We start from the raw sequence: 72089 nt of genomic DNA on the forward strand, positions 1-72089 counted from the left end.
GCATCACTCAGGGGCACCACAACATCACTATGCGCTACCACAGCATCACTGAACGCCACAACATCACTCGTCTCCACCACAACATCACTCGTCGCCACGACAACATCACTCAGCACCCCCACAGCATCAATTTGTGCAACCATTGAACAGCAATTGGTTTAAATATGTTCTCTCAATGTTATAAATGTCACAAAAAGATGTTAATATTTCACTTCTGTTCTTGGATTTTCGTCACAATAAAATACACTAAACATAATCTTCACAAATGTTTTTTACAAAAGTTTAAGCTATTGCCATTATAAATTACAATAACTTTTATTGAAGTATTAATTATTTAAAAAAATTAAAAACCATTGTTATTTGTAATATCAATACATCTAAGTAACATAAACACAAAACATGTTGCATTACAAATCCTATAGGTGTCACATTTGCAAAAGTAAATGACAAAGCTATTAATTTTGCTATTTTCAAAACCAGCACATAAACAAAAAAGTTGTCATTTACAATACCAATAGCTCAAACTTTCCTAATGCGAGACCTATTACATTGCAAATGCTTGTTATGATTGTTATTCTCTAATGCATTTTAGTTAATTACTCCAATTACTTTACATCCCATTTTATTACAGTAAAGGTCTCTGATTACTTTATCATGTATTAGATCAATAGCATTACATTACTTAAGGGGTTTGCCTTTATTATGTTGCTCTGTATAAAATTGTAGACGCTTACAAAGGTTGTTTTACCTTGCTTTTGAATTCTGACGATTGATCACCACATTTACCTTTGATGATCACAGAACTTTGCTTTGACTTCTTTTGTCTGTGGCGGAGTACAACAATATGTTGCATTGCAAATTTTGCAACATATCACCTTAAAGGATAATATGATTACATAGCACTAGAACACAGAACTAAATTACTATGATTACTTCTCACTGCATTCCATAGAATAACTCTGTTAAATTCACTGTGCATTGTAGCATATAATTTGCTCTGATATATGTAGTCCGAATGTTTACTTTACTTTCATTATCCACTGAAGACTACTGCGTTTTACATTAATTTTAATTAGGCTACAGAATACGAACGTAATGGGTATATTGTCTTGTACTTAATTAGAAAATGTAACCACTCTGATGTCTTTAGAATCTCCTGGATTAATATTTACAGAATAGGAAATAGAATAGAAAGCCTAGCTAGTTGAGAAGTGGCTAGGGTTTTTTCTTCACCCACTCATCGAGGTAAGAACTGTTCTTGCTCACTCAGTACTCCATATTTTGGGTGGTGGGGGGCGGGGGGGGGGTGGAAGAGTACTAATAGCTTATGGGCGTTACCTGCAGGACAATAACATCTGTTAAAAAAATACTCCCTTGTTATGTACTTTGGTTGTGGCTGTTGGCCATAACTGCAGGGAGGGTTGCCCGCAGGTGCAGGCTGTAACACTTAATTAGATCACTGAAAGGTATTGTCTAAGCTCCGGCAAAATTGTATTTACTTTTATCAAATTCGTGCAAAATTCACTTCAGCTGATATTTATGAAATTTCTCAGAATGTGATCTTGGGCTGAAAACACCTTGTGGGATAATGAAACTTTGGCAAAGAGACATTTTCTGCTCCAACCAGTCTCGTGTCTTTCATGTATCTTGAGTACAGCAATCATTTGAGGTATGCCTTCATGTATAAAAAGCAGGATAGGGGCAAACACCGTTCAATTATGTGTATGTTTGTGGGGAAAAATAAACAGTGTCAACCATCACTACTCGTGTCATGAACAATGCTTTATTTAGGCATGTGCAAGTTTTTCTTAGGCATTCCAAAACTGCCAAATACCTGGGTTGAGGTGTTGCCGAATACCAATGCTCGCTATTTTTGATTTAATCTCTTGTATCTTTCATCCACAACCCTAAACTTGGTCACTCATGTATGGGGATTTGGCATACGGCAGCGCAGCAAATCAGCTTGCTGCACTGTCCTATACCAAAGTGAAAGGGCAGGATTGCACTGTAATGATGGAATACAGTGCATCCCTGTCATTTCCCCCTGTGCTGGCACCGTTTCGGCAGCCTAGCGCCAAAGCAGGCATCCTTGCACCATGGAGCAAGACTGCCTTTTTTTGTCTGCCGGATTGTTTTTGTGCAGGAAAGGGCACCTTCCTGCACAGAAAAAATCTTAAGAGGCATTTTCCTCTTTAAATGGGTGATGCCGAATGCAGCACACAAAGAAAGAGAAGAAAATAAGAAGAAATAAGGACATTTCTACTTGTTATGCCTCACCTTTGGAGGTGTAAGGTTTTGGTGCTTGCCCAGGTTTCCATGCTCACATAAATCTTGGGGAGGGTCATAATCTATTGGTGTGGCTTGGGAAAACCCACAGCAACATCCATGGAACGCCTCCCAAGCGCAGAGTAGGGCAACGCAGCCTTGCCTTACTCCATATCTATGAGGTCAATCAAAGCCATGTGCAGTTGACTTTGCATGGCCTAACAGATATGATTTTGCCATTTATGCCGCTGCAGGTTCACAATAAAGTGACTCCCTGGAGGCGCAGGGGTCTCGTAAATATGCTCTTTGATGCCTACTTATCTCACTACTGTAGGGTTTTTTATCTACTTGCTCCTTTTGTGACTGTTTTCTGGTGTTTCTCTTCGTCCATATCTTCTCCCTTCACTACCTCCTTTTTCTGAGTCAAAATCTGATGAGGAAAAATAAGTCGTTTTCCCAAAGGTGAGTGCCTGTGTTCACCACCTGGATCCTTAAGCACAAATTAAACAGTGTCAGGAAAAGAAAAGGTTATTAAGATGTGGCTACCATTTAAGCTCCTGGATACTAATCGCTCTTAATTCTGGAAACCCCTTTTGGACCAACTGTGTGACCTTGAGCAAACTGCGTGATCTAGCTTCGGTAAGTAAAATTAACTGCTAAACTGCTGAAGGTGTAGAAACAAGGTATATGTAATTGTGCTGAGGACAAAGCTCTGTGAAGTTTCTGATTTTCTCTTTTTAATGTATTCACAGTTTACTGATAAGGCTTTCATTCTACTAAAACCCATCAAAGCCAAATGTGAACCGCACATACAGTTTACAATATGTATGGATGTTTGTATGGATGTATGTCAGTGAATGGTATTTCTACAGTGTAAAATTAGACAAAAGGCAGGGGAGTGCTTTAAATGGTCAAATAACAGCATAAAGACTATGACCAAAGGAACAAGAAGCTGAGATGTGAATGGTTAATGCATTGTGATGTGGTGTTCTTTAAAGAGGTGAGACCTTTCAAAACTGGGGCAGTTCTGGGAAGGTTCTGATGGCAGTGGCAGCTGGCAACAATGGGAAAGGGACAAGCGCGGGCGCTCGAAGAAAATTTAAAATATCAAAATGAAAAGTGGGGGGCCAGACAAAAGAAAACAAAATATATTAAAAGAAACACTTGCCTGGCAACAGGACCTCCTGCTCCTGTCCTTGTCGTGCTGCAGCCCAGCCAACAGGACACTCCCTGGACCAATCATGGCGCTGCTCTCACCGATGCCCTTATTGGAGGGCACAGCCTATCTCAGTGCTCCACATCGCTATGGAGGCCTGGAGCTCATGCCCTGAGTAAGAGGTTTCTAAGTGTGCATATCTGGCTGGCCATCAGAAGATGGCAGCCAAAAAGACAAGCGCACTTTGAAAAGTGCACATACAATCCACCCTCCTCCCAGTCCCGGCTGCTGTTATCCAGCAGTGGCCCTGCCCCAGTCCTGGCACTCGTTCAGAAATGGAGGATGTCAGGATGAAAAATAAAATGGTATTGATAAATTATCAGTTTATTTTTCATCTCGGTGCATTTAAGTGGGGCAAAGCTCCTCCACTCCAACGGAGAAGCCGCCCCCGTCTGATGGATAAAGTGATGCTGTTACAGATCCTGAGTGCATTAATAGGTACGACCAGTTGTCTTGTCTTTTCTTTTAAATACTTCTTAGTGTGCAGTCTGATGATGTTCTGACTGCGAATGTGCTGAGAATCACCAGGGATGGTGAGCTTGTTTGAAAGATAAGCAGGAGTGCTGGTCATGATGGCTTTGTCAATGGTGCAGCTGGTTTTGAAAATGGGATAGGCCAGCAGAGTTACATCAAGATGGGGGTGATGTGATTTCCACAGGCTCTTTATGAGACATGCTAAGACATATGGAATGCCCATAAGGGATGCCAGAGTGGAATCTGTCTAAGGCCATTATCACCATCCAAATTTAGGAGTGCAAGGGTTTGAACAGCAGTTCTAAAGTCACTTTCTGGAAGAGCTAGTTTGGCATACTTTAGGATAGAGAGGTCATCCAAGTCCATCTTTGTTTTTTTTGATAATGTTTTCTTTGAGGATGAGGTTTGTGTTCATGGTAATTCCAAATGACTTGACATTTTATTGATGTATTTTATTTAGAAATGTATATAGCTCGCAGCTACCCCCAACGGGGGTGTCCCGGCGCTGCAAACAGTAAGCAGTTGTGAGTGTCTCTGTGCGCCTAATGGTTGGTAAACAGCCAGGTTTTTTAAATTGCATCAAAATAAGAATTTTGATTCTGTCATACAGAGGGACAGGATCGAGCAGTGATAACTGCGAACGCTCTGCCCCCATTCTAGAATGGTGAATTCAGGAAGTACGTAAGAGGCAAAGATGATTTAATCTGAGAGATCGGTTGGACTTAGCATGCTTCAGTCTGGCTCTGAGATAGGATGGCCCCTGACCCTGCATTGCTCTATATGCCAGGGCCAGAGATTTTAACTGAATGCGGCTAGTCACAGGCAGCCAGTGTAGCTTTTCTAAGTGAGGAGAGATTGAGTGACGAGATTGGATGTTACAGATCATTCTTGCCGACGCATATGGCACAATCTGCAGACTTTTGACCAAATAGGCTGGTGATCCGGCATAGAGGCTGTTAGTGTAATCCAGGTGTGATGTTATAAGGGCGTGAATAATGGTTTGGCGAGCATCCAAAGGAAGGAAAGGGAGAATTTTCTGGATCTTGCGGAGTTTACCAAAACATGCAGATGTGACATTATTTATTTGAGCCTTGCAAGATAATTCATTATCAAATAGGAATCCCATATTCCTGGCAGAAACCACTGGCACTGGGGGGGTGAGGGGTTCAATTCAGGTGGCCACCAAAGTAGGGGTAGAGGGGGATTTTTTTGATTAAAAAACAACACCTCATTTTTTTCTGAGTTAAGCCTGAGAGTGTTGAGTGATATCCAGGTAGAGATATTGCTGAGGCAGCATCTGAAGTTCAAAAAACTGGCATCAGAGTGAGCTCTAAATGAAAACACTGATTGTGTGTCATCAGCGTTCGAGATCACTCTGAGCCCACAGGATTCTGGCCCTGTGGCCAGCGGCGATACGTAAACATTAAAAAATCAAGGGGCTCAGGGCAGAGCCCTGGGGAACACCACAACTAAGTGGTTTCTTCTCCGAGACAAAAGGATGAAGGTACGCCTGTTGGGTACGATCGCTGAAGGAAATTATAATCCAAGCCAAAGGGATGCCCTGAAACCCAAGATTATATAGTCTTTCAATCAATATGGCATGAGAGACCATATTGAATGCCGCGGACAGGTCGAGGAGTACTAACATTGCTGCCTCACCTACGTCCATGCTTTCGCGAATAGTCTTTGACACCTGCAGAAGTGCAGTCTCGGTACTATAGCCGGATCTAAAACTGGACTGCGAGTCGTGGAAAAGTTGCCTGGACCAAATGTAGTTAGAGAGTTTTTTCTTGCACTACTTTCTCCAGGATTTTAGCTGGTTTAGGTAGAAGGGACATGGACCTGTAGTTGCTAAACACCAATGGGTCGGCTTCAGGTTTTTTTAGGATGGAGATCAACATGGCCTGTTTCCAAGACAAGGGAACATGACCAGTTTGTAAAGAGGTGTCCAAATCAAGTTCAGTGAAGAGATGATAAGAGGGGCGAGTGCACTGAATAATTGTGCCGGACAAGGGCCCAAAGTAGAGCCTGAATTGCATGCCAACATTTTTTGAGAAAAGTTATCAATAGAGATAGAGTTAAAGGAAGTAAAAGCTTTATCCTTGGTTACCCTGGAGTCAAGAACTGGGGTATCCACGGACTGGTTGAACGTAAAAAAAATGTCCAGGATTTTTTCGTGAAAAAGAATTTGATAAACCATCACAAAGTCCTTGGCTAGGCGGGGTTGAGCTAGATAATGCAGATGGTTTAGAAAACTATTTCACTGTTTTGAAAAGCGTTTTTGAGGAATTATCAGCAGAGCTGACTTTCTCAATGTAATACTCTCTCATTATGTTACATTTCAATTTGTGGAATTTCTTAATGGCAGTTCTGTAAGTACCTTTTGTCTCAGGATCATAGGATTGACTCCTGTTCCTCTCAAGTTTTTTACAATAGCTCTTCTCAGTACGCAAAGCGGAGGAGAACCAAGGAGCTGAGGGTTTTAATCTGGAAGAATCTATTGGTTCCATAGGAGCAATCGGGTTTATGGCTGAGGAAAGCCAGCCATTAAACTTTGAAATGTCAGAGTCTAAATCCCCTTCTGACTGCCACAAACCATGGGAAAGTTCAGGGGCCAGCGATGAACAGGTAATTTTGCACCGCTTCCTGCCAAACTCCCTGGCCTTAACTGGAATGTCAGAGCGAGCGTTATTAGCCAGACTGAATGGGATAAGGAAATGGTCTGACCAAGTGAGAGGGAGGGGTGGTTAAGTGTTCAGATTGGGATGGGTGGTGAAAAATAGGTCCAGCCTATGGCCAGCCACATGAGTGGGGCCACTAACCCGCTGGGTCAAATTGAGGCCCATCATGGTATTGAGGAGCAGTCCTGCTATGATACAGAAGTTTCATCCACATGCAAATAAAATCACCTAAAATAGTGAAGTGGGGTGTTTGATCGATAGATCAGCAGCCATAGTATAAAAATCCTTGCGGGATTGGGGGGGGGCCAGGAGGTCTGTATAAGAGAATACTTGCCAGAAGTGAATGCTATGCTTCATAAATACTAAAATACATGGCTTCTAAAAGGCCACGGTTAGAGAGCTTCCTAGAAAAGATCTTCCAGCCTGGGCGTAAGATCACAGCAATCCCACCACCCACCTTGGTACTGGTACGATTAATCCCCACAAAACGGTAGTCAGGGGGATAGCCAGATTAAGGTTGGGATTTGAGGAGTCTTTAACCCACATTTCAGTAAGAAACATTAAGTCCCAAGCATGATTAGTGAGGGATAACCAAATATCTCCTGAATGACAAGGTAGCGATCTACAGTTCAGCAGGCACGCCTTGATGTTTGGAGAGAGGCTTGTGCGCTCAGCTACAGGTCCGGCGGGAGAGGGGAATAGTCTAGATGAAGTATTATGACCTGGCTTAAAAGAGAATGAAAAAGGAGCACAATTAAAATGGGCGTTAAAAGGCCCTGAAAATGTACATAGCATCAGAGCATTACACCCTATCTCATTAACTTCCATTAGTTGGGACCTGGTCCAATGTATTCGTGCTCCGACGGGGTAGCTGGCAGCAAGGCTGGCACTGGCCGCGGAACATGCGCGGATGGGCGCAGATGGGTGCAGACAGGTGCAGACGGGCGCAGACGGGCTTGCCTTTGGCAGTCCTTCGGTGCGCCAGTGTTGCGCCCACTGCACGTCACAACTGGCATGGTCTTAAGTAGCACCTGGGTGGTTAGCGCTAGAACGCTAACCCCTAGCTCCTACCCTCAGCGTGACCAGGAGCAAGAGCCCGGCAGCCTGCTCTACCCTCCACAACAATCGGGCACGCCCGAGATGGACCGGGGTAGGGGCTGTGACACAGCGATAAAAGGGTGTGAGAGCGGGTGGCCAGATACAGAGCAAAATGCAAAGTGCAGAGTCTAAATTAAAAGATTTAAAACAAGCAAAGTCTTTAATAGCAGCAATGCAGCTAGCTCAAAGAACTCCCAACTGTGCGCGTCACAACTGGCATGGTATTAAGTAGCACATGGGCGGTTAGCGCTAGAACAATAACCCCTAGCTCCGCCCCTCAGCGTGACCGGAAGCAAGAGCCCGGTAGCCTGCACAACCCTCCACAACAATCGGGCATGCCCGGGGTGGACCGGGGTAGGGGCTTTTACACAGAGATAAAAGGGTGAGTGAGCATGTGGCTAGAAACAGAGCAAAATGCAAAGTACAGAGTCTAAATTAAAAGATTGAAAACAAGCAAAGTCTTTAAAAGCGGCAATGCGGCTAGTGCGAAGAACTCACAACTGCACGCGCCCGCTGCACATCACAACTGACATGGTTTTAAGTAGCACCTGGGCGGTTAGCGCTAGAATGCTAACCCCTATCTCCTTCCCTCAGCATGACTGGAAGCAAGAGCCTGGCAGCCTGCTCTACCCTAGACAACAATCGGGGACACTCCTGGTGTACCGGGTAGGGGCTGTGACACAGCGATAAAAGGGTGAGTGAGCGTGTGGCCAGATATAGAGCAAAATGCAAAGTGCAGAGTCTAAATTAAAAGATTTAAAACAAGCAAAGTCTATAAAAGTGCAATGCAGCTAGCGCAAAGAACTCACAACTGCACGTGTCCATTTGTTGAGGGTTGGAGTTTAAAACTTTCAAAGTTCATGTCATTGCGCCAGGATTGTACTGTCTTGTTTGTTGTTCTTGGCAAATAAGAGGAATTATTTTTTGGTTGGGTTGAACTTCAGGTAGGCGCTAAACATCCAGGTCTTGATGATGTGCAAGCAGTGTTTGCGGCATTAGGTGTTTGAAGCGGAGAAGACTTTCAGGGAGACCACATGACTTGCATACCCATGTACTATTGTACTTTCAAATAGTAAACTATCCCTTTCTGCAATGCTACACCAGATTTTTCGCCTTTTGCAGGATCCTGTATTTTTGCTGGGTGTAGAAGACTGTACTCTTTGCTCCTGATGACTCGTGATAAGGTGCCTTTGCCCCTTTTCCAACATGGTGAAATTGGTATACCCCTAATTGGCATATTTACCTTACCTATAAGTCCCTAGTATATGGTATAAAGTGTAACCTGGGCCGAGTAAGTTATATGTCAATATTGGACTGCAGCGCCCATTAAGCCACCCACTACAGCGACACTGCAAATATGCCTAGAAGCCTACCATTTTCAGCCTGGCTGTTAAAATAACTCCTTTTGACAGGTCAAAACATTTCTTTAAGATGTTTATAAGTCATCCCTACATCCGCCGTATTGCCCATAAGGCAGAGTGTAGAGTATTTAAAAGTAGGACATGTGGGCATTGAATGTTAAACCTGTCCTTAAGGTGAAAAAGCTCCAAATGCTTTTTTCACCAGAGCAAGCCTGGATGTTCCATGGGAAAACACTGGGTTACAATATTACATTTAATAATGCTAATTCCAGTTAGGAAATAGCTAGAAAAATAAGTAAACAACTATGTTGCATAGTTAATAAAAATCCAACTCAATCATGAAGTCAGTTTTTTTTAATAAATATTAAGGAAAATGTACTTTTAGAAAGTTACCTTTTCCCTGCCTAAAGCCTCTAAAGGGCGATTTTAATTTCCTTTAACACTTCTTTCAGCCAGTAATTAGCATTTTAATAGGTTTGAATGAGTGTGAAATGCCTCCCAGGAGCAACCAATAGATTGATTTGAAAAGTTGAACCTCCTCAACCTCACAGAATATGCAAAGTTGGGATGTGAGCATGCTTTTTAAAATCCTGCTTGAATATCAAATATTGTCTAACAGGTCTGCTAGGATTTTACATCTACCACTGGGGGCACAACTTCAAAGAGCAGAAACAGCATGCCAGAACAGTTAATTTGTATTCCCTGTCTGGTTTGTGGAAACCATGCTTTGTTCTACCATACTTTGGCCTCTGAGTTTATTGTAGGTACAGTGGCTCCCCCAAACCTAGATTTTAGTGTTAGACATAGGAGGATGCTTGAATTACCAAAGTACACTCCCCGTACACACCCCCAGCATTCAGAGCGCAAGTTTATTCTGCTGTAGACTTCCACCAAACACGCACAAATGGGTAGGGCTGGCCTCCAGAACTTTTACCCAATTGATTAGCGCATGCCCAGGAGTCATTTCCACTCACAATCTAATTTCTGGCATAAATGTGGCATCTCCAGGCACCCACTTCAGAAGACTGCTGGACCAGAAAAAGAACTGGTCCTGCTGTCTGTGACCAGAGAGGAGCCCTGGAAGCCTGGACCTGCTGCCTCCTGTACTGAGGACAAAGAAGTGGACTGCAAGGGTCATAAGACTTACGTTATGTCAAACTGCATGGACACAACAAGTTACAAGAAGCAATTTCCTGCATATACCTAGCTTACCAGTGGCTACTGGACCTAGACAGGACCCTGCTGTTTGGCCTCTACCTGACACCCTGTGAGTCTCTTAGTACCTTACTTATGGTCCTGAGAGTCTTTAGAAGTGAACTCTGTGGTGAAATGAGACTTAAAGGTCTAAAGTCAGAAGGTAAAATATTTGACTAGGATGTACCTGATTGGTGGGTCCGACCAATGCCCTATTTTGGTTAATGTCAAACTGCATTGAGGTCTACTGCGACTATTTGCTATCAGTGACACTTGATTCTTTACAAAAATGATATCTCTGGTTCCCTTTATTGGATTTTTGTCATTTTGGTGAAAATTTGTTAGCAAAAATGTGCTCTATTTTTCCAACTCCTGTTGGGGTTTTATTGTTTTGCATTTTTAATTGTTTACTGTTTTAGTACCACATAAATATGTTATACATTGCCTTCAAATTAAGACTGTCTATTATGTGCCATAGCTACTAGGGAGGTGAGCTTATCATTTAGGGACTTTTAGGGTTCACCCTGACAAAAGTTGTCATTGTTCATTGAGGTGGATAGTCACCCACCCCAAAATATCCAATTTCCTACAAAAATGTTGCCACAATGCTTCTCTTCAAGTGTACATTTTTATCAACTTTTCAATGCATATTGGCATTACGATAAGGAGACAAACACCAAGTGACTATGAGTGACTCTGTGTCTGAGTGTTATTTACTGCATCCGATAAATAATGATACCCTCTGGATTGTTATTTATCATATGCAGCAAAATACTCCAATTATAAATGTTCCCATTGAAATGTGGATTTCCACTCTTACTACACCAAAATCCTCATGTCCCAATATTCTCTGTGATATTATCCCCTTGTAAATATTGCCAATTTCTACCTACCAATATGTACCTGTGGAAAACTCTGAGTGGTCTTTAAAATCAGACCCATTCTTGATTGAGACACCTTTTCAAATAGGAGCTTGCAAGGGAACCACAATTGTTTGAGGCACTCATAAAGGGCCTTTACTGTTTTATGCTAAATATATCTTCTAAAGAAGCACTGTGGCTCTCCCATCCACGTAAGCGATAGGAGCTCCATAGCCAAGAGTTGCCAGAGCCTCTGAATCCAATCTCGAGGATCTGGAACTATCGAAGACTCCCAATGGGCTAAGTGCACCTGTCTCACCGCAAGTAGGGCTAAAGCTACTTGTCTACCCCTCAGTGATTTCAGCGGGAAGGACCTAGAACAGGGAAGTCCCAGGAATGTATGAGGGAAGTAATGTGCCTGAAATATCTGCAAATCCTACAGCTCATACCATTAGACCCACCTGGAGCTTCCACTGCATGAACTGCTAGATGCTGGCCATTGAGTGGTGCCTGGGTGATGACGGAAAAGGCAAGCTTAAACTGATGCGGAGGGGGCGGAGGGTCGGATGGGGGAGGTAGCGATGTTCCTTTTTTGTTTTGTATTTTGTATAAAAGTGTTATCTTCGCTAGGAGCCTTACGATTTCACTAAGAGTTTAATTCATCGCAAGGTTGTCCACTGAGATGTAGACCTGAATGCTGTGTAATGCTCTTCCGTGTTCTCTCTGTCGGCTCCATGACGAAGGCAGCCAAGCTGTGTAACTGTGACCTTGCTACCACACAATAAAAATGATTGATTCTAAAGAAGCACTTTGGGCCTCATTTATGAAACGTTCCGCATCACTATGTGCAAACAGTGATGCATCACTTTTCATCATGCCCTCCTTGCTACATAATGGATGCATCATATTTACTGTATGACACATCATGTCGCAAGGAATTACAGATACGTCAGAGTTGTACCTGAAGCATGACGCAACTCCAGCAATGCAGGAGGGAGGGCTATGGATATAGCACTGCATCACCCTTACTCCTGCAATGTAGCAGGCGTAAGGATTTGATGCATTTGCATCCTAGAAGTGGCGTAGCGAAATCTCATAGATTTCACCTCGTCACTTCCAGGAGAATTACTTGTTTGGGAATACCCTCCTTGCATACATTATACCTGACGCAGGTATAATGTAGTGCAGGGGTTTACAAAGTGATGTGTCTGCTTAGAGGCGTCACTTTGTAAACAGGGAGCCTGTTTTACTCCACCGATGCATCACAAAAAGTGACGCAATGGCAGCGCAAAACTGTTGCAAGGCCTCATAAATAAGGCCCTTCGTTTTTATTGAAAGCGGCATAAATTGTGACAAAAGTCACAATTTTCACATTGATGCAAAAAATCCAAATTTTCTAGGCTTTCCGTCGATTTTCTAGACGTTACTAAATTAACTTGCCACCTGCTAGCTAAATTCCAATTGCTAAAACTATGTAAAAATGTTCATTTGACATTTTAACGTAGTTTCAGCTTTCACCTATACATGTTGCAGATTTTTTGGCAAGCTTATCCTATTTTATGCAACTAGCATCAGAATGTTAATACTTGTACACTTTGCTGGTGGTTTGATCAGTGAAAAATTGAATTAATTCTAGTCTGTATTAAGTGAGTAGGGAAAGTCCTCTTCCGTACAAATTATTTTGTTTTCAAAATTGTCATTAATAATCAGTCTGATTGAATGGCAATATTGAATGGCAATAAAGAAATAGTAACCACCTTCCCATAGAGATGGTACTTGCAGAGGAAGGGGTAAGCCTTCTTTTCTTTTAAGTCTGGCGTTAGCCAAGACATTTTGATATTCTTAAAATATGTATAATATACTTAAATATAGGGGCTTTCGGCCACCTCTCTTAATCCATTGGTCTGTTGTTGTGTCATTCAAATTTTGCATCCGTCCACTACAGCCTATAGCATGGGGCAATGAGCCAGTCTACTTAAGCAACTGATTAACTTCACTTTGAGTAACTGTATTTTGCTCTCATAAGGAGCATATCCTCATTCAAACTAGTTCCCTTCACTGACAGTGTTTTTGTTTTTCCTTTATAATTACTTATTTTGTGTTTATAGCCTGATGTGATAGCAGGAGGCTTGATACACATTCCATCATTCTCAGATCCCATCTCCTGCCAATGCTGTTGTAAATTCCTTTTGGAGTGTTTTGCTTTTCTGATTACTGCTATTTCACAGCATAGCAGGTTGTGTCTGTTTAAAACTTTTTGCATTAAGATATCATTTTACTTTCTTCTTTCTCTTCTACATCTGCTCTTTTTTTCACTCTTTCTTTCCTTCCTTTTTGTTTTCTTTCTTTCTTACATTCCTTTTTTCTTATCTATTTCCTTCTTCCATTTTTTTTTCTTTACTTACCTTCTTTCATTCTAGCTGTCTTTCATTCTTTTCGTTCTCTTTCCTTCTCTTTCTTTCTCTATCCTTATTTTTCTTTATTTCTTCCTTCCTTTCTTTCTCCACCCTTTCTTTCTTTGTTTCCTTCTTTTTTTCTTCTTTTGCTTCCCTTTTTTCTTTTTACTTTCCTGCACTTGTTCATTTTCCTTCTCTCTCTCTTTCTTCCTTTCGTTCTCTGTATTTCATTTTTTTAATTCTTTCTCTTACTTTCTTTCATTTTTCTTTCTTTCTTTCTTCTTCTTTCTTGCCTTTCTTTTTTCCTTCTCTCTTTCCTTCTCGCTCCTATTTCATCCCTTTTTGTGTCTTCTCTCTTTCTTTTGACCTTTCACTTCTTTCTTTCTCTCTTTCCTTCTTTCCTTTTCTCTTGCCTTCTTTCTTTCATTCCTTTCTTCTTTCCCTCTTTCCATTCTTCTTTCTTTGTCAAAGCAAGAGGCTTTGCAGCCAATGCCCTATAGACTGATTTTTTTTTAACTTTTTGCTAATCAAGATCTTTTGATGTTACTAATATCAAGGGGCATGTTTATGCAATAGTGGTGCAGTGCAGCACAGCCAGGCACCTAGCTGAGCTGCACAGCATCACTGGGAAAGGGCAGCAATTTGCCATATTTAAAGCATATGGCACATTCCTGACTTTTCCCCCTGTGTGGGCGCACAATGGGCTGCCTAGCACCAACTCAGGTACCCTTATACCATGGTGCAAGGGTGCCTGTGTTGCTTGCAGGTTTGTTTTTGTGTAGGAAGGGACACCTTCCTGTACAAAAACAATCCTGAAATGAATTATTCTCTTTCTATGTGTGCTGTGTAAGGGCAAAGTAACACACAGCAGCAATTTGCGCTATGTTTTGTTACTCCAGAGTTTTTTTGAGCAACTCAAAGTCATCCAAAGTGGGTTGGTGTGGCTTCAAAAAATCTGACTTAAGGTTTGCATCGCTCATGCACTACGTTGCATGATGCATGAGCTACGCAAAGCGTGTAATAAATATGACCCTAAGCGTTTAACATAGTTACTTATATCAGTTTCAGCTAGACTTCATTCATTAGTCCGTGATTGTGTCTTTCACATTTTTCTTCCACTCACTCCAGCGTGCCTTACGGGGCAATGTATCAATGCATTTCAGACATTGGGCAAGTGAGCGCTTTACAAATCTTTCTAACATAACATAACATTGGCTGACTCCAATTGAATCTACTGTATGCTGCCCTTACACAAGTTGTTCCCTTCAGTGCCAGTGAGTACCACTGCAATGCGTGTATTTTTTTTTAAGACCAAAAACACTTTTTTTGCCTACAGCAAATAATTTTATTGATGATGGGCCAAATTGGTTTTTCCAAACATTAAGGTTTGTAAAAACCATGACAAACAAAATAAGAATTGCCAGAAATCTTGTGGCCAACACCAGACCTATTGACTTTGCTAGTTAAAGTTTATATTTATGTTGCATGCACTCAAAGTGCGTATGTGTAATGCTCTACTATTTCTGCAAAGAGCAACTGAGATGCGTACCTTGTGTGGCATTATGAGTTTTCTAAAAATTGTGATCAAATTAAGAAATACAAGGGGCTGATGGTGGACGAATTGAGATGAAATGAAATGTGCTGCTCTCCTTTTTATGTCTAAAATCTGTATATAGTATTAACAAAACCCTTTTTAAACATGTTTTTAATTCTGATGTTCAGTATGTTTTTATGTTGTATGTAATAATATGCATTTTTATGATGGTTTTCAACCATCGAAATAAATAAAGAACTGAACTGAACTGAACTGCGTATGTGTGTGTGTGTGTGCGTGCGTGTGCACATGTGTGTGTTTGTGTGTGACACTGTTGCTGCCAATCTCACACTGATTGTGTGTCCCGTAACTTGTGCTGCTGTTGCCTGTGGTCTGCCTGTGAGGAAGATTGGCACCGAAGACTTCTGGCGCTGAGCTTGGTGCTTTCATATTTAGAAATAACTTGTGGGTTTAAAAATAGCTGCTTTGGACTTCCCGTGTGTCCAGCAGTTTTCAGACAGCAATAAAAATTTCAAGATAACTGATTATTAATGCTCCTACCCCAGAGAGATCAGAGTTTTGTCTAGTGGCAGTTTAACTTATCATAAAGTACAGAAGGTTAATGCGCCTGCTGCAAAGAATGTGTACGTTGAAGATCACAGAACTGCACTTTATGTGGCTAGCTCCGTGGATGCCCTGCTTTTGTCACAGAGATCAATTTATTACTAGCATTTCATAAATTATAATCCTACTATAGCACAGTGAGAACGGTTAGATTCCAGTCTTCCATTATCTATTCCCAAAGTTGCTAAAAATGGTTCGTGAGAGTAGAAATGCATGTTTAATAGTAAAGCCAACCTCAACCACTGTGGTTCGTATTAAATCTCGAGTTTGTGCTTCTTCAGACCACTCGTAAAATACACTGCATACATCTTGTAATCCTCATTGTTGTATGTAAGATCTCCTATGGACTGCCATACACATGAATGATTCATTACCTCTGTTAATGTGTGTGTGATGTAAAGTGCTCTGACACCCTTCACTCTTATGAGTAGCGCTTTAAAACACATGAAATGCATGTGAGAGTGAGTCTACGGAGAGATGAGGGGCACAGCTGGAGGGTGGTGGTGAGGGATTCAGTGAAGAAGGAGGTCTTTGGGAAAGACTGTGGCACCAGACTTCACCAGGGCAAAAGCCCTGTTGGCACCCCTGCCGTCTGTTGTAGGCTAGTTGCGAGCACCCGTTCTGTGTGAATTAGAGGCTGTCTGCTCTCATTTTTGTTTCTCTCCTTTGAGAGCGCGAGAGAAGTTCACCCGCTGCGCCCCGGTGTGCGTTACCGCTCTGCCCTGCTCTCTGTGCGCGGCAGAGACGTTTGCCTTACCGCTTGTGCTGTTTCAGTTCTCTGTGAGGGATGTATGCACTGCTGGTGCCTGGGTACCGGTTGTGGCCATTAATTAACCTAACACGTCTCCCCTCTTCGTCTCTGGCTGTAATGTGAGACGAATTATGCCCTGTAAATCTTGCGCTACCTACTGGAAGCTATTAAAAGTGCACAAAAATGAATGGCGCAATTTAAGGCACGAAATCGCAGAACTTCAAAAATAAGAGCTGATTTGACACAGGACATACACGGCCATGTGAATTCCAGGCGTCAATAACTAGGAATTCCATTATCGAGGTGAATTTGTTAGAAAAAAATGACAAGCAAAGAATATGCTGAGGAGAACGCAGAAGGTTTTTTTCTGACCAAATATTGATGATTGCGAAGGGACGGCTGTATCGGGGAGGACTGCGTGGGAGGGGGCCCGACGGGGGTGGGGAAACCTGTGCCGGGAAGATTAGCAAGCTACAGTAACCTTAAACTTTACAGCGGAAGCTTTTAGAGGAAATTGCCACTCGTTGTAGGGTATATATAGGGTAATAGATCCGGAGGATGGAGGGTAAGGAGGCAATTTGCGTCTATTTGTGGGCTTCTAGGCGCGATCGGTGCAAGATTGAGGGGAGTGTGGTCATAGATAGATACGTGAATGATGCGGTGCCTGTGCCTGCTGCCTGCCCTCCTGGCAATGTCCGTCGCGGCTGGTTCCAGGAAGGCAGACGCACGCCCGGAGGATGGCTGCGCCCACGTCTCCCAAGTCTTCCCGTCCATGCTGCGCGATCTGCGCAACACTTTCGACAAAGTCAAGAACTACTTCGTAAGTATCTTCCATTGATTTCGTTGAACGTCCACCGAACAGATTTACGGGTCTATGTATTTTTCTTTTTTTTTAATGCAATGCAGGAAGCCTGTTAAGGATTCTGCACGTGTTAAATTGGCATATATGTTTTGCTTTCTAGCTTCCTTGACAACTAACGTAACTTTACAGATAATAACAGGAGATGGGGACCTTGTCTCTTCCCTCCCTTTCTCCGCCTGCTGTAAAATCTTATGCTTTTTTCTACCCAGCAGCCGCTCAATCAGTTCTCTTACAGTGTACAAACCCCACGCACTTGTAATTTTTCTGGATCTCGTACTAACTTAAAATGGCACCAACGTGCCTTCCCCTCTTCTCTCTCACTCAAGGCACACACACCTATCACCTACACCTGCTTACGCGTACCTCTCCCTCACACACTCACGCACACATATTCTATCGCCCCTTTCACATGCGCTCTCCAGCCCTCTTCTCACACAACCACTTCTCACTGTGTCCCACCCACGGTTCTCTCCGTCGTGTACACTTTCTTGCCCTCTCACACGCACACTGCTGCCTCTCTCGGTCTCAAAGCGGTTTCTTTTCCTTCTTAAACCAAAGGAGGCACGAAAGGAAACGGAGGCGTCTGCTTGACAAACATTTTGAGGACAGACACATTAAACTTCCGTTTAACGCGCCCAGGTTTCGTAGTCTCTCCGTTGCCGCTCTGAGCGCAAGTCCTGCGTTGTGTGCGCGGCGTTTCGCCGCTGAGTGCGGGTTCTTTATCAGAGGGAGACAGGATTCGGTCTCGCCCTCTTCAGCGCTCACCGGGAGTCCTCAGCTCCGCTCGGGTTCACAGGGACAGGGGCGCTTTACGGTTCTTTCTCAGCGCTAACAACGGGTAAGTTCCGTTTCATATTTTTATGTCCTCTGTAGACACAGGGCCACTGGGATTATGCACCACCGGAAGACCAAATGATGTGGTAAATAGTACTGCAAGACAAGGCAAATTAAGCGTTATAGTGCAGCAGCACTTTTTTTGATGGTGTAACTTAATTATTTTTACCGTAAACGCTGCTTTGACAGAGGTTTCACTTGCACCTTATTAGTACCAGGGGGTGGGGGGGTTGAAATGCCGCTCCGAGACGACAGGTAAAGCAGGAGGAGGCTGCCGTCTCGAAACTCGTGCCGCCCAGGGCGGTCCACATCCCCCCATTGCAAGACACGTTGCTGGATTTTTAGTAATTTTTGGTCCATTTATCGAAGAAACAATTTTTATTTTTGATAACAATCTACAAATTATGCAGCAGATGATGGGTTATATGGAAAATGTGTCAATTGCATAATTACGTGGAAATCTCCATTGCCCCATAATCATACGATAAGTAAAATACCCCCCCTCCCTCAAGCGCCTTGAGACCCTCTGGGTGAGTAGTGCGCTATAAAAATCTCTGAACTTGAACTTGAACTGTACAGTATTCCAGGTTATACTGTCCATCAGACCTCTTCCTATGATGGCTACTAGTGAATTTTTTGTGTCACCATGGATACGGACTGATTTGAGACATAGGTTATGAAGTAATGCACTGTTTCATGGTAGAGCAGACTATTTCAGACCTGGGACACTTTTCAGGCAGCGAGTAAGTTGTGAATTTCAAGTGTGTAAGACACCTCAGTGAATTAAACGTTCATTCATGAGAACCGACCGACATACATAGTCTAAGGGACAGATTTCATTTTTCACGCAGCACAACAATCAAATTTGTTGTGCATTACGAAAGTCGCAAAACACAGCTCAGAGCCTTATCTACCAATTATTTTTACTGCTGGTGTCATGTCCTCAGTTGGCGTAAATTCAGCAGTGGCTGTGCAGTAGTACAGCACTGGCTTTGTTTTGCCACTGCTGCAGGTATGCCATCTTTCTGAAATGCATTTGCTATACTCCTTCAGTGGCTATACAGCATTCGAGTGTTGTCTGCACCGTACCACTGCAGTATTTTCACACTAGCTGTGTTATGTCCCTGCAGTGGTATGCACATTCCAGGAGTGGGTTAGGGTCCTGCAGTAGGTAAGGTATGCTCTCTTTCAGCGCTGGCTGTGATATTTTCTGCAGTGGGTGTATGGTATTTTAGTACTCACTGTGTTATCTTGCTGCTTTATTTCAGCACTGGCTTTGATATTTTCTGCAGTGGGTGTATAGTATTTTAGTACTCACTGTGTTATGCTGCTGCTTTATTTCAGCACTGGCTGTGTTATTTTTCTGCAGCAGGTGTACAGTATTTTAGTACTCACTGTGTTATGCTGCTGCTTTATTTCAGCACTGGTTGTGGTATGTCTCTGTAGAAGATAAATTACAGATCGGGTTCTGTTATGATTCGGTTGTGGGTATGCAATGTTTTCGTACTAGTTGTTAAAGTTAGTATGCTATTTCAGCACTTGTTGTGTCGTTACCACAGTGTGTTTAGAGAATTTGTGCACTAATTGTTTAAGTTTAATGCAGTGGAAAGACAATATTTCAGCACTTGCCTTTCTGTGCTCCTGTATTATTTCAGCACTTGCCTTGCTGTGCTCTTGTGTTAATTCAGCACCAGCTTATTTATGGTCCTGGATTATTTCTTCTTGTTATGTTGGAATATGTGAGCACAAGCTGTGTTGCTACAGCAGTGCTGTGTTCCTGTATTATTGTTACGCGGCTCTATTGCACCACTTTAGTATTCACTTATGTCGCAGGAGTGTTTTGTGCTCAGAAAAGGGACTGAGTCTAAAGTTAACAGGGTCAGGCCAAGTTGGCAATGTTACCACAGCAGCATTCATATACACTGGCAATTTTGTTTGCTCTGTGTTTTTAGATCGAAGCTTTAAGAATTCATATTTCTAACTCATATAGTCAGATTTTCACTTACCTGGTTAGGCGATTCTATAGTGCTATTTCCGAACTTAATGTGGTTCTAATGCTGTTTAAATACCTAATACACATTTCAATGGGGAACCGCCTGCGGCTTTGTGCATTAGCTACCAGGGGGTCAGACCAGATATATTCAGTGAACTGTGTTATAAGGCAATATAAAATTGGTGGGATACTTACTCCTTAAGTAATAATCCACAACCTCAAAGAGTCTATACATAGTAGTTCATCTCTCACAGTGCTACGTCCCTGTAGTGGATTTTCCACTCTGTCAGTGTTATGCTTTGGTAGTGGAATTGCAGCACGGAAGACAGAATTTCAACTGTCACTATTTTATGTTCCTGCCGTTCTTGTCATATTACTGGCTCTTGGGATCATGCTACAAAATGTACTACAAAGGGCAGTTTTATAATGAGGTCCATAAACTTTTGAAGTAGCCTACCAGAGGCCACCCAATACCAGAGCACAGGGAATGACACACAGCCAACTCAACAGCATTAAGCAAGAGTACCAATAAGGAACTTGTGAAATTGAAATACACACTGTATTCCAATGACAGACTGATGGGATGTCAGGCGTCCTTCATCTCAGCAAGATGTGAGGAGCTGGTGGAAGCCCCCCTGCTGCAGGTTTCGGTAGTTATGAGTTATGACCATATTTGGAACTTAGGAGTCAAGGAGAGAGAGAACACATGGAGAGGAAGCGTGAGAACAAAGGACTGCTAAAGACACTGCAACCAGGAGAACACAGAGAAGACCAGTAGATATTACTCATTCAGGTCAAGAGATCAGGAATTCATTCAAAGGTGCGAGCATGGAAGCGTGGCCTGAGGCTGAGGTTCACGTGACCCCATCTCTTATGGGGCCATCCTTCTTTTTGAAAACCCCATCACCAACCTTCCACTATCGGGGACAGTGCTTTATATGAGCAGGTACTGTCCGGTCGTGAGTACTTGCACTTCTTTCATTTGAAATGGAGAGTACCTGCACTTCTCTGCACTGCTGCAATATATTTAATGGGAGAGTACTGGCACTTTTCAGGAGCAAACATCTACTGTAAACAGTGAGTACCTGCACGTTTACATTTCCATTTAAAGCACTGATCATGAGAGTGCCAAAGTGCTGCTGGAATGGTGAATGTTACTTTGCACTAAAAGGCTACAAAATAACATTTCATGAAAAAGAAAAACTTTTCACCGGCCTCTTGTGGTAGACACAATTATTAGGTGTGTATATTTCACATTAGTAATGTGCATTTTGTTTCATTTAACAAACGTTATTCTAGTTAAAACCTACTGCTTGGCTAATAAGAAGCTGAGAAATCCTCTACTCATATATATATATATATATATATATATATATATATATATATATATATATATATATATATATATATATATATATATATATGGTATAGTGGTCGGGAAATGTGAACCGTTGAGCAATAGACATTTCAAAGGGGTGGTGGGCAGCAGTAGCTGACATCCCAGGCGGGCGAATTTTAAAACCTTCAACTGTTTGGTGTGAAATGGATGCTCGGGAATTTCAAATAAACCACTTTAACCTTTGAAAAATAGCTATCAACGTGACGCCTAATGTTTAAACCTTTAAAGAATAACGAGTTACCTTTCCTGACATATATGTCATGAATCATGAATGCCTTAAGCATCTGTGCAACGAACTAAAAGTCATATCGCCGGAATACCTAAATGTGACCGCGTTCCTCAGCAGGGCAGGCCAGTTTGGCATGTAACGGGCCCCGCCCTCTCTGACGTCTCACTCAGCAAATGCCGCCCTGTGGTTACCAGTCATTTCTTTCTGCAGATGAGTAAGTGAGTGGGATGTAAAGCAGCAGTGCACATGCACCTAACCTCATCTCACAACCACGAAGGGTGGCCTTTAAGGGGGAAGTTCATGAATAAATGTGGGTCGATCCATGCTGAACGAAATTTGTGACTGTATTATGGGGGATTTATCAGGATCTCGTTGTTTGCCTTCGTACAGGCGCAGTAAGGGACCAGATGGCCACACAGGAAGAACATTCACCGTCTGCAGTGCACGCAAAAGATCAGAGTCCCTTTGAGTTACTCACGCTTGGTGTTCACGAGCTGTGCTGTTGATAGCATATGTGCTATCGGAGATACTGAATACGTAAAACCGTTATGGGCAGTTTAACTACTTTAAAAGCAGGCCAGGCTCAGAATGCGGTGATAACACCGCGTGTGACACAAAAACAAGGGAGCAACTCAAGTTGAAAGAACTAATGTAATCATACATCACAGCAGCTTTGGAATTCTGGGTATCACTCTCTCTTCTCTCCCAAAACAACAATTCCTGTTTTGTAAAAGATCTTCTGTGTCATAAAGAAGGTCGGCAGACGATCTTTTTGAAAGCCCTTAAAATAAGGGTATTGTGGTCCCACGATTTGGTGTAGATCCCACAATTTAGTAAGAAACTCGAGATTGGAACTGCAATGTCTTGGTCTATATTACAATATGCACTGGAGACCATCTTATCCTTGCTAAAATGTTTTCTCAAACTTGTAAGTGTCTTATATTTATATCTGCACTTTACCCGACAGATTTGAGAAATAATGTTCTGCCTATGTTTGCCCCTTTCATTTAAGAACACAAACTAATTTATTTTCTTATTTTCTTACAGCAAATGAAAGATAATAATCTGGACACAATATTGCTGCGCGATGATTTATTAGAAGATTTTAAGGTAGGCAAATTGTTTTACATACCACATTCAAGAATCTTGCTCCTTCCCTGGAATATCTTGACACAATTTATGGGCAGTGTCTAAATTTGTAAATGATGGGTTGTTTTGAGAGGTGTACTAAAAAGAAACAGATATTGCCTAATATACTGCTACAAGGGAATATATATTGCCTAAGGTATTGCTGAGTGTGATCTACAGTTGATGGTGAATAAAACACTATTCACTTGCCAGAGTGATTCAGCCACTGGGGAGATTTCATACTCGTTTGAACTGAGAAAGGGTAGCGTTCCTTTTATCAGAACCTAAAATAGTTTTCTATCCTCATATCCCTCCAAAATTGAAAAAAACAAACTCTGATCATGTGGGGAAACAATTTATTATAAGTTACGTCCAGAAAGATTCACCATAAATTAAAAAAAGAAAAGGATGTAATTGAAATTTCTTTTCGATAGGATTCACAGTCGGCCAATCAAAGAATAGATTTGTTTGTTCTTTCAAGAAGAGTTTCTAGTGTGATTCACCCATGATTTGGTTCCAATTTTGATCCTGTAACACCAGATTTTATTTTGGTTTTTAGAAGGAAGGATTCTGTTTTGGTGCAACCAAGAAAGAATTACATTTTTGCTTACTAAAGAACCAATTTGCATCTGCTAAGAGGGGATTTCATACTGGCTATTCAAAGAAGGCACTACATTTTGATTTGGCTGAATTGGATTCCATTTTCATTCACCTGCAAAGGGATGCGATTTCCATCTGCATTCTTATTCCTAATTGCCGACAAAGAAGTAAAGAAGTACCTTTCAATCAATCAGGTTTTGGTCTCCTTTCATCAGAGCCCTTATATGTCGCTAATGCAGTCACACATCAGCTGCAAAAATGTATAACTCGTCTCAAGAGCATATCTCCAACATAGTTGAAATGAGAAACATTTCTTAATCAATTATGCTCAATTTTCTTTGCCTGTAGGGTCAACTGGGCTGCCACTCTGTTTCAGAAATGATTCGCTTCTACCTGGATGAGGTATTACCCAAGGCCAACAGCCAAAACAAGCCCATCGAGCAGACAGTCAACTTCATCGGAAACATGTTGCTCGAGCTGAGGCATGTGCTCAAGCGCTGTGTGAGTATTTGCTCATAATATTGCAAGTTTGATGTCACTTAAAAGTGACAAAAACATATTGTTTGTGAAAGCTAATGCAAGCAAGGTCAATAACACATGGAATTAAGGCCTAAAGGAAACACCAAAACTCTTCTCCCACCAGATATTATACATTACAATATCTAAATTGCTGGTTAAGGGAATACCAAAGTGAGGTAGTCCCTGTCAAACCCGCACTAGTAAGGGAGACCCATATTAAAAGAGGAGAGCTTATTCCCAGTGACTAAAAGTACTTAGCTCTTTGAAAAGTCCAGTGTGGTGGGCCCTCCCTCATAGGCCTGGAGGGATCTATAGAAAAGACAAAGACACGTCATAAGTAGAAAAACAGAGATAGAAGACAGCTGTATCATTCATGATTCATGTAAAATTACACGAAGCATCAACAGGTTTTTTTAACCTAGCATCTATCATGAAAATAAACTCTACTTTGAATGTATGAACCCAAAAACATACACATAAGGGAGGTTATATGGTAATTAATTCCAGAGTCTGAACCACACTCACTGACAGTTCAACCTCCAAAAGGCAGTCTTTGATTTGTTGGTGATTGCCTGGCATTGGGCTTATCACAGACTCAGATTAACCTACAGTTTAGAGAGAAATGTCAACAATGTCTAGCACATAGAGATATATTTTTATGATCCAGAATGAGAGGGTAACCATTTCACTATTTATAGTTGGATGAAAAAAACTGGCACAATTGTAAACCAGCTTATGTAGATGGAGGTTATATTGGACATAAGCTAGAGACACATCAACATTTATAGAGTGAAAAAGATTTAAATCTAGTTAAAATATGGTGGAAACAAATCAATGTTACTTAGAATAATGTAAAAAATGTTGACAAAGCATCTGTATTTATTTTCAAAGTTTCTCAATGTTTAGAAAATAAGCTAATTTGAAATATGTAAGCTCTGTTCTCATTCACAAATATCTTCATCCACAGGGTGTCTATACACCTTTCACATTCTTCCAGTATTGCACATTTCTCTCAGCAGTCCTTCAGTGTCCTGCAGCTACTCAAACATTTCCTTAGCCCCCCATCTTTGCACATTTGTACACCTCATACAGCCTATGTGCACAATACATATGTTATAGTGGGTGGGATTCTCTTAATAACTAAGTAACTTGAGTGGGCAGCCTCCAGGCCATGCCAAGAATTACTAAGCATATGCCCGCTGCTTATTTTAGCCTGCTGCTCAATCACCATAATCCCATTAATTATTTTTTTCTGATATCGTTACATTCTCTCTCTGGAAATTCTGGTTCAGATAGAAAATGAATGGGCAAATTCCAAAATGTCAAAAATCTTCTGAATATTTGAATGTCCAAAACCTTCAAGAAACTAAGAAATGAAAATTTTTGGAGCAGAAAAATTCCCTGAATATTTTGTTTCAGTAAAAGTGACATAAAGGCACCCTGACACTAACCCTAACAAGACTTATAACCGCACTATCTTAACTTCTCGAATTTAAATAGAAAAGAACAATACAGTACAAAATGCTAACAATTCACAGGTCACCACATCCGATAATGAGTGGGTGCTCATAAAGACACACTAAACACTTCGAAGTAAATAATATGAGCCAGATTACCAGAGATGTGGTTTGATAAGGTGTGATTTACTCTTGTAATAATCCTGCCTTACTCCTGGAATTCAATAGCAAGACAGGAGTTCTCCTGGCTTTATACTGGTATTCATGAGTAAGCCAAGAATACTACTCAAGTAAGTCTCACCTGCTCACAGCCACATCTTTGTGAATTGAACTCTATGTGAATTTAGTGTTGAGGAAGGTCCAAAGAGACGGTACATAACATGGAAGTAATCACTTCTTTAATGGTAGTATGGCATGCTGCTCTCGCTCTGATCCCACTCATCCTTACAGAAATAGAATACGACCCTATCTTTCCATCTTTCCACATATGTATTATTATACCTAGAACAGGATACTGGTCACACCTGGTGGCAAATTCTCCTGGTTTTCCCAGTAAAGTATTTGAGCCTCAGTGGGAAAACCTCGCAGAGTTTAGCAAATGAAACTAGGATTAGATCTCAAGTGTTCAGGCTCCTCAGCCAATAATGTCCCAGTAGACGACAGTAAGAGACCAGTATTTCAATGTCACGGTAAGGAATGCACCCTACAATCCACATCCACGAGACCATAAAGAGACTAACCCCTTCTGATAAGACTATCTATTACTGACCCAGTTCTGTCTCTTCTGAATCATTCCTTCAACTCTGGAAAGGTGCCTAATGCATTCAAGACGGCAATAGTGGTACCACTCCAGAAAAAACAAGGTGAAGATCCTCTCACCTTGAAATACTACCTCCAAATCTCTATCCTACCTTATTTAGCAAAACTACTAGAGGCACATGTGGCACATAAGCTCTGCATCTTCAATAGGGAATCTGAATTTCTGGACCCTTGCCAGGCTGGCTTCCACCCTGCTCCTTCTACTGAAGCAGTCATCATATCTGTGGAGGACGACATGCCAGGGGAAGGCAACAAATGGGACACCCAAGCATTGGTGCTCCTCGACCAATCCACGGCCTTTGACACAGTGGACCACCATCTCCTGATGGACTGTGTCAGGGCCGCTGGGCTGAGGGGCCCAGCACTGGAATGCATCACCTCAATTTTAGGAGCTTGGTCCCAATCCATTTGCTTGAGTCCTTACACCTCACCTTAGGTCCATCTTGACTGCCGAGTCCCCTAAGGATCTTATTTATCAACCCACCTCTGCAACATCCACATACGTCCATTAGTTCATTCGCTTAGGAAGATACACTGCCAAATCTTTAACTATGCTGACGATATACAACTACTTTTCAAATTAGATAATTCCCCCAAATAAAATGCGTTTCCAATTGTCAATACTGTTCATCCGTGATTGGATCAAAAGCTGTAGTTTGACACTGAATGAAGAAAAAAATAAGTTATCATTACCAAAATTCGAAGTTATCATTACCAAAAATAAAGTCAAATATGAGATTGACTCATTCTGACCACCTGAGCTTGGAGATCCTTCTCTCCCAAAAACAGCAGTAAAAAGTCTTGATATAACCATTGATGCTGACTTATCCATGAATCCACAAATCGGCTCAGTAATCTCATCTTCCGTCCTAATGCTTTGCAAAATTTTACAAATGCCAAATATCTCAACTTAGATGCCCTAGTTTTCATCGCTCTTGGCCTCTCAAGGTTAGATAATGCCAAATCTTTTTGTGTTGGCTTACCCAAAGGCCTCATAAAAAGCCTCCAAGTCGTCCAGAACCTGGCAGCCCATCCTATCTACAAACAACCTAAATGTTGCCATATCACCCCCCTGATGAAGGACCTTCATTGGCTACCTGTTGAGCAAAAAATGATCTTCAAAGTCGGCAGCGCTACTTTTAAATCACATCATAGCTAAAGCCCCCACTTCATCAATTCTTGAATCATGAAGTACACCCCAAATCGCCTTTTACGTTCCGCCCATTTGAACTTTTTATCAGTTCCTCATTTCAAGAAGAAGAGACTGGGTGGTGCCAAGTTCTCAGTTATGGCCCCAAACTTTGGAACCACCCTCATCCCCCAGACAAGATCTGCAACTTGCCAACCTGAATTCATGAACATATTAAAAACCTGGCTATTCAGACAAGCCTACAACTAACACACTAATGCTGGTATCAATCACCCCCTGTTCCCTGCATAGGGCCATGAAACCGTTAGGTGAATGTCCTCTTTATAAACGCAGTAACATAACATAAGCCCTTATTTATGAGGCCTTGCAACACCTTTGCTCTGCTGTTACATCACTTTTTGTGACGCACCAGCGGCGTAAAAAATGCACCATGTGAAGCCCTATTTTACAAAGTGGCGCATCTAAGCAGATGAGTCACTTTGTAAAGCCCTGTGCTACATTATACCTGCGTCAGGGATAATGTATGCAGGGTGGGCATTTCCACTTAAAAAGCCTTGTAGATGTGGAGCAGTGAAATCTATCAGATTTCACTGCACCACTTCTAGGACGCCTCTACGTCAAAATATTACACCTGCCTCACAGCAGTCGTAAGACTGACTCAGTCCCTTTCACATGGGGCCTGCCCCATGTGAAAGGCCACATTGCTGGAGTTGTGTCACTTTTGTGACACACTCCAGCAATGCGTCATTATTGCGCCTACAAATATGTCAGAAATACTGCTGTATCGGTAACTCCTTGTGACATGATGCGTCATACAGTAAATATGACACATCCATCATGTCACAAGGAGGGCGCAGTAAAAACTGCTGCATCGCTGTTTTCACGCAGCAATGCAATAGTTTTCATAAATAAAGCCTAAAACATCTAACATGACAAAGGTAATCAGGGTTTTCTTCACCAAAGTCAATGTACATCAGGGCAGTAGCATGCACACCATGATGCTCAAATATATTGAACAGCAGTCTGGTTGCTGATGTGTTCCTGTATAACCAGCTCCTAAGCACATGCTTATGGAACAATTTGTGGTCTGTATAACTTAACTTTTGCATGTTGCATGTTAGCTGGAAAGTGGACTAACATTTGTATGATTTTCTTCAAAGCATCGTTTTTTGGACTGTGAGAAGAGGAGCAAAACTATACGACAGATCAAGGAAACCTACAGCAAGGTGAGTACTAGTGCACACTTCATGTTCTCGAAAGAACTTCGGCATGGTGTTCCCTAGCAATTACGATGAAAATTCAGTGTCACTGTAATTGTACATATTTACAGGACAAAACAAAATAATATACATAAGTAGAGCTTGCATTTTTTTGTCATTGTCTAAGTAACTTCAGGCTATTGGTCAACTTTGCAAATAACACTTCATGTATGATTATGAAGGGAATTCTGTGTTAGATCTACAAGATTATATTTACTCAGCATAACATTGGTCAGAGAGGACAAATAGGAGCGGCCAAAATTTTTTTTTACAGATTTTTTTTTAACAAAGATTTACGATGTTTTTAAGCTCTTTGTGAAAAATGCAAAGGCCTTGCAATGTCACAGTAAGTCACCATTGGATGAAATTTCCTGTAAAAAAACATTCTGTGAGAAATATTTCCGATTTCAATTGGGATTTTTCAGGAGTATATTTCAAGTTTGCAAACTGAACATTTTGAAAAGAGCTGGAAAATATTTCACCAAGTTTGCAATGTAAAATCTTTGCAACTTCCAGCAAGTGGAATGATGGCTTTTTCTTCTCATCTCCAAATTCTAGTTAGCTTTAGAAAAACAGTGCAGGACCCCCACTGTTTCTTAAAACGAATATGGTCCTGTTAGTAAATAGAACAGCGTTTTCATACAAACTGTTCTTGACATACACAGAACAATCCAGTGAAAGAGGTAACCTTATTTTATGAAGAGAAATCGTAAATATGGGTAGGAATGTAGGGAAGACACAGGAAGAGATCTAAGAAGAAATCCTACTGCTTGTAGTGGAGTTTCCTTCTGCGTCTCAGAAGTTCAGCTTTTCCTGGAATGTTCATGATGAGTCATTCCACAGAAATTTGAATCTTCCTCAGAGTCATTACGTCCATGCGTGGAGGAGGTGGCATGATCATGTTCAGGAGTGACCTCATTGCGACAGCAACTAAAGTACTTAGCAAGTTAGTCATAGAACTATTTGAGGAAAATATCCAGTCTAAAACGAATGTGTCGACACATTATTGAGCAGGTTGACATATTCAGCTTCCCGTAAAAAGTTCAGTCAATGGAAGTTGCAATCTCATCACTACAGACTTATAAACGAAAAATGTGCACTCATTCTCAACATAGCCACTTGTATGTGTGTGTGTTTTAAAAGGATGTATATAATAATGGATTTTATTGCCTGACGCAATGATGCCAAGAATCAATTTCACAAAAAATTCTGTTCAACCAAGTGATTTTGAAATATGCCGTATTTGTGGATTTCTCTACTGCAAATGCTAGTAGAAATCGGGGACAACCATCAAGTAGGTGGAAATGGGCAGAGACAATATTGGAAGTTTGTGTGTATACACAGGCATTTTGTCTGCCTAGTCTCACCCTGGAAACCCACGTAAGGTACTTTTAACAAGTGTAGGAGTACGTGTGTTTTACGGCGCCAGAGATGTAGGTGAGATAGTTTCTGTACCTGGAAAATCATGTCTAAGTGAGGAAAGAATACATTAATGCATGTCTGTTTCACTTATACATGCAAATCATGCTCCAGTGTTAAAGTAGACCAGTTGGAAAATGCATAACAATGCTCATTATGTATATTTCCATACATACGCTTGTGGGGTTTAAGTAACCCTGCGTAAAGTAGACAATCTACTCCAATTATAACTATGTTTTGCAAATTTCCGATTTTTAAAAATATTTTTGCCCCTCATAAGGCAATATAGCTTGTTCCTCTACGTTTTTCCTTCACATAATACAACATGTTATATTACCCTTCCATAAGACATTCCAGTGAACATTCTTTTTTACCACCCAGTGAAACAAAAAAATGCAAGTGTCAGAGCTATTAATTTTTCTGTCTACACATAATAAAGCAATGTTCTAATGTTTCCTCCTCTTTTACTCACGCAGATGCAGGACAATGGTATCTACAAGGCAATGGGAGAATTTGACATCTTTATTGACTACATCGAGGAATATTTGATGGGCAAGAAAAGATAACAAGAAGCCAACGATCAGCATGGACAAATGACACAGTGCCTGACCTGGGAAATGAACTTAAAAGCCTTGACAGATAACCCTCAGGTTGTCAGATTGAGTGTAACTCTTGAATCTAGAAGGATGCTGGTGATCCCTCAAAGAAGAGCTGGCGAGAGCATTTCATAAGAATCAGCCCATTTACCAAAGTAAAGTATGGAGGTACCTGGAGAAAGGAGCAGATGCTGGTGTTTTCCAGATGGCAGCTGGCTTTAGGATAGGATAGGAGTATTTTCTTTTCTGTAAATGGATCTTGTGCACCAATGTGTAATCATAGGAGTGGTAGCACTACATGAAATATAATTACATTGAACGGGTAAAATGGGGCAGGTTGTCCTATGCATGACGGGCTATAATGACTGCGCTAACAAAATATTGTAACTTATAGGCAAATAGTTTTGTATTTCATATTTATTTATTGATTGACAATTTCTGTTTGGTGGTGATTGTATGGTTTTAGTGGTTCAAGTCTCTGCTACTGGTTAGGGAATAGTCGTCTTTTTAACAGCTTAAGGAATTTGAGTAGGGTGTGTTTGCACCTCTGTGTTATCAAAAGACAGGGCCATTATTTGAGGCCTGCTCTGCTTTAGAGAGTCTGATGTCTCCGTTAGTGTTAGTTTTTTAAATAGGTGGAGGTGGTTTATACCAGAACGTTTGAAGCAGGTCTGAGATTTTTTACTCTGGAATTAATTTTATTCAATGTTTGTAGATAGAGTTAGCTGTGATTATTTATTTTTGTGTGAGTTATTATTGCTGCTGGATTACTGAGCACCTATTGAACAGTCTGTGGATTGTATTTGTCTTCTTTGCAGGTAAATGGCCAGTTTTTCAAAAGCTTTCAGTAGATGTCATCACAATTGTCCATTTTCACTCCCTTTACAATCATAGTTTTTTTCTTTCTGGAGAAACCTTTCAACGGTCTGCACCGAATTTGTAGATATGGCTTTAGTAGTCTATTTCTTTTTCCCGTTTTAGCTAAGTTACGTGAATCCCTAGGTTTGGTTAATGGTGACAGTGGTGCTTAAGTTAGAAACACATATTGCAACCAAAAACTGCCATCTGTTATCCTCTGTTATGGTTCATTCACATGACAACGGAATAGTGAGGTTTTATAATGAAAGTATAGTTAACTCATATTTTCTGCTGTCATCAAAATATATATATATATATATGTGTCATAAGCATCTTTTGAAGATAGCATTTTATAATAGGGTGCAATTAATATTCAGATCACCTATGCTGAAGTTAAATCCTTCTATCAAGTTTTACTTACCATGCCACAGATCTGAAACTAATCTCTGTATTTTCGACGCAGCTCTTTGGTATAAGGGAAAAATTTGCTCTACTTGCTTCTGAAGTCATCCAAGAAAATCAAGGATACTGTGACAAAACCAGTAGTGCAAAACACTAGTGCACATTCCCACTCAAGCAAGAAGAACATCATAAGTGTGAACTCTTGTACATCAATTTTGCAGAAAGGAAATGGCATGACAGCACAAATCAATGTTTTAACAATACCAATCTGACATCTTGGGTGGCTAAAAATGTTAGGTCTATACACAGTGGTGAGCCTGCACACGTTATATACTTAAGGATATATGTTACACGAGAAAGCACAGAAGATTGATTATCTTATGGAAATGTGAATCTTACTGGATTTTATTTCTGGTCAGTAAATACCCAGCATGGATAATTAAGAATCATAATCTCTAATTTTTCTTAGAGATAAAGAGACCACTTCTGTCAGTATCTATACTGATTATTATAACATAGTACAGTTATGTTTGGAATGGTTTGCTACAATGTAGTATTATGGTGTTCCTCTCTTTTTTTGAGGTTTGTACCATTACAACTTTTTATTTTATACTTTTTAATACGTTTTGATATTACATAACTTATCCTTCTATATAGAAATTGTGATACAAGTAAGAACCGCATATATGTGGTTTAAATAAAGTGTTCGAATATGAAAATGTCTGTGAATTAATTACCCAAATCATAATTGTAATTATTATTTCTAGGTAGAGCTGTTCAGCAAAGAATTGAAACATAGCTCTGTCAGGATTTGATATTGACCTTTAAATTTATTACATATTAGTGACATATTGCAGCAAAAACATCACATTTTGTATATAAATAATGAGATATTTTTGCGTAGCAGAATTTTATTTTTAAATTTTTTTGTAAATAATTAATTAATTCATCAATTGTTCATTGTAAATGAAGGCTTGTCATGAAACTTTTTTACCTTCATCAGGCTTCAGAGGATATGAAATCTTGCCGGGTCTTGGTACTATGACCCCAACTTTTAAATGGAATTCAAAATACAGAGAACCCTATTCATAAGCTGTATTTGTGTATTATGTTTAGTATTACAATAGTAAAAGTAAAGTACTACAAAATGCAAATCACAAACCTACAAGTGGAAATATCCACATCTACCTCTCCTATCTTTTCTATGGGGTGATCCTCACAGATGTAAGCTTAGTACTTAGTAATAAATGTGGAACGAACCAAGGGACTGGCTGGGAAAAGGGGGAATACTTACTACTAAATTTAAGGAGTTACGAGGCATAACAAGGTGTTTAGAAAGGGTTGGAGAGGGGTTAAATGATAAGCCTATGGCTATTCACAAACTAACTTCTAAAGTTACCAGAGTCACAAGGGACCCAATCAGTGCTAAATGTAGTCCAGCTCAGAGCTGGATCAATTCTAGCACAACACATGGAAAATAACTGGTACTGTAACACCCGCTAATAGAAAATAATAGAGGCAAGGACCTAAAATAAAACTCCATAAGGAATAATTTTACACTGCGTTTAAAAATATTTTCACACCTTGCTTTGAATGTAATATTATTTGTATTTAAATATAAATAAATCATTTTAATTCATTCTGTAGGAAAATTACTCAAAAGTGTGAGAGTAAACTTATACCTGAAACTTACTCTCAAATGAAAGTTACCTTCCTGAATTGCCCCAAGAATTATTAGATTGCATAAAGGCTTTACAGCCTTATATTGTGTTCAAAATATGTTGTTGGATAAGCTGAAGTTTTGGAGCAGAGAAACCCAGTATCGCAGCACCATTGATCAATGCAGCATTCTCATCTTCTGAAGCAGTGAACTGCCTGCCTTTCAAACTAATCACCATAAGCACCGATTCCTTACACCACAATGCCTGTACCATGTTAATGCAATTTATGCACAGTTGTTTTGTTCTGTTATCACCTGCTATTTTCAGTAGGTTGTTTAAAGTATTTTCTGTCTGTTTAATGCACCAGTGGTTGTGATGTTTTGATCAATAAATTATTCTAAATAGACCTCACTGCATCTGGAGTGCTATAGTACATAATCTCCTTAATTTTTATGCTTTTTGTTTCAGTAGATTTTTCTTTACTAGAAACTGTGAGTAGTACCTGGTTTCGTTGTTCCAGATTTTTCTTATGGCTGATGCTTTGTTTTGCTCAGCCACAGCCGGAATTCGTCTCTCATTCCTTATTACAGGTAAGATACATTTCCATAAGAAGATAGTTCTCACCAAAAGATCAACCAATAAATTAATAGAGAAAGGAGAGACAAGTAGTCCATGATGTGCACTGCATATTCTTCTTCAAGTTCCTAATGATAACTGTTAGACCAGTCAGTTTTAGTGTGAACGCCCTCCAAATATGTTGCCTACTACCTCCATTTTTGTGCTGAAATTAGTTTTTTGTTGGCCTTATGACTAAGTGCACTGTACCACTACTAGCCACTGCTAAAGTGCGTGTGCTCACTTCCATAAACAAGGTTTGAGTAGCTTACACCTGATTGACATATTTAATTTACTTGTAAGTTCCATGTAGAGTGGTATGCCATATACCCAGGGCCTGTGAGCCCACAACACTTATTGTGCCACCCACTTACGTAGCACTTTAAAACATGCCCCAGGCTAACTAATTCAATAAAAAAAACTTTATTCGGTTTTAAGAAAAAAACATAAAAGTTGCACCACTCCATAAAATAATTTATAAACATACAATTCATGACAGTAAAGATAAGAATCAATCCAGTAAAAATAGGGAAGAATATATCCGTCAAGATACATGTTAAAAGGAGAGTATAAAAGCGGACAACCAGTAACCAAACATACAAATTCAAAACTTGTAATTAATGGGATGCCATCTTATATTCGGGGATTGTTAATTCTCCATACAGTTTCTAGATCTCAATGACGATTTCAAACAGCCTATTACAAATTGGATAGATTCTGCTTTCAGCATTTGTAAATAAAGGAGAGCTGGACGTACTTGTATAAAATTCAACTTTTTTAAAAGGGGTAGTAAGAAAAAGCTGCGAGGTACTTCATACAATTTACAAAAGAACATAAAATGCAGCAAGTCCTGTGGAGACACTCTGTCACAGCCACAGGATGCTAACACTTGGCCTCTACAGCTCCCTTTTGGTTCAGCAAGTAAAAAGTGAAAATAATCCAAACGAAACCTGGTCAATAAAAAACGCTCATGGCTCGACAGGGGCCACAGAAGATATGGTTCAATAGATGGAGTAGTTTTAAGCATAAAAAATGTACGGACACTGGGTTTGCATAGTTCTACCCCGTCTCTGCCAAGGTTTTTGAGGGAGTTAAAAGTCTTCTTTACAAATTCCACATCCGCTACGGTAATAAGATCAGGCTTTAAAAAAACATCTGGTCGCCCCAGCTCTTCAAGACAATCCTTTATATATTTTTGCCATGGGATGCATATCATCTGGTAGAGGCTCAAAACTTCTATCAAAATCTGGTGTTTAAGAACGAAATCTTTGTTTAACCAGCATTTGAGCCAGAACAGCAAAGGGCGCATGGCCAAAGTAGCACAAATAAATGGCAGCCCTGTTTCTTCGTGTATCACCAAATTTGAAGATCCTCTAGGCACCCCAAGGAGTTGTTTTAGAAACGTGTTCTCCGCCACCTGGAGAACGTCGGTTGCTGCATAGCCCCATAATTCGCTCCCATAACTGGCGATTGCAACGCTTTTAGCCAGGTATAATTTCAACATTGCTGCAATAGGGTGCTTGCCCATCTTTGCAGCAAAGTTGAAAATAGCTGTGTTTGCCCTTATAAGCTCCCCCTTTTTTCTCTGAATAAGGGACCCCCAGTTCAAGCGATCATCTAATAGGACACCAAGGTATGAGAATGTCGAGGTCAAAGGCACTTTCTCATCATCCACTTTAAAGGGGTACTGCTTTTTGGGTCGTATCCCGACCTGCATAATATAAGATTTAGAACTATTAATAGCTAAGTCACGATCAACAATAAAGCACCTAAAGGTGCCGAGCAAGGTCTGGAGGCCCCTCGACCATCCTGGCAATGAGGACCACATAATCCGCATAAAGCAGGACGGGCAATCCTCGTCGCCCCACATATGGGAAGTCGGCCCCTGTTTCCACCAGGGACTTTTCCAGATCATTAATATATAAATTAAAAAGAAATTAGACCAAAATGCACCCCCTTTCAATTTTAAAATCCCTAGAAACCCGAAGATCCTGGGCAAATCTGATGTTAGCCTTAGTGTCCCAATGCAGGTCCCCCAGGAAGTCAACCAAGCCGTCCTCCACCCCCATGGCCCTCATGGATTGCCACAGTTTCCCCCAATTGATGCAGTCAAAAGCGGAGGATCGATCCATGAAGACTATGTAGATTGTACCCTGGCGGGCAACCGTGTACTTCCCTAGGATCATGCATAAATTAAGGCATTGGGCTAAATTAGAATGCCCTGGGCGAAACCCATATTGTATATCAGAGACAATCTTATTCTCTTTTGCCCAGGAGGCTAGTCTATTCAGTAAAACTCCACCCACAACCTTGACCACGGAATTAATAAGGGAGGCTATACATTTCAGCCTGAAATGCAGTTTTAGACTGCCAATTCGACTTGGCAATATAACTCCTTGCGAAACCTTAGACTCCCCTTTTATTACATATAAGTCACCTCTAAGCTACGCCCTAGTTAGCCCATATGGCAGGGTGCATTGTAATTAAAAGGTTAGGCATGTGAAAAACTCCCGTATTTGCTTTTCATGACTGTGAAAAACAAATTCAGGAATTTTTCTCTACCGGCACATTTAAAACTAAAAAATACATGCCCAACCTAAAGGCTAACTTGGGGTAGCATATGTAATAAAAGGGGAGTCTAACGTTTGGCAAAAGGGTTTATTGGAATGTGAAAGTGGATTATTAGTAGTGGTAAATATGCATCTACCACTGGCAATAAGGTCACTAACACAGTCCAGGGCTCTGAATAGGTCTCAGAAAATTATTCCCATGCTCAACCCTTGGTAGCTTGGCTGCGAGTAGGCAGGCTTAACATCAGAGACAGGTATGTACAGCATTTCAAAACACCAAATCAGTAAATAATTGAGACACAATAACCATTAAAAATCCAACACCAATTTATAAAAATAGTAAATATTTGTAGCTTTAAAATGACACCAAAATGAAAAAGATCCAATGTAGGCAAGTGGAGATATACATTTTTAAATATTTAGAAACCTATAGCACATATTGGGACATCTGGTCACGCTAGACTCAGGACAAAGTCAAAGTTTCAGTCCGATCGTGATGGAGCCCTGCGTAGCTATCCCTTGTGACAGACCAGACATTTCTGGAGCTTTTTTTCCCATGGTGACCCGAGACTCTCCACCAGCCTGGCTTCAGTGAGGGTTCACCGGCCTGCTTTGCGAAGAGTGTGGCTCATTTGTCTCCCAGAAAGCACTCTTTCTCCAAAACTCAATATGGCTAAAGTGTCAGCAGAAAGGCAAGAGTTTGCTAAACCAACTTCCAGGATGTCTCATCGCCATAGCCTCCCTCCCTCTAGCATCTACACATGCCTTCCTTAAGCATGCCATCTAGCTGGGTTCATAGGGGGTGAGCAAAGTTGGACCTGACTTTCTCTGCCTGTCCCCCTGGCCTTTGAAGCTCATGGTTTACGACCCCTCCTCCTTGCTCTGGCATGTCTATGCAGTAGAACCCTCTCCTCCCAGAATGGTTGTACACCCCAGGTGCCGCTTATCACTTCATCAAAGCAGCCTGGCTAATCCAATTAAATCTGACCAATAAGTACAGATAACTGGAAGGCTGAATTTTGGCTTACAGACAAGAAAGTCTTATAACTTCCGTTCTCTACATTTTATGATAAATTCGACAGCAACATATTGTTGGATTTATCAATACCATTCTCCTAAGATCCTGTAAGATATTTTTCTTTAAAGCCTAGCGTTAGGTATTAAATAATAACTGATTGCCATGTTAACCTATGTGGATGGGGATCTACAATGGGGAAAATGAACTGGGTAATTTCTCCAACACTAAGTCGTATAATACATCTTTATAATGACCCTGCCTAGGGGAGACTCTAGGGGTTCTGAATATACAAAAAAATTGTAGATCCTCACTCCACAGTGCTCCTAGTACAAAAGGCGATTTTAGGAATCACTTTACTACAATGTGGGAAGTGAAATGTGCAATTTCACAACCACCAAGCCATATAAAACCTCCTTTATAAGGGTCCTACTGATACGTACCCAATCCCACACCCATGGGACACCTAGAGGAGACCCTGGGGGTACCTATTATGCCAAAATATTGTAGGATATCAGTTTGTAGGTGCCCCTTTTAGGGTAGGTCATGTCAATCATTGGAGTTTCATAACCCTTAGTGTACCCTAGTGTATGTAGGTGTTTTCACTGTTTCTAACTATGTTTTCATGATGGCACTGGGCCTGGTTAACCAGAGGCCAGGGACAGGCAGAGTTAGTTACCACCAGGATCAGCAAAACATGGGGGTACACAGTGCACAAGGAAGACTTTGCAACAGAGTTATATTGCCAAGATGAATTGGTAGTTTAAAAATGCATTCAGGCTGCAATGGGGCTGGCTGTGATTAAAAAACATTATGGATGTCTTGGGTCATGGATCCTTGTTACTCCACTTTCTTTCGAACTTTGTGCATTTAGCCAAAGGTCGGATACACTGTTCAAGCACACAAGAGTAAAAGAGTGTGGTAAAAATGTAAATATGAATTATAAAAAAATTATTATTCAAGAAAACAAAAATCAAAGGGGCATATTTACAATGACTGGCGCCAGTTATTGTGCGCCACAGCTCCGCCATCATGGATGCGCCGCATTTACAATGCAGCGCACCATGGGGCAGAAACGGCACAGATGCGTGACGCATCGGTGCTGTAAAAGTGACGCATTGCTGGAGTTGCGTCGAAGGCGCAACGCAGCTCCAGCAATGCTCTGGGGTCCCTATCTAGTTAATGCTGCGTCAATCCTTACGCCTGCTTCAGGCAGGCACAGGGTTTTGATGCAGCATGGGCCTAAATGTGACCGAGTGAAATCTTGTAGATTTCACTCAGCCACTTTTAGGAGACGTTCCTGCGCCAGAACGTCCCCCCCCCCCCCTCCCCCCTTCACAGGAACACCTACATGTGGTGCAGGGCATTACAACGTGACGCATCTCCCAGATGCGTTACGTTGTAAGTACCCCCGCACCATGGAGCAGGATTTGCGCCACCGCTGCATCACAAAAGTGACGCAACGGCGGCGTAAATGAGGCGCAAGGGGCTTGTAAATCTGCCCCACAATGTATTAGAAAATAATTTCGATTCACATTTCATTTGTCATTCGGTGCCTTTAGACGGAAAAGGTATTTTGCAAAAAAAAAAAAAAAAAAACGCTTTTTACATTTCCCTAAAAATCCCCTGACCTGCAGCACTTTGCATTTACAAATGAAAGAGCTAATAAGGCGAATGATTGTAGGTCTTTGTTACAGTTGCTTAAGCGAGAAACAAGCCAGTTTCAGCTGTGTGAAATGAAACTACAGCCTCTTCCTCAGAAATGAAACGCTGGTGGCAGGAAAGTCACCTTTCCCCATCCCGATGATATTACTGCCCTATGTTTTTCTTTTTTCTTGGTGTTGTACTAAAAGCCGTCTTTTGCAGGGGCTCTTAAAAAGACATTGCCTTTGCTTAGTTAACCTTTATATTTAAACTCTGCACTGAAACTTTTAGATGAACATAAAATGGAAATTTAGTAATTCTCAGGGACCTTACTATAGCTATCAGTTGACATCTTAGTGGTAGATTGGGCTATGGGGGAGTGTCAAATTGGGCAACTTTGTTTTCGTAAAATTGTGCTATTGCATGGAAAAGCATGCAATGCAGAACATAACATTTCTGTTGTTCATTCCTATGGGAGAAAAATTATATTATGTGTAAGGAAGAGTATCAAATTGATCTTTTGCTTAAAATATTTTACTGATAAAAGCAAGTTCAGTTCTGCAAAAAGAATTTATAATCAAAATCAAATTACGGCTGTGGCAGAATTATTTTTTCATTCTTTTGCCATTTCATAACATTGAGAATGATGATTTCAAGCAACTAAATTCAGTACCATTGTAATTTTCCTCATCTATCTTTAATACTCTATACTGTGCGGGTTGTGTTTTTCCAGTTATACTGTTGCCATCAGTTCCTATAATTGGTTTTTATGTGAATATCTACCTCTTATAGTATTAAAAAAATGCACGAAATGAATGGGTGAGTCAACAACTCATGAAGTTCAGAATAGCATTTGGTTGCCTTATTACATTAATAAGTACTAACTTTTAATTGGGTCCAGGTACCCAGTTACTGTTTGGTATCTATGAAATTATAATGAAAAATCCAATTTAATGGTAAAGTCGAATGTTTATTCACAATTTTGAGAAAAATTCCAGAGTAAAGATTCATCTGGTACCCTTTACACAATATGCAATAAGAAGCAAATAAATTGTGGATTCTACTTTATACAACACCAGTTAAATTATGCATACATCATTGTATGTCAATGCAAATTAAAAATTATTAATCATAGGTAAATAAAAGATGGGTACAAAATAAATCACATTTTCCGTGCTGTCAGAACAAGATCACCAAAGTAATGTTTTTAGAAGCCCTGTAGTGATCCAAGAAAGCCGGAGAACGACTCACCCACATAATCCTCCTTGCATTTAGATGACTTTCCTTGAGGAAAAGATTTCAGAGACCTTCAGGTTTTGTAATTGTAGCGGTCAATATGTTGATGTTTCGGTCTCCAATCGTCTAACAAGTACATGAAACCATCCTCAGGACAAAGTATCAGGTTTGTGAGAGGTATATAGACTCTTGTAAAGTAATGTAACCTAAAAATGTTGGAGTCAACAATAAAACAAAAATTTTAATATAATTGTTAAAAAAAAAAGAATATTAAACGAAGAAGTATGCCACCAGTGAAACCAGGATGTGAACCACAAACACCCAATGCAGAACAAACCATAACCAGTGAGAGCAATCACCATAACTTGTGTCGAAAATATGCCAACACTCATTATAAATGCAAAAACAACAGTTGATGGACAGAATGCAGAACAATGTCATACATTCACCCCAGTACAGGGATCTGGGCCTAAATCCATCATTTTATTGCACTCCACACCACCCCAGTTCAGACACGGCCATATGCAAATCAGCCTTGACCCTGTGCCTCGTGGGAACAGTCCAGCCTGAACTTCCAAGCCATGTCTTCCCTGGACCGGAATCAAGCATCCTAGGACCGGTTTCTGGCTATCAGCCGTCATCAGCCAGGATAGCTTGACTCCAATGGTGTTGAGAGAACGGGACTCACGTCTGACCATACCCGTCCCACTCGGGGTGACAAATGCAAAAACAACAATTGATGAACAGAATGCAGAACAATGTCATACATTCACCCCAATACAGGGATCTGGGCCTAAATCCATCATTTGTTTGCACTACACACCACCCCAGTTCAGACATGGCCATATGCAAATCAGCCTTGAACCTGTGTCTCATTGGAACAGTCCAGCCCGAACTGCCGAGCCATGTCTTCCCTGGACTGGAATCAAGCATCCTCGGACCGGTTTCTGGCTATCAGCCGTCATCAGCTAGGATAGCTTGACTCCAGTGGTGTGGAAAGCACGGGACTCACGTCTGAGCATAGCCATCCCACCTGGGGTGACAAATGCAAAAACAACAGTTGATGGACAGAATGCAGAACAATGTCATACATTCACCCCAGTACTGGGATCTGGGCCTAAATCTATAATTTTTTTGCACTCCACACCACCCCAGTTCAGACATGGCCATATGCAAATCAGCCTTGACCCTGTGCCTCATGGGAACAGTCCAGCCCGAACGGCCAAGCCATGTCTTCCCTGGACCGGAATCAAGCATCTTAGGACCGGTTTCTGGCTATCAGCCGTCATCAGCCAGGATAGCTTGACTCCAGTGGTGTGGATAGCATGGGACTCACGTCTGAGCATACCCATCCCACTCAGGGTGACAAATGCAAAAACACCATTTGATGGACAGGATGCAGAACAATGTCATACATTCACCCAAGTACAGGGATCTGGGCCTAAATCCATCGTTTGTTTGCACTCCACCCCACCACAGTTCAGACATGGCCATATGAAAATCAGCCATGACCCTGTACCTCATGGGAACAGTCCAGACCGAACTGCCAAGCCATGTATTCCCTGGACCGGAATCAAGCATCCTGGGACTGGTGTCTGGCTATCAGCCGTCATCAGCCAGGATAGCTTGACTCCAGTGCTGTGGAGAGCATGGGACTCACGTCTGAGCATACCCGTCCCACTCAGGGTGACAAATGCAAAAACAACAGTCAATCATATTGACTACTTACAACAAGCATCACTGTAATCCAAAAGCCAACAAGAGAATCCTAAAAAGTTACTAAATCAGAAAGCTCATTATATCAAACTGCTAAAATATAAGAGAAGAATAGTGTATCCAGAGGAATTTATACTCACACTGTATGTAGGTGATATCAGAATGAACCTGTAAAGAAGTTTTGAAGTCAATTGCAGCGCCTGGACTACGTTGGGGGTAGCCCTGCGGTTTATCAGCTTCTAAATAAAATAAATAAATGAAAACCTTTATAATGACCAACATGGTAGAACTAGCAATAAAGGAGCTGCCAGCATTTGCTTACCAATTAAGGAATGACGTTAAATAGTGTAGCAATCCTGAATGTTGTCAGCACGCATCGGGAAAATCGCTGCACTTACTTGCTCAGTTAAACAAGCCATGTGCATTGCAGGAGTGTATAAATTAGCGTGTGCATAGCGGACACCATGATGTTCACAGAATGACACCTGGAGTATGTAAGCGTAGCTGCCATATTGAAAGAAACAATGTAATACTAATAGGCACTATAGAACCAATCTCTCTACTAGCTGAAAGTACAGGAGCAACAAATGTCAAGGAGAAAGCTACAAAAAAGGCACAGAATCTTTCCTACGAATCATCCATTCCAACTGGAAACACATAAAATATGCTAATTAAAAGTCAAAACATGTTGCTGAATATGTGAGACAAACAATATAAGAATAGTCACGCACAAACAGAATGGACAAAAAGAAGCAGAGTCATTAATACTCAAAAGATAACCAAATATGACCTAAAGAAAGCATCCACTAAGAATGAATAACATTATTGCCAACCCACACAACTAGGGCCATGGAAGAAGAATATACATTTCTGTGTTTTCCCAAGCAATGATATTAGCCTCTCAGAGCACCTAACCACAAGACCTGATCCAGAGCAACCAGCTAACAAGAAATTAACTAAATCATAGTGTAGCCAACGTTTGCCATACAATCCGTTGGTTTAGGCCTTAAATACAGAGTCACAGTGGCAAATCCATCTGTTTTCTTTCTGCATGAGTAAACAATCCAAATCATAGTTCCTAGTAGTGCCAGAAACAATGTCCATGACAAACCATCGTCTATGAATGGCATTAATTTATGATGCAATGTTTGCTAATTATCAACCAACGGCACATTACAGCTAATCCTAGATTGGTGTTTGATGATTCAGTGTCTCACTTCTTGTGTGGTTTTACCAATGTATGAAATGATCCATAGGCATTCAATACAGTATTCAAAATGTTTAGATGCACAGTTAGAGAAATGTTTGAATATACAATCTTTGCCCTTTGCAAGACAGCTTTTGTTGGGGCAGGTATAATTACAGGCAGTGTAAGTGCCAGATTTAAAATGTCTTACAACCAAGCTTAAGTTCCACAGTTGTGTCATTGTAGATTTTCTATGTTCCTTGTAGACCTTGACTAAACTGTCTTTTAAGTTACATTCTCTTTTAAAGGCAATCATTGGTCTCTCTAATGTAAAACTGGTTGATTAAAGAAAATGCCAATCCTTTAGATTTTCTTTCATTTTGTACAATTGAATTCCGTACCAAATGTGGTTACACATGCCATGCATGTGGTGTTTGGGTTTCTCTTTTTAGGTTGAGCTAGACCGCATATGCGCTCTCTTTTCGAGACCTGCTGTAAGCAGCTTGTGGGCTTCAAGTCCATCCCCTTTTTCGACATTGCTTTTCATTTGTCTATATCAGTGTCCTCTAAATATCCTTGCTAGTGGTCAGTCCTGCCTCTTTGTCCCTCCTTTCTCTCTTCTGTTCCTCCCACAGAGCAGGGACTTAGTACGGTCTCATTCCACTATAGTTCTTTATCTATTCTATGAGGTATTATTTTTTTCTTGGTTTCCTGCTCTGTGACTGTTTGTCTGTGTTAGCTTCAGCACCCTAGTGTGAAAATCTCACATATGCTTCCACAGGAACTTCATGGATTTGAAGTAAGGTCCACAGCTTCTCCAAATCACCTACTGCACTCTACACAATCAAGGTGGCAAGGTGGCAATGGTAACCCGGGGAAGAAGGGAAACAAAACATGGAAAAAAGCGGAATATTTTTGCGTTGTAACTCAGATAACCACAGGATACGTCTAGATAAGTAAGGCAAGAGGTTGTAGGCAGGAGAGAGTCAGTACATAAGTTAGAGAACAGAAACATACATAGCTTGTCTGTATTTCTTGTTATTATTTCTTAATTCCCTACCTTAGTAAACTGGGTAGTGAAATATAACGGAATTTAGAGCTTGTGTCTTTTCCCTGGAACAAAACAATGAAGTAATGTAAGTAAAAAGACTTTTTGGGAATGAAAGGTCACAATATGTAAGGGTCTGTGTATGAGCCTACCTAATCACTTAGTAGTGCATGTGGAAACAATCCCCGAGTAACGGTCTTAAACAGCAAACTAAATACACCTTATGCTCAGGTAAAAATAACTGTTCTCAATTATTCCTTTAGATCCTAAAAGGGCAGAGCAGATCCTCACAGCATTGAGAGCACAGAATCAGGTAAGTAATACAAACAATTAATCTTGAAATAACATGGCAGCGCAGGAGCGCTGTTACCGTATAAACCGATAATGCTGCTTTGTCTTAGTCTTTTTTCTTATAATTGCATGTAATCTGGAACGAAGTCCAAAGGAATGCCAGGAAAAAATGACCCAACAGGAGAAACGCTGCACCCACGACGAGTTCAACGCGAGGAGCGTGACAACCTGGAAGCAAACAGGTAAAACGGTAGGCTTCTACTAAACACTAGAACACGAAGCACTGCTGCTTGTGGAAGGCCGGGCCCTGTGCGCGTTCCAGGCCGGGGGCCATCTTAGTAGTTTTTTTTGCTCCCAGTTCGTCCCTGCGCAATCATGACAGTACAACCCCCTCCACGGACCCCCCTATCGGCTTGGGTTTTTCAGGATGTCTTCTGTGAAATATACGCAGCAACCGAGGGGCATGTACTTGACTGGCCGGCTCCCAAGTATGTTCCTCAACCCCGTAACCCTTCCAGTGTATTAGATACTTGAGTTTGCTTCTCACCCTACGTGAATCTATGATCGCCTCAACCTCATATTCTTGTTCATCATCCACCATTACAGGCGTGGGGATATTAGGGAGACGTGTGCCCGGTTCTACTGGTTTCAGGAGAGAGACATGAAACACTGGATGATTTTTCAATGAGGCGGGAAGGTCCAGCTTTATAGCAACAGGGTTCACCACCTAACATATCTTGTAAGGGCCTATGTACTTAGGTTTGAATTCGCAAGATCCTCTCAATGTCAAATTCATAGAGTCCCCCTATTTGTATCCAGGCTCTATGCATCTGTGAACATCCGTCCCCCTTTTATAACTAGCCTTGGCCCTTTCCAGGTTCACCTGTGTTGTATAGTGTACATCTTGTAATTCCTTTACAAAGTCTAAGCAGGAGTAGAGCAAGAGGAGGAAAGCGGAGATAGCATAGCTCGGAGATGAAAACCATAAGTACAATATATAGGTGAGTAAGCACTGGAAGTGTGGCACTGACAACTGTTGTTATAAGAAAACTTAGCTATCCATACCATCTCATACCAATCAGCAAGAGTGTGTAAGACCTGGCACCTGATATATTGTTCAAAATATTGGTTCACTCTCTCAGTTTGACCGTCTGTTTGAGGGTGGTGACTTGAGGACAGCCGTACATCTATCTGCAATAAGTCTCCCATCCCCCTCCATAACCTAGAGATAAACTGAGCCCCCCTGTCTGATACAAACACAGAGGAGAGGCCATGTAAATTCACCACTTGCTGAACAAATACAGAGGCTAATACTCGAGATGTGGGGAGGTTTGTCATTGGGATGAAATGGGCCATCTTGGTCAACAAGTCTGCCACAAAAAGGAGGGTAGTTTTCCCTTTCGCCATCCTTGGTAGGTCTACTCTAAAATCTAAGGACACTGTGTGACAAGGACTAGGTGGTGTAGGTAAAGGCAGTAACAATCCTGCAGGGCTCTTGTGAGAGGTCTTCCCCTGGGCACACGCGTGGCATTTCTGAATATAGAGTTTTATGTCCTTTCCCATAGTAGGCCACCAAAAGTGTCTCTGTAGTAAGTCAAGTGTCTTCTTATACCCTGGATGCCCTACAAGGGGATGAGTGTCACACTATTCTAAGGCCTGTAATCTCACCTCTTGAGAGGGGAGTACAAATCCTCCCTGAACATAGGATAGTTCTTGTTCTACAGTGACTACTTGTGTGCCTGTTATTTCTTCAATGTCTGTGAATGTTTGTGCCTCCTTAAGTGACTTTAGGAAGTCTACTTCAGACCACAAAACCCCAACGATTCACTCTCTAGCTATTATAGGGGGGCTCACCGTTTGATTCTATGGGTTCATACACCAATTGAGACAAAGCATCTGCTATCCCATTCTTTTTTCCTGATTGGAACTGTATAACGAAATTATAATCACTAAAAAGCAGAGTCCAACGTAGTTGTCACATGGATGGAGCCCTTGCAGATTTAAAGAATTGTAAATTACGGTGGTCTGTTAGGATTGTTATTTTGTGATTGCCCCCCAATAAATACTGCCTCCATTATTCGAAAACTCTTTTTATGGCTAATGACTCCTTGTCTCCTATAGAGAAGTTCATTTCAGCTGGAGCCAATTTACGTGAGTAATAAGCCACTGAATGAAGAACCCCTATGCTAGGATCCATCTGAGAAAGTACCCCCCAACTGCCACTTGTGAAGCATCAGCCTCAACCACAAAGGGACGTGAAGGATCTGGATGCCTTAGTATGGGTGCTAGTGTGAAGGCTTATTTTAGTTTGCAAAAGGCTGCCTCTGCCTCTGGAGTCCATTGAAATTTAATTCCTTTTTTCAACAGTGTAGTTATCAAGGAGGCAAAATCAGAAAAATCACTAATAAAGCGTCTGTAAAAATTGGCGAAGCCAAGAAAACTCTGAGTCTCTTTAACATTTTGTGGTACTTGCCAACTGTGGATGGCCTCTACCTTCTGTGGATCCATACTAAGTTCCTGTGGGGAGATTATAAATCCCAGGAAGCCCACTTGCTGAGTATGGAAATGACATTTCTCTAGCTTACAATACAAATGGTTGTCTCGCAGACGTTCTAGTACTCTCCTTACATGGATTACATGTTCCTGCATGGAGGGAGAATAAATCAAGAGGTCATCGATATAAGCAATGACAAATATATCCAGCATGTCCTTTAGTACCTCATTGATAAAAAACTGAAAAGCTGAAGGGGCATTATATAGCCCAAAGGGCATCACTAGTTATATACATACAACCCATACTTGGTGCAAAAAGCTGTTTTCCACTCATCTCCCTCCTTGATTCTCACAATGGTATGCCCCTCGTAAATCTAACTTGGTGAACACTTGGGCGTTTTTTATCTGATCAAGGAGGGAGGATATCAGTGGTAAGGGATACCTATTCTTGATGGTAATGGTATTCAGTGCCCTATAGTCTATGCAATATAGAAAAGGTACCTTGAGGAATTATTTCACTGTTAATTAATATTTCTCACATGCCATCAATATGTGCATTCAATTAAATAAACATCGGAACCATGGTGTCAATCATTTTTCAGCTTTATATCATATGTTAATAATTTGCAACCAAATAGAAAAAGGCAACACAAACCACACTATTACAATCAATATCCTTCCGATAGTGTGTTATACTGTTGGTACTGTATGTATTATATACATATATACATATCGTGCTCCTGAAGCCTCAGTCAGCTCATGCAACAGTCTATAAACATGAATGTTGTGGTTATTATTTGTAACCAAACAGTATACAGGCGTCGACGTGAAATCATTCTTATTTAAGTATTCGTATTCTCTCTGACTTAGCCATAACCCATCAAGACCTGTCTTTGTAACAGTTAATATGTCCTTCCTGATCTTCTCTGTAGGGTCACCCCTTAATTTAGTGTAGTGAAGAGGGTTATTAAGTTGACGTAGTGCCTCTCTATCATACTCAGTCTTATCTTGTACTATTATACTGCCCCCCTTATCTGCAGGCTTGATATAAATATCCTCACGTCTGGCCAGGGTAACCAGTGTCTCATGTTGTTCTTTCGTGAAATTGTATCTCACATATTTCTTTTTTTCTTTGAAGAGTTGGTCTATTTCTAACAACACTACATTTTCAAAAGTTAAAAGTTCCTTCGGCATTAAGTTGTTTGCCGGATAAAATGTCGAGGGACAGCGGAGACCTGTAACATTACGTTGGTTAGATGTTGTCATATTATATTGACTACTGATTGGGGTCTTGTTGAAAAACTGTTTAAGACGAAGAGTGCGAAAGAATTTCTGGATTTCCATTAGAGGAGGTAAGCAGAACAAGTGTCTTGTATGGAGAGGAGTTAAGGTTGGACGGTTGTAGTAATATGAAGGCATATGCTCAGAGTGTATATATGTAAGTGTTGATATATACTTGTTTGTACAGGAACAACTGAAAGTGGATGGTCTATGGTTAAGACTTCCATATTGGTCTATGAAGATTGAGGTTTTTCTACTTGGAACATAGTGAGTAATGTATTTTATGTGTAGTCACACTGGGTGTGGTGACGGTTAGTGTTAGCAGACAATCAATTATATTGGACATTAGGAACGGGGTCTAATATATTGTACATATTGTATATTTTGTAGATATTTTGAGCAACATACAGTCCTGAGGATGCTTTTGGTGGAAATCGCTGTGTAAAGACCGAAACGTCGACGCCTGTATACTGTTTGGTTACAAATAATAACCACAACATTCATGTTTATAGACTGTTGCATGAGCTGACTGAGGCTTCAGGAGCACGATATGTATATATGTATATAATACATACAGTACCAACAGTATAACACACTATCGGAAGGATATTGATTGTAATAGTGTGGTTTGTGTTGCCTTTTTCTATTTGGTTGCAAATTATTAACATATGATATAAAGCTGAAAAATGATTGACACCATGGTTCCGATGTTTATTTAATTGAATGCACATATTGATGGCATGTGAGAAATATTAATTAACAGTGAAATAATTCCTCAAGGTACCTTTTCTATATTGCATATTTACCCAGTTCCTTGGGGATTATTGGGTTGCCCTGTCTTTATTTACTATAGTCTATGCAGCATCTAAGACCCCCTTCTCTCTTCGGTATAAAAAAAAGAGAAGCCGAAGCAGGTGATCTAGAAGGATGGATAAACTCTATTCTCAACATTTCGTCCCGGTATTCTCACAGATACACATTCTCTTTTCATGTTAAGGAGTACACTCTACTGCTAGGTATGCGAGCTCCAGGTTGCAGATCAATTCTGCAGTCATAGACCCTATGTGGTGGGAGACTAGTGGCCCGTTCTACATCAAATATTTCTCTGCGATCCTGATAAGCGGAAGTGAAGACACATTCATCTGTACTATTGAATGAAATACTTTTCTCAGGATCACCTGGATCAAGAAGAATGTGTTCTCTACAAAGGTCATGATTAAAAGTTAATGTCATAGTCTTCCAATCAATGAACAGGCTATGTTGACATAACCAGGGTATCCCTACAATAGCTGGAAACTGAGGAGACTGTATCAGATCAAATGCAATGTTTTCTTGGGGTTTCTTCTCGATAACCAGCGTCAAACCAATCGTAGCATGCTTAATGGGACCAGAGTGTAGAGTGCTACCATCAACTGTTGTAACTTCTTCCCAAGACAATTTAGATACCCAGGGGATTTTCTGACTCTGACCCCACTGTGCATCCATAACAATACCAGAAGCACCAGAATCAACCATTATTTGCCCCTCTACCACCTGATGTTCCGATTTTAGATGTGTGGCGAGAAGGAAGTGATGTGGCTGGGATGCCGCTACCTCTATAGATGAGACAATCAAGCCTAAATTACCCGAAGTCCTTGTCTCCTGAGACTTCGGGCTCACTAGTTTTCTGAACACCTTGCCTGTTTTGGTCTGACAGGACACTCCCTAAGTAAATGGCCCTGCTTTCCACAGTACAAGCATAATTTCTTGTCACGCCTTCTCTGCTTTTCTTCTTCACTGAGGGGCCCTCTTATGCTCCCTATTTGCTATGCTATTCTCTCAGCACCTTTGCACACATATGGTGGTGACCCCTTTCTTCTGGGGCCACCACAAGCAGTGAAAATGTTTTTTTCTCCTTGCAGGCCGGTCCAGGCGTGCAAGGCATTATGGGGCGATTCTCTGCTTTGCCGTGAATATTTAATGAGCGGCTCTTCCGCTGTGCCGGGGAGAGCCGCGCTGGTATTGTTGGTGGTCCCCCACTGCGTTCTTGCCTCGTTGGGGGCCCAGTCCCACCCGGACCCCCAGGTGAGTTTTTCCTGCGGCTCGGGGAGCCCACCCCCGCCCGCTCTTCTTTTCACGGGGCTTGGTCCCACCCGGTACCCGGCATTGCCACCTCTTCTTTTCCTGTCGGGGGTTCAGGTCTCACCCGGGACCCCTGCATTGCCACCATGTTGGAGCCCACCCTCCGCTACCCCCGCTGGCTCCCCAATCGGACAACACTCTCACGTGCTGCCACGGGAGCCGGCCTCTCTGGTCTGGTCTGGTCTGCCTGCTTCGGCGGGCAGAAATGCCAGATCTAGCTGTTCGGGCAGGCTGCCCGGGGCCCGGAGATGGGGTCCCGGGCCCCCAGGCATTCCGCCCTTCGGCAGGGGCCAGGGTGGGATCCTGGCCCCTTTGCAGGGCATTTTCACAGGGAGCGCGACAGTGCTCCACAGCTTCCCTTCAGCTGGGGGCAGCCCCCGGGGACCTGACCCACCCTGGGGGCATAGCTGAGACCAGTGGCGGAGCCCCACGTGCTTTGTCATCGGTCCACTGAGGGGTCAAAGGTTGCCTACCTTCTGGAAGCATATCTTGGCCCTTTGGTGACCGATTTTCAGCATTTTCGTCTCTCCTTGCTCTTCTTGGCCAGCCCCAGTACTGGGAACACTCTCCTTTGCCCTCCTGGTGTCAAGAAGGGGGCATTCAGCATGGAGTTGTCTTCATTGGCTCCCTGCGCCAGCCTTTCGCCTGCTCTCCTCCTGGGCATCTTTTTTCCCTGCGCAGAGGCCCCTGCTTCTGCGCACTTGTCCTGGACTCTTCTCCTGGCGCTGTTCAGGATCCTGGAGGCAGTCAGGTGGTTCCTCCTTCCAACTGTCCATTGCGCCAGTCTCCAGCACCTTCTGCCTCAGCAGACCACACCCCAGAGAGAGCTTTTCTTCCTGTGCAAGCACTTTTTTAAAAGTTGAGTAGGGGTCTGTCAGGAAGTCTCTGTTTGCCCTATCAAACAGCGACAGACCATTTCACTGCCCCTGCTCCCTCCTTCCTGCCCAGCCTCTGGGTTTGTTCAAAATGGCGTCATCCAGGGTCTCTCGCCACATGGTCTCTGAAAAAGCCCCTTTCCCCCTCGCTGCCTTACCTCCTTGGTGCAGCCTGACGCCTGGCACCCAGTGATAGCTGGTGATGGATGAGCCTGTAGCTCCACCCATCTTCTCTTCGTGGAGAGGAGGCCATAGCTTGTGGAAGAAAAGTTATCAATCCATCCTGTTGAGGTCAGCCCTCAGCAAGACCCCGATTAGGGCTGACTCAGAGAAATGTGACATTTCTGGATGACCCAAAAGCAGCACAAATATGGCTTTGGACTCTGCTTTCACATCTGTTACAGTGGACTTTAGTGGGTGTCTGGAATCTGTACGCCATAGGAAAGTAAAACTAGCACAGGTGCTCCATATCCACATATGAGAATAATGGAATACACACTGTAAAGCACACTGACTTTCCCTGGCATGTTTCTCCCCACTGTATAATGTCTATTCCATGTCACCACCCCATTCTTCATAAGTCCTGCCACACCAGTCTATCGGCACCTGCTCCTTGGCTGCGCACAATAGGAATCTCCCCTGCGCAGACCCTACATGTGTGCACACGCATGTACACATATGTCTGCATGTAACGAGCCCGGTGTCCCTTACACCAGCTGCTGCACAGTGGCCTGGTAAAGCCAGGGGGACACCAGTAAAATCTCCAGGCAGTCCCTTTCATTTTGAGTCCCAACTTATGAGGCTCCCCCGCAGTAAAAGCAGGGCCGGACTGGGAACTGAAAGCAGCCCTGGCAAATCTTTCCAGACGAGCCCCCGTCCGGCCCGTAGCGAGCGAGTGCAGCGAGCGAGCACGACTGCTACTAGGGGGCTTTCGGGGTGTTTTGGATAAAGACAGACCAAAATGGTGAATTTTACAGCACATTTTTCATTACATATTCAATTGTATCAACTTTCAAAGCACAGTAAATAGTAGATGATGACCTTAAAGAGCACCAGGTTACCCACCAAGTCATATGTACCCATAGACCTTCGTTCAGAGAGCACCAAAAACAGACACAAGTAGTGAATCAGAGAGAACAAAGCAAAAGAGAGCCCAGCCCCCACATGGTGTGTATCGAGCAAGGGCAGTGAGCAATGACTACTAGGGGGAGTTTGAGGGGTTTTCCCCCCAAGAAAATTTGAGACAGAAAGGCCAAAACAAAGCATTTTTCAACACATTTTTCATTACATATTAGATTGTATTAACTTTTAAAGCATAATAAATGATTACCTTATGGAGTACCAGGATACTGAGTCATAAATCACAGACATCCCTACAGAGAACACTAAAAAATGAAATGTCGAGCACGAAACATGAATTTAAATGTAACCAATTTATTCTTCATATAAAATCGCATAAAGACATTAATAAACGCACGTAACTTCAAACAATTGTGCAAAGGATCATAGTAAAAAGTTGTATAAGGCAATGTGTACTTAAACCCTTATGGTACCAACACTTTTGCAAAGAGCTGCTACTCTGTAGTGCGACTACAAGTAACACTTTTAAAGAGGAATGATTTCCTTTCTTAGTGCAGCATGTCACTGCCAGGGTGTAATAACTGTGATAGGTCAGTGACTGCACTTCTGAGGTGAATGCAGCAATATGGGACAGTGACCATCCACTTTATTTATTTTAAAAATTTGCTAACCCGTTTGCAGCAATGCTGTGTGTGGGCTGAGGCTTTTTTTGTTTGCTTTTTATACAGAATGACTGATCTTTGTAGCGCTCTGGTGCAACTACAAGATTTGGGTGCCCTTTGGGGAGAGTTGGTCTGCCAGAAGGGTGCACTCACTGAATAGTTCTTGAAAAGGGAAGTGTCTGAATTTCTCAGTTCATTGAGGAAAAAAGGTCCATAATAATAATAATGATTAAAAAAAGTAACAGAAGACCAGTTAGGTTTCCCCTGAGTGAGGCAATGTACGTTTTGCCAATTAGTTTTGCTGTGTATGTATTCTCTAATGAGTTCTGGAAAAGGCCTGAGTGATGCTTTAGCCGAAATATAGCAAAGGCTCTCGGCCTCCTCCTGCCCTCTGCTCACCACATGCCCTCGAGGTCCTCCTGGATTCCAGGTTGATGCATGTAGCATGTTTCGACCTCTGAGGGTGGTGATGGCTCATGGCTGGCTAAGTTACATGGAGGATCGGGGTCCGGGATAGCCACTCCCTGAGTCATCAATCAGAGCCTGCCTGGGCTAGAGCCTGAGGCCAGCCACCACCTCGCTCCGCCCCTGCTTACAACAAACAAAACCACTACGCTGCGTAACCGGGCTGGGGCTTAGCCCTGCTGCCCCTTGCCCCTTTAGGCCCCTTATTCTCCCTTTTGCTTTTAATTAGTTTCTCTGGCCCGGTCGGGGCGCCCCCATACAGTGCCGCCCAGCGCCCACCACCCAGTGATCAAAGTGGGGGAAAAAAGTAGGGAAACTGTAGGCGGATAATCAGAGGGCTGGAATAACCCATGGATTGGGTCAGTGGGCTGAGTCAGAGGTGTGGCAGAAAAAGCAAAATATCCCAATTTTTTGCATTTGTTTCCAATTTCACTAACCTATTACAGCTTATTACATTATTTAATTTAACCAATGGATACACATGTTTATTTAAGGTTTAATATTACTTATTGACATTCAAATACATTCACAAAGTGGGACACGTTTCCAATCATAGAATGTCCCAAATATCCTAAAAAGTGGAATCGCAAGCCTTTTGTCTCCCAGCCATGCAGTTTCTGTCATCAGCACTTCTCTTCTCTTTTCCACAAGAGCAGTTCAAACATGAATGGCAAAATATCCTAGTTTCAAATGTTTACCACATAATTATGGCTCTGTCATATTTGCCACATAATACATCATCTGCTGCATAAATGGACAAAAACATTTTTTCTTTAAGAAGTTTTTATTGAATTTTCAAGTATATGAGATAAAAGAGAAAATAAGAACAACAATGAAATAAAAAAGCAGTCATAACTATACATAGCATATTATATAATATAGGTAAGTAAATAACAGTGATGTAATATGAGCAAAACATTAGAGAGAGAGGAGGGAGGAAAAGAGGGAGAAGAAGAAAGAAGAGATAGAAAAGGAAGAAAAAGAAGAGAAAGGAAGGTCTAAAATGTTGCAGGAGAAAAATATAAGGAGAGGAAAGAAAAAAGAACTAGTGTACAGGAGTATGAGTAGAGAGATATGATGTAAAAGGTAGCCAAAGAAGATCAGATTTAATTTTTTGAGAGAGGGAAATGGAGGAAACATTAGCGATTCTATGCTCATCACAAATGAAATTCCACCAAGTTAATGAGGATATTTTAGAATTATCTTTCTAGGATGATAAAATAACTTTGAAAGCTAATGCAATAAAAAGGTCAAGTAACATGGAAACAGGAGACAAATCATCAACTTCAGGTGAAGAAGAACCTAGAAAAACATTTTGTGACGATAATGCAAGATCACATTTAAACATTTTCATGCAAGTAGACCAAACAGATTTCCAAAATGTTAATACATTTGAACAATAATAAAGTTGATGTCTCAATGTGCCAGTATCATTAGAACAGGACCAGCATAGAGGAGAAGAGGATGGAGAAAACTTAGAAATAACAACAGGAGTTATAACAGCTCTATTGTAAATAAAATACAAAGATTGAGTTATACGAGCAGCAGCAGAAACTTTAAATAATTTAGACCACAATTTATCCCATGTCGCAATGAAAAAAGAAATGGACAAGTCAGTTTCCCAAGCAGATTCAATAGGAGATTTGGGTCTCTCAGTAACATTCGATAACAATAACTTATATACAAGAGCAGCTTTAGGTCTGTGTGTTGAAAATAAAAGATAAAGAGGGAGAGGTTGGAGTGAGAGAAGGTGCAGCAGCTGGAAGGTTAAAAGTAGCTAATTGTGATTGTAAGGCATTGGAAATTATGATATAATCATTGATGTAAGAATCAGGTAATTGGTATTGTACCTGTAGGTCAGAAAAAGGAATAACAGCATTGTGGTGAAATAATTGGTGAACAAAAATAATTCCCTTTTCCTTCCAGTATTTGTAGTAGAACGATTTACCTTTATATTTAAGAAATTTGTTATACCAAATTTTGGAGGATAGGAAACATTGAAATGGAGTAAAATGGAGTAAAACCATTAGAGAATGTATTATATAATAAACTCTGTGAATATTTTAGAATAGGGTTATTGAACATGAAAGTGCTGTTGGACATAAAAAGTACATTCTGAAAAGAAAAGTCTTTTAGTGAGGAGCGTTCAAAAACAATCCATTTGGGAATAGGGATATCAGCAAAATCATATGCTAAAGCGAAGGATTGTTTAATCAGAAAAGCTGAGTGATATGCTCTAAAGTTTGGAAAGCGTACACCACCCTCAGACTTAGGACAAATAAGTTTGGTAAGAGCAATTTGTGGATGCTTCTTATTCCATAAAAATGTATTTAATACAGGAGGAGTTAATTTGAAGTAAGAGAAGAGGATCCGAAAGGGTAACATAGATAATGTGTATAAAACATGAGGTACAATCACCATTTTAATAGTATCCAACCTACCCCACAATGAAAGATATAGGGGAGACCAAGTGAGAAGCAGTGATTGTATTTTAGTGAGTAACACAGTAATTGTGTACATAATTGTAGCAGGTAATGAGGCAGAAAACCAAATACCAAGATATTTAATTTTGGTGCAAAATTAGTATCATTAAACATAAATTGGTAACATATGGAGTTTAAAGGTAAAACTTCTGTTTTTGAAAGGTTTAGCTTATAACCAGAAATAATGGAGTATAATCGGACCTCATCCAAAAAAGGCGGGAGGGACTCAATAGGATTCGACATGTAAATTAATATATCATCAGCATAAGCAGATATTTTGTTTTCTATGGAGTTACAAGTAAAACCAGAGATATGGGAGTTAACACAGATACGCTCCAGGAAAGGTTCAAGGCACAAAACAAATAATAAAGTTGAAAGCGGGCAACCTTGTTACGTACCTCTGGTAAGAGAAAAAGAATTAGAAAAATTATTATTAACAAAAATACTAGCTCGAGGGCAAGAGAACAGTAATTTAATATAAGAAATAAATGTAGGGCCAAAACCAAACCATTGGAGAGTTTTAAACGTAAATGCCAATTGATACAATCAAACGCCTTTTTGGCATCCAATGACAGTGCTCCAAGAGGAGATTTGTATTTTTTTAGCATATGTAATAATATTTGCAAACATTTGTGCATTATATGATGCTAATCTACCCTTCACGAATCTGACTTGATCAGTTTTAGCCATTAAAGGAATAATGGTTTCAAGTCGGGATGCAAGAATCTTGGCAAATATTTTGCAATCATAGTTTATTAGAGATATAGCACGGAAATTTTTACAAAGGGAATGATCTTTATCTGTTTTGGGAATTATAATAATTAAGGCATCCATAAAAGTACCGGATGCTTTGGCATCAGTAATAAAGGAATTAAAAAGAGCAAAGAGTTTATGAGCAAAAATGGAGGTAGAGGTTGCATAAAATTCAACAGGAATGCCATTAGGACCTGGAGCTTTTGATTTCTTTAGAGATTTAATAGCATTGGTTATCTCCTGAATCGTGACCTCTCTTTCTAATGCATTAAATTCATCCGGCAAAGAAGGGGATGAAGGAAGGGCAGAGAAAAAGGTATCTAAATTTTGATTAGTGGGAAACGTGTCCTCAGAATAAAGAGATTGATAATATTTATGGAAAACCTCAGCAATATCTTCATCTGACGACACCATTGTATTAGTAGATTCATTTAAGATGGGGCCAATAGTTTTACGTTCAGATCTAATTTTCAAATAATTGGCTAACATTTTACCCACTTTATTTTGAACACCATGATATATAGATTTAATTTTAAGAAGAATATTACATGCTTCGATTGTTGTTCTGTCTTAGCCTTAATCAATTCATGGATGGTAGAAGGTGATTTAGAGGTGAAATAAGTATGTTCTAGCAATTTGAGATGGTGTAATTGATCATTATATTTTTTTTCGCATGGTTTTCTTCTTATTCGAGACATATGAAATAGTGAAGGCACGAAAAGAGGCCTTGAAGGCATTCCAATTATTAGAAACAGAGGTGTTTAATGGGTTATTAAAGTTAAAAAAATCATTAATAAAAGTGGTGGCTTCTTTGATGTGAACAGTATCCGCTGACTACATCCTCCTGGGAGACCTCAACTTCCATCTGGAGAACAACAACGACCGCAACACCAGCACCCTGCTCGACAACCTCGCCAACCTGGGACTCAAGCAACTGGTGTCCACCCCCACCCACCTCGCCGGACACACACTCGACGCTGTCTTCTCATCCAGCAAGGACATCGACTTCAGCCACGCCACAGAGCTTCAATGGACGGACCACAGCTGCGTCCACTTCACCTTCAAGAAAACAACGACCCACCAACACCAGCAACAGGCCGCCCGCAGAAGCTGGAACAAGATCACAGCAGACCAGCTCGCCACCTCCCTGAGCCAGCACCCTCCTGCCAGCTCAGCGAACCCCAGCCAGGCCGCCGACAACCTCACGAAGTGGATCAGCAACTGCGCGGACGAACTCACCCCACTGAGGACCCCGCCCAGCAGACCCGGCAGCAAGAAAGCCCCATGGTTCACCGACGAACTCAAGAGCTCCAAGAAGAACTGCCGAGCCCTCGAGAAAGTCTGGAGAAGGGAACCGACACCGGACAACAGGACCTCCTTCAAACTTGCCACCCGGAAACACCACCAGCTGATCCGCGCCGCCAAGAAAACAGCATTCAAGGACCGGTTGGACAACAACGCACACAACTGCAAGGAACTCTTCAACATCGTGAAAGAGCTTTCCAACCCCAGCGCAGGAAACAACGACATCACCCCATCGCAAGACCTCTGCAACTCCCTCGCTTCATACTTCCACAACAAGATCGCGGACATACACAACAGCTTCAACAACCAACCAACGCACACCATGACCGAACAACCACCCCCCACCACCACCCTCCACGCCTGGACCCCGATCAGCACCGAAGACACCATCCGCACGATGAACTCCATCCACTCCGGATCACCGACCGACCCCTGCCCTCACCACGTCTTCAACAAGGCCGACGCTGTCATCGCACCCCACCTGCGAGACATCATCAACACATCCTTCGACACCACCATCTTCCCTGAGAGCTGGAAACACGCCGAACTCAGCGCCCTACTCAAGAAACCAACAGCGGACCCCACCGGCCTCAAGAATTACCGCCCCATCTCGCTCCTCCCGTTTCCAGCCAAAGTCATCGAGAAGACCGTCAACAAGCAGATGGCCGCTTTCCTCGAGACGAACGGATCCCTCGACCCCTCACAGTCCGGCTTCCGAGCCAACCACAGCACCGAGACCGCCCTCATCGCCGCCACCGATGACATCCGAGCCCTGATGGACAATGTAGAAACAGCGGCCCTCATCCTCCTAGACCTCTCCGCGGCATTCGACACGGTCTGCCACCGCACCCTAGTACGGCGCCTCAGCAACGTCGGAATCCAGGACAAGGCGCTGGAATGGATCATCTCCTTCCTCGACGGAAGAACACAGAGAGTCCGCCTACCACCGTACAAGTCAGAGGCCACCGAAGTCATCTGCGGCGTCCCCCAAGGATCATCTCTGAGCCCCACCCTCTTCAACGTCTACATGAGCCCCCTCGCGGCCATCGTACGCAAACACAACCTCAGCATAATCTCCTACGCCGACGACACCCAGCTGATCCTCTCCCTGACCAACGACCCCGCCGCCGCCAGAGCCAACCTGCACGAAGGGATGAAACAGGTAGCCGAGTGGATGACGACCAGCCGCCTGAAACTGAACTCGGACAAGACGGAGGTCCTCATCCTGGGCTCCTCTCCCTCCGCCTGGGACGACTCCTGGTGGCCTCCCGCCCTGGGCACCGCACCCAAACCGACAGACCATGCACGCAACCTGGGCTTCATCCTGGACTCCTCCCTCTCCATGACCAGGCAAGCCAACAACGTCTCCTCGGCATGCTTCAACATCCTACGCATGCTACGGAAGATCTTCTGGTGGATCCCCACCGAGACCAGGAAGACCGTCACCCAGGCCCTCGTCACCAGCCGACTGGACTACGGCAACGTCCTCTACGCCGGTACCACCGCCAAGCTCCAGAAGAGACTCCAGCGGATCCAGAACGCCTCAGCCAGACTCATCCTCGACATCCCACGAACCAGCCACATCTCCGGACATCTGAGAGACCTTCACTGGCTCCCCGTCAACAAAAGAATCACCTTCCGCCTCCTCACCCACGCACACAAAGCCCTACACGACCAAGGCCCGAGCTACCTCAACAGCAGAGTCAACTTCTACGCTCCCAAACGCCACCTCCGATCAGCCAACCACGCCCTCGCCGCCGTCCCCCGCATCCGAAGAGCGACTACAGGAGGAAGGTCCTTCTCCTACCTGGCCGCCAAGACCTGGAACTCCCTCCCGACCGACCTGCGCCTGACCCAAGACCACCTCTCCTTCAGGAAGAAGCTGAAGACCTGGCTGTTCGAGCAGTAGCGGCTCCCCCCCCCCCAGCGCCTTGAGACCCTACGGGTATGTAGCGCACTTTATAAGTGTCACTGATTGATTGATTGATTGAGATAATAGTTATTAAGTTTCCAACGACTAAATTGAAGGGACGTAAGTGAAAGGTTAAGTAGGGAATGAACGGGCGCATGGTCAGAAATAAAAATGGTTCCAATGTCTGAAGAGTGAATGGAAGGGAGCAAGGATTTACTAACCAAAATATAATCAATTCTAGTGCGAGTATGATGAACATTTGAGAAAAAAGTATATTCAATTAAGTCAGGATTACATATCTTCCAAACATCATATAATGGACGAGAGGCAATGACCGATTGAAATGCTTTATGAGATTTATCAGGCTGAAATTTACATTTAGACAATCTATCAGAGAAAGGGCCCAACCATTGGTTAAAATCACCAACAACAATAATATTAGGGCAATCTATGGAAGAGAGTAGAATTTTAATTTCATTCCAAAACTTAGGGTCAGGTTTAACAGGGCCATACATATTTAGCAAGACTAGAGCCTTGTTTTGTATAACAAACTTTGCCATTACCCAGCGTCCATCATCATCATTCTGTGTAGATAGAATTTGTACAGATAGCGACTTGTGAAATAATATAGCAACACCCCCTTTTTTACTAGGAGCAGGAGAGTAAACAACTTGGCCCACCCAATGCCTTTTCAATTTAAGTGATTCTGCGTCAGTACAATGAGTTTCTTGAAGAAAAGAAACCTTAAAATCAAGCTTAGATAAATGAGAGAGTATCTTTTGTCGTTTGACTGGGTTTCCAAGACCACGGACGTTCCACGTGACAAACTTACACATAATGGAGGTGTAGCAGGGTAATAAACTAATAGAGTTGAAACACGTCAGGATTACAGCTATAAGAAATACAACACCACAAATGAGATTCATATATGAAAAGCATTACAGAAAAATACACAGTTGTAATATCTACGAGCAACAAGTTGAATAAAGGTAACAGAACAAGGCAAAAATAGAAAGATCAAGGAACAGAGATAAAGAAAAAAATTATCAAAGAAAACATCAGGACAGAGCAGGAAAAGTGTGAGAGAAGAAGAAAGAAAGAAATTAAAAGAAAAAGAAGGAAGAAGTACGGAAACAGATCAAGGCAAAGTAACCAAATCTGTAGGAAGAAAGGAAATCGAGGAAAGAGGGACATAGTGACGCAAGATGGTACAGACCTCAAAAGACAACAATGAAAGAGGTAAAAAGACATGAAAGGAGAACCTCATTAGCATGAGAGAGTAAGCATAGTGTAAGAAGATAGCATAAGCATAAAAATAATTCAAGATAGCAATCCTAAAGGAAAAAAAAGATCAAACATTAGTATCCATTCCATTAGATGAAAGTTGATGTAGATAAAGTTTGAGTTTTTCCGGATCATCAAAAGAGCGTGAACGACGGCCATCATGAGTAATCTTGCAGAGACAAGCATGAAGGATTCCATATTGAATGTTATGGTGTCTCATCTGAGGAGGCAAGGCAAGGCAAGGAATTATTTGTGACGCGCATTCGTTGCCTTAGAGATATCCTGTGAGATGAAGATATTGTGGCCAGACCAAATAAGATGACGCTTAAGTTTGACAGCCTTCAGAAAAGTCATTAGTACAGTAAATTCCAGAAAAAGCCTTATGATGCCACGAGATTTTGTAGCACTGGGGTTTAAACGGCCGAAACGATGTGCTCTTTGTATGTTAAGCGGTGTAGTAGAAGATTGAAGATCCAGGAGTTCAGGAAGGAATTCGAAATTCGACCCTTCAATATTTTCCGGAAGACCATTCAGGCATAGGTTATTTCGACGATTTCGATTTTCAAGGTCCTCTGTGTGAATTTTTTGTTCGTGAATTTCCTGTTCAAGAATTGGAAGTTTGGTAGAGGCATCCTGTAAGTCGCTAACTCGTTGTTCCAGTTCTAGTACCTTGCCTTCCATAACAATCCACCTCTCCTCAATTTGTTTAATTTGTCATTTGTCGCAGACATAAAAGGTTGAAGACAGCGAACTTAATCTAAAATAGAGTCCAATACCAGATTCTGAGATGAATGAATGGGAGATTGCGGGTCATTTTTATGTCTCTTTGGTTTTGTACCAGATATGGATGACCTGGCAGAGTGCATATCATTGGCCATGTTAGTGTTGAAAGAATTCACCAAAAAACAGGCGGATGTGAAGACCGGAGTAAAGAGAGCTTCAAATTGCACAAAAAAATGAATTTAAAGTTGAAGTAGAGTTTCTCAGAGAAAAAAAAACACAGATGTGGATGGTGCATCAGGACCTCATTAGACTGGTAAAAGGTAAGAGTAAAATTATACACAGAAGATGATATTTCAATCTTTGTGAAATGAAAGGCTGGTTGTAGTAATCATAAAGTGGAATCCGTCATCACAGCCAAAAAAAAAAACATTAATAGAGGTCATTTTGATATTGCTGTAATAGAAGTGGCATATCAGTAAGACAAGATGAGAGCTCAGCGACCAAAAATGGCGGCCGCTCACATCTCCGATAAACAAAATATTGCAGCAAATTCCAAGAAACTTGAAGGAAGAATAAACGTGTCCACAATGCTAAGTTCAGAAGCACAGCGTATGATAGAGAGCAGATACACAACCTCAAAAAGTATGTAACATAAAGAGGTAAAGTATTACTTAATAGTGCTTCTTTGAAGAAACAGCGTGCAGTCAAATCATGTGGAAATAAATAGCATAGTGGTGAGAATCCTGAGGAAAATGCTTTGCCAGAAGTACCAATTTAAAATTCCAAGTCCACATAAGGATTGCCGAGTTATCAGGACAGTTCAGGAAAAAGCGGTATTGTAAAGTGAGGAAAAATTCCGAGATGCAGGCGCGGCGACCTAAAATGGCGGCCGCCCACGTCGCTGACAGGAAAATAATACACGAGCTGTAGCGGTGAAGTTAGGGCTTGACGGCATCCAAAAACACGGCCTATTAACTCACCGCATATTCATTTGCGAGTGCCCGATGTTCCGGACATGAAACGGTGAAGAGAAGGCTCTGCTCGGTCGGCCGAGTCCCGCACTTGAGGGGAGCTCATGGCAGGTCGGCCATACCAGCTGGGCGTGCAAGCCACGCCCCCATAAATGGATAATTTTAACTAATAAACTGTGTATACCTGAAATGTATCAAAAGTTACTAAGAAATGTGACTTGTTCCGCTGTGAAGTGGAGGGCCCCATGAAAAGATTGACTGGTCACCTCACTGCTGCAGTTGTATGTTTCACTGGTTCTAATAACTAAAAATCTTTGCAGAGGCTGGTAGCATGTGTAAAAATGTCAAATTAATAAAATATCAGAAAATTTACAGCACCACTTATACCCATGTAGGGTGTCAGAGCAAATTACATCACACATATTACACAGAAACAATCAATCACACATGTGTAAATCACTGTATAGGAAATGTTACATAAGAAAAAGGACTAAAAGGTGTAGGAGTCACATGACAACCATACTGATAAACAGCATAGCTTACTAGTGATTGGTCCGGAAAAAAAACCAAACTCAGAAATTAAAACGAAATACCATGGTTGGGGGTTCTCTTTAATAATCAGAATTGATTTCTACCCAAATGAACCCTTTTTTGTAACATTAGGATAATCACAGACTGGGGAAAAAACCAAAACACTCTAATTTATACCTTTCAGTTTGCATGCAGCTCTAACATGACAGTTAGTAGCTCACTGTTCTATGTTAGGATTTTAACTTATTAACTGCAAGTAACAATAGGGCCTCTCTGGCAAAAGCAGGAACCCACTGACCTATTTACATTATGCAAAAACAGCAATTGATTAACAGAATGAAGAACAATGTCATGCATTCACCCCAGAACAGAGATCTGGGCCTAAATCCATTGTTTTTTTGCTCACCATGCCATTTCAGTTTGAACCCAGCCATATGCAACATAGTTTTGACCCTGTTGTGAGAAGGTGGCCTGATATGCAGTGGTCACTATTCTAGTGAACACTATGTATCAGTCCAGCAACCCTTATTGATTATTGGTTGTAAGTCAACCTTATAGACCAGCTATCCTAGTAGCGTGGATACGAGCAGTCTAAGGCTAAAGACTCGAGAGGGCGTGTTAAGCCAGCTGTTATACCACATATACCCCTTGAACACCAAGTGAAAGGACACCACACAAGTGTTATGAAAATAAACAGTTATTTATTAAAGATCACAACAGCCCTGTACTCTTTATGAGGACAGGGTAGTAAGCACAAACCAAAACTCTTACAAAAATACTTAAGTTAGCACAGTATATACAAATGCCCGAGGGGCACGGAAAACCATATACTAGAAAAGTGGAATGCGAAATTACTAGCAGGTAAGTACAGTACTAATAGGCTTAGGAATCGCTAGGACTTAACTATAGAACCTTCAGATTACTTATAGGAGGCCTAGGGGACTCGGGTGCAGTGTGTGCACTCTCACGCGAGATGCGGGACAAAGTCTATGGTAGCTAGGAATTGCAAAGTTAGTGTTCTCGGGCGAACCCGACCTGGTAGGGAGAAAACGAAAGTACATTCTGACCCTTGGATAGTGAGGCTATGCTGGGGCACCGAAATGCCGAAGTTACCTAGCCCAGGGGCTGCAGCTGCATAGGACTCAAAAGACGTCGGGAATCCTCGTTGACGGACCAGGAGCCTGGAAGAAAGAAGTTGCTGGCAGGCGACCAGTGAAGAAGGTTCGGTGGATCCAAGCCTGGATCGATGGAAGATGACACCTGAAAGCAGAGGGGACCAAGTTCGAGACTACTAGCCAGTAGTCAGTGGGCACCAGGAGGGCACCGGATGGTAGCCACCTCGACAAGGCGTGTGGGTGACGCTGGGCTCGGAGATCTCACGGACCAGGAGGCGTTGTCGGCGACCAGGAAGGAGGATCGAGCTGTCCCACGAAGATAGAAGCTGTCGGCGTCGCTGGACCCAGGATTGGGCAACAAAGCCTTGGCAAATTCAAGCCCACGCGGTGGACCTAAAATGGCGTCTGGAGTGGACCAGGAGGGTCCGGGGTGCCTCTCTTAAAGAAGGAAGCAAGGGCCAGTCTGGAGCAACCAGACCAGCAGCAGTGATGTCGTCGGGCGTCGTTCAGAAGGCCACAAGTCAGCCGGCTAGTAGCCAAACAACGCGGTGCACAGCAAACAGCAGAAGGGCCCCACGCAGATCGTGGAGATGCAGGGAGGCTGATCTTGGGTGCTGGAGCTGCGCAGGGTTGGGGCTTCTCGGACCCCAAAGCACTCACCCGTGGAGGACACGGTGGGCTTGCAGTAAAGATGTCGTGCAGTCTTGGCGATCGTCGGTCCCTCGAGGTCTCGTCGCACTCACGGTTCTCAGCTTGGCTGTAGAGGTGAGTAGAGGTCAGAGGTGCCAGGGAAGCCGGGTCTCGTCGAGCTGGGTCGTCGGATTCGTGATGAAGGACTTGTAGCAGACCGCAGTGTTCTTTAGGATGGTGCCTGCGGATGCAGGGTGACTACTCCTTAGCCACAAGGGAGAATCTTGAGGAAGAAATCTTGAAGTCCTTTCGCAGAAAGTCGTGTCTTGATTCCAAAGATGATCTAATTTGAACAGGGGGCCCGCTCCCATCTTTATACTAAAAAAGGGGGCTGACCCGGTGACTAGGTCCTGCCTATGGGTGGGACTAGGAGGGGGGTGGTTACACCCCTCTGCCATGCCGGACTTCCCCAGGCCAGGGGCTGGTGTGCCCCTGGAACTGGTTCAGACCGGCCTATGCGTAGTGAGCACCGGGGTGCCACTCAGCAGTCACCTTCCTGAAAAGCCCTGCCTACCCAGGATACACAAAACCATGTCTGGGACGGTGCTAGCACCGCCCCTGACAGGAACCCCTTTGTCCAGGCTCCCCTCGCTGGAAGGACTCCCAGCTGCAGGGGGTCAGACTCGTGTCTGTGGTGGCAGCATCCATTTTGTGGAGCTGAGGCTTCAGTTAACTTTAACCGGGGTTCACAGTTACATACATGTCGTGTCCCTCTAGAAGGGTGGAATGCTAACCCCGTCGCCAGAATTGGCGAGGGGTTAGTATTCCAATTCGTATGACACCTTACTCGACATGTTTTGATAAAGCAATACCAAAGTTAGCATTTAACCGCGAGGATTATAATGCACTTAAGAGTATATGGTATGCGATATCATGGAACAGCTATTAGGACTTGGTTCCGCAAGCTGCAGACAGGCTCAGCTCATGCCAGAGCACCATCTCACCCAATTCCAAGCACTCTGCCTTCAGGATTGTCAAGGCCTGCCATAGGAGTGACTGATAGGAATCTGTGTGTCCATTTTAGGGTTAGGTATAGGTATACTACACCTACAGCAAAGCGTGGTTACACGACTTTGCCCCAGCTGTCATGCAGCCAGTTGTGTCAAATTTAAGAGGCCAGCCAGGGGTGGCATAATACATGCTGCAGCCCCTGGCAGCCCTGGGTACACCTATGCCCTGAGTTACAGGGTCTGATAAGGTGGCCCAGTACCAATTGGAAATGTACCTAGGGTACATGGAATCCATTTTAAAGAGAGAGCAGTAGGCCTGGGGTCCTGATTGGCAGGATCCCAGGTCGACTATGTCCAAAACCAGCTAAAACACAGGGCAAAAAGTTGGGGGCAACCATAGTCAGGATGTACCTTCCTACACAACCCCCCCCCCAAACGAAAGGAGATAAGGCTATCCTTGTCCAGGTAAGCCTCTATTACCTAAGTGGCCATATAAGGAAGGACCAGCTCTGGCTTGGTTTCCCCCTGTGTCATGGCCACTAGGCAACCCCTCACCCTAAGGGTATCTGAGGGTCTCCACCATAGGGAATCTCTGTCTCTGGTGTGTCCTGGGAAAGTAAAAGGCTGATGCTGGGATGGAGTACTGAAGTGAGGCTCCTCTACCTTTGGGCTCAACTTCCTCCAATCACCATCCATCATGTGTGCCTTTCTTTCTTTAGCTGAGATGCACTGAGCTCTCAGGGTCAGCCTCTGGCTACCTAAAGCTGGAGGCTGAGTCCCTCTGTTTGGCTTACTGGAGGGACAGGTCAGGTCTGGGGTTTTTAGGCCCCATGTTTGGCTGTGCCCAACAGTGTCCAGCTGTGGGAGGTCCCTAACTACTTTTAAGGGGGATCCCTCAGGAGTCTTACTTATTTTCACTTGGCTAGGTTTACCAGCTTCAGTGATCCTAATCTGCTGATTAAGGGGTTCTTTTGGACAGGGGGCCCTTTCGGGTCCACCACTGGCCTCCCTGATCTCTTCAGCCCTGGGCTGACTGAGGCAGGGTAGAGAGGTGCAGGTTACCTGCTCCAGACTGGGTCCCACCTGGGAAGGGTCCACTGCCATCAGGGGCTCTGCCAGGCTAGGCCTGACTACCTCTGGGGCAGTTCCTTCAACAGGGGTAGAGTCAGTTCCCTGAGAGGCTGGCTCTCACCTAGTGTCTGGGAGGGGGAAGACTCTTCTTCCTCCTCCATGCTCTCTGTTTGAGTGGAGTGATCCATTGTTTCAGGCTTCACAACCTCACTACCTGTTTGAGTAGAGGCTGAGACCATTTCAACCTTGCCAACCTTTTCAGGAGGGCACTCAGTTTGTGTTTGGGCTGTGACTGTCACAGCCCTCCTATCCTGTTCTGGAAAGTCTGTCTGAGCCTGGGCAGTGGCTACCACTGCCCTTCCAACCTTTTCAGGGAGGAATGGTGCTTGGACTGGGGCTGTAGCTATTACTGCCCCACTACCCTGTCTGGATAGGCCTATCATTGTGGAGTGAGTTTCCTGCTCCACCTCAGCCCATGCTGAGAGTTCCAGGTAATTCCCCAGTAAGCAATCTACAGGTAGGTTATCTGTCACTGCCACTCTCATGGGCCCTGTGACATTACCCCAGCTGAGCTTGCCTACTGCCATGGGATGCCTTCTCTTCACTCCATGAATGTCTGTCACCTGATAAGTAAAACCAGGGGTCAGTTGAGCAGAGGGGACCAGATGGTCACTCACCATGGTGAGGCTGGCCCCTGTGTCTCTGAATGCCTCAACTTTCTGACCATTCAATAAAACTTCTTGTCTATACTTTCCCAAAATGTGGGGTCCAGTAATGAAGTTGGCAAACCCCATGCCAGTCTCACAGACAAAAGTGTGGTCAGGGAACCTGGCTAGGCCATAGTCCTCCTGATTGCCCAAAGTAATGCCCACTACATTCTTGTGGGCACTCCCACCACCTGGGGGATTACCACTAGTGGTAACAGGAGGTCTGGGAGTGTTACTTGGGGGTATGTTTTCCTTATTGCTATTTTTAGGGCACTTGGCATCACTTTTGTAATGGCCCACCTGTTTACAGGTATGGCAATAAGGTTTCTTCTGCTCTGAAGGAGTGTTCTGGGACCCACCACCCTTGTTGGAGTTTTGGGGCCCTTGGGAAGTCTTCTCTGTGGATTTATCCCCACCCTTCTCTTGAGGCTTGGTTGATTCCTTTTTCTGGTCACCACCCTGGTTTTTAGGCCTAACCCTGGTTCTGACCCATTTGTCTGCCCTCTTACCCAATTCCTGTGGAGAGGTCAACTCAGAGTCTACCAGGTGCTGATGTAATAGCTGGTTCTGACAATTATTTAAGATTTGCTCCCTCATAATTAGATTATACAATCCTTTAAAATCAGTAACCTTACTACCCAGTAGCCAGCCTTCAAAAGCCTTAGTGGCACAATCAACAAAGTCAGTCCAATCTTGAGACTGAGTTTTCAGGGTGTCTCTGAACAGCATCCTGTATTGTTCAGTGGTTGTTAGAATTGGGGGTCTCTGGTTGGCGCAAGTATGCACTTGTGACAAGCAGGGACCCTCTCCTCTAAGTCAGGGCGAAGGATGACCCCTTTAGAATGACCCTTACTCACCCTCTAGGTGCGTGGCGTGAGCAGCCAAGGCTATTCTTCAGGCGTTAGCTAGTTAAGCATTTGTAATCACACACACAGTAAAATACACCAATCCCCCCACAAATGGACACCAGGCTGTGAGTATATAAAAATACGCTTCTTTATGTAAAAATATATATCTCTATGCAGTTCAGACTTAGTACAAGACCAAATAACGTTTTGTATAGCACCACAGATTGTAAATAGGCAAGCTTCTCTTTCAATTGTTCCACCAACAGTTCTTTGTTGCAGATTAAATGGCGAGTTCTTAGTCTGATTTCTAGCTTAGTTCCAAAGCAGTTCTTATTTGGTTCAATTTATTTTCCACAGTGTTCTCTGTCAAAAACCCTGCTTTGCAAGTCTCTTTATTTCTGATGCTTCCAGAGCACTTCTTTGCACCAGTTCGGAGGGTTTTGAGTAACCCTGGGCCTTCAGCGCTTCCCAGCGCCTCCCTCTCTCTCACGGGGGAAACTGACTCAGCCCCTACCGCTGCTCACGCATCTCGCGGTATGCTTGGGATGGAGACCAGATAGGGCCTCGGAGAAACCCTGGGCCTTTTCCAGAGGTGGGGGCTGAGCTGGAGCAGAGCAGCAAGCAGGCGATGAGAGGAGCCTCTGGGGCCAAGGCACAGGGAAGGCTGATGTCGTCTTCAGGAATGCTTCTCTGCTTGGCTCGGGGGAAACACAAGTTGCGGGCCCAAGCCCGGTGGTGATTTGAGGAGCACTTCACGAACACTTCCTCTTCTTTGATGGGGTTGGGCCGAGTCGGCACAGGCAGCGCGACTCGGTCCGGTTAGCACTTTGGGATCCCGTCTGACAGCGGAGGATCTCCGGGGGTGACACGCAGCACAGGGGGCCCTCAGTACCGACGGTACAGCGAGGGGGCTCCCTTCTCAGTGCAGCGCGGCCTCTCCTGGGGGCAGAGCACAGCGGGGCGGCCGGGTGCAAAGGCAATGCACGGGCAGCCGTCCAGGCTACAGATGGCTCACGTCCTCGGGATTCCGGCGGGAGGGGTCAAAATCAGGCTCAGGCGCTCCGTTAAGACAGGCAGGGGTAGAGGAGCGGCCGGCCTTAGCCCTGGGGCAGAGAGCGACTCCGGTCGGAGCGAGGCTCTCAAGGGCAAGAGGGCAGGCTGGCTCCCGAGTACCACGGCCCTAGGAGGGGGCGAGAGGGGGCAGATTTCACCTCCGGCGGGAGGAAATACTCGGCCTCAGGCAGGGGACGAGCCAAAGCACAGGAGAACCCACTGGTCCTGGGGTTCAGTTCAGGGGGCAAGCTCAATCAAGCCCTTGGAGAATGTTTAGAGCACAAGTCTGCAAAGTCTTTCAAAAAGTCTTCTCCTCTCCTTCTTCAGCAAGGCAAGCAGCAGGCCAGTCCTTCCGGCGTCTTCTTCTCCTTCTATTCGGGCAGAGGTTCTTTGTGGTAAAACAGGATTCTGATTTACAAGGAGCAGGGCTCCTACTTTTATACACAGTTTCTTTTGTTCTTACAGGCCAGGGGGGCCTTTGCATAGCCCCTTTCAGTCTCTGAGTCCTTGATGGGTGTAATCTGGCTTCTGCTTTCAGTGTGAGGGGCAGGCACATCAGACGCTCCACAGGAGGTGGAGCCAGCATTGTGTGGACAGGGGCAGCCAGGAGTACCTTGATGATGGGGCTTCGCCCTTCCTGGGCCAGGCGCAGGCTGAGTCATCAGTCGCTCCCCAGGGGGGCGGAGCCAGCATTGTGGTGGCAGAGCACAGCCAGATTAAGAGTCAAGGGCCACTCCTACCTCCCACTAAGGTGTAATCCTTGTATTCACCACCTGTCATCCCCAGCCCTGTCACTCACACATCCCAGACAGTCAGATACACATACCAGCAGAGGCGGGCTGAAATGGTTAGGCAAGCAAATGCTAACTTTCTAAAAGTAGCATTTGCAAACACAGGATATTAAAATAAACTTTACTAAAAGAAGTATTTTATTATTCTGAGTTCAGGCATACTAAACAGTAATTTCTACCATGTTCCCTGAGCCTGCTGGGATTATAGAGTGTAATAATTCCAGCAGCCCATCCTGGCCTAAGGGGAGCAGGTAGCCTTACAATAGTGAAAAACGAATTTGGCTGTAATTCACTATTAGGACATGCCACACACATCAGGGCATGTCCTACCTTACACTTACAATGCACCCTGCCCTAGGGCCTACCATAGGGGTGACTAATATGAAGTTAAGGGAAGGTTTAGGGGCTGGCAAGTGTGTGCACTTGCCCAGCCAGCATGACAGTACCAGACTGCACACAGGTTCTGCAATGGCAGACCCTAGACACATTTTAAGGCTGCTTGTGTGGGTGGCGCAACCAGCGCTGCAGGCCCACTAGCAGTATTGGCATTTACAAGCCCTGGCACTCCTGGTGCCCTTTACTGGGGACTGACAGTAAATCCAATGAACCAATCAGGTATACCAAACACAGTTACATTTTATACAGGGAGAGCATATGCACTTTAGCAGTGGTCAGCAGTGATAAAGTGTCCAGAGTCATTAAACCAACAAAAAAAGGTCAGAGAGAATCTTGGAGGAAGGCAAAAAGTTCAGGGATGACCCTGCCAAGAGGGCCAAGTCCAACACAACCCCCTTCCAGCCAAAACGCAGGGTAGACCAATCACCACTGTGATGGGCTTCCCTGCTTTCGGCGATAGAACCTGGACCTGGCCCGCAACAGCAGGGGCACATTCCAGTTCTACGCCAATCTGAACCTATTTCAAATCCTCTGTCCATACTCTCAGGGTTTACCCACCTAATCCATGG

At 42.8% G+C, this 72089-nt stretch overlaps 1 protein-coding gene across 1 annotated transcript; it reads left to right on the forward strand.

Moving 5' to 3' along the window:
* Positions 1–17015: 17015 nt before the first annotated feature.
* Positions 17016–34038, forward strand: IL10 (interleukin 10). Its single transcript, XM_086923408.1, has 5 exons — positions 17016–17274; positions 22819–22881; positions 23848–24000; positions 28605–28670; positions 30599–34038. The coding sequence occupies exons 1-5, from the start codon at positions 17107–17109 to the stop codon at positions 30686–30688; spliced, it is 540 nt and encodes a 179-aa protein (XP_086779534.1). The 5' UTR covers positions 17016–17106; the 3' UTR covers positions 30689–34038.
* Positions 34039–72089: the final 38051 nt, after the last annotated feature.

The sequence above is a fragment of the Lissotriton vulgaris genome, chromosome 5, assembly GCF_964263255.1.
Source record: "Lissotriton vulgaris chromosome 5, aLisVul1.2, whole genome shotgun sequence".
NCBI classification, from domain to species: Eukaryota; Metazoa; Chordata; class Amphibia; order Caudata; family Salamandridae; genus Lissotriton; species Lissotriton vulgaris.

What these genes read in the sequence shown, in the direction of transcription:
- IL10 (XM_086923408.1), top strand. Translation starts at nt 17,107, where the DNA reads ATGATGCGGTGCCTGTGCCTGCTGCCTGCCCTCCTGGCAATGTCCGTC. An exon ending in ATTTATTAGAAGATTTTAAG is followed by an intron (nt 22,882 to 23,847) that starts GTAGGCAAATTG and finishes CTTTGCCTGTAG; the next exon opens with GGTCAACTGGGCTGCCACTC. An exon ending in TCAAGGAAACCTACAGCAAG is followed by an intron (nt 28,671 to 30,598) that starts GTGAGTACTAGT and finishes TTACTCACGCAG; the next exon opens with ATGCAGGACAATGGTATCTA.